Below are 62509 nucleotides of genomic sequence, written 5' to 3'. Positions count from 1 at the left end.
GCTACTTGATGAGGTGACGCCACTCACCGCTTGAGGAAGTCCACGGCTTGGATGGGAGCCGCGTTCACTCGGTAACGCCACTGCTTGTAAGTCCACTACTTGGATGGGAGCAGCGTTCACTGGGTAACGCCACTGCTCACAAGAGGTGAACGCACAAGTGAAGGAGGCGGACGCACTTGAGGAGCAAGCGCTACTGCTTGGAAGTCCACGGCTTGGATGGGAGTAGTGTTCACTTGATAACGCCACTACTTGTAAGTCCACTACTTGGATGGGAGCAGCGTTCACTGGGTAACGCCACTGCTTACAATAGGTGAACGCACAAGTGAAGGAGATGGATGCACTTGAGGAGGAAGTGCTCGTGGTTGTTGTTGAGTTGGCTATGGAGATCACCATTGCGGCGATCTCCCACGTGGTTACTGTTGAGCTATTTACGAAGATCACCCGAGGGGTGACCATTGAGTTGCCCACGAAGATCACCCGAGGGATGACCATTGTTCACTCGATGAGAACGATGAGAGCTGCTGGATCCGGGATTACCATTGATAGTGATGAGATGAACTGAGTGGTTTTTTGATTTTGTGATTTTAGTCTGAGATATGATCTCGGCTCTCAATGAAAGCACCAATGACGCTAATAATGTGTTACCGGTATGTATTTGAGTATTATTGAGTATTTGAATAGCGTTGAGTACAGTGTTTCAGTACAATGCTCAGTATACAATAGAGTTCAGTGTGTGTTTTGTCTCGTAAGAAGTGTCATAAGAAGTGTCGTCCCTCACTATGTGGTCGTGAGTCTTTTTATCCCTTTCAGCTTAGTAACGGAGCATTAATGAGGAGTTGAACGTTGGTTGAACGTTGGACATCAATGCTGAGGAGTTGAATGTTGGGCATCAATGCCTGAGGAGCTGAATGCTGAGGATCATCAATGCTGAGGAGCTGAACGTTGGTCATCAATGCTGAGGAGTTGGACCGTTGCGCATTGATGCTGAGGAGTGAGGTGTCTTGGGTAGTAGGTCATGCCAATGGTTCCGGGTCGGGTACCCAATTACCCTGTCACCCCTCATCAAGTGGCGCTGCGTTGGGTGTCACATCATCAAGCTGGTGCGTCACCTCATCAAGCGGGTGTCACCTCATCAAACTGGTGTCACCTCATCAAGTGGCGCTGCTCCTCACGCAGCGTCACCTCATCAAGTGGTATCACCTTCTCAAGTGGCGTCACCTCCACGAGTAGTGCCACCACCTCGAGCAGTATCACCACCTCAAACAGCGTCACCACCTCGAGCAGCGTCACCTGCTCGAGCGGAGTCACCACCTCAAGCAGCGTCACCTCATCAAGTGGCGCTGCTCCTCAAGTGCGTTTGCTTCCTCCTCAAGTGCTTTTGCTTCCTCCACTTGTGCATCCGCCTCCTGCACTTGTGCACTCGCATCCTCCACTGGTGCATCCGTCTCCTCAAGTCCACTGGTGCATCCGCCTCCTGCACTTGTACATCTACCTCATTCACTTGTGCGTTCACCTCTATAAGCAAAAGGACTCAGTAGTTGGTCATAGTCTGCCCTGATCAATTTTGTTAAAAAACAAAATAATAATAAAAAATCTAAGCTCTAATCCCTTAGGGCTGGCACGAGATCCGATCTCGCTAGCTACCTAACGGGAGAGTGTTTTTCTGAGCCTAGCCAAGGCCTTGGATTCAAAAAACACCACACTCTAATCCCTTAAGGCCAGCACGAGATCTGATCTCGCTAGCTACCTGACGGGAGAGTTGACCTCGGAGGGTGTTTTCTGGGTAAAGCTTAAGGCTTTGCTACGAAAACACCACACTCTAGTCCCTTAGGGCTGGCACGAGATCCGATCTCGCTAGCTACCTGACAGGAGAGCTGACCTTTGACCGAACCTACGGATGGGCGAAGTGAACTCACGCAAGAGCCCTGAGCAAAAAAAAAAAAACTAAAACCGTGACCTCGGCCCAGCGCCGAGGTCATGCCCATCGTGACCTCGGCACTGGCCGAGGTCACCTCCAAAACCGTGACCTCGGCCCAGCGCTGAGGTCACGCCCGTCACGTCCATCGTGACCTCGGCACGAGGTCACGCCAGACCTAGCCTCGTGCCGATGACCCATGACCTCGGCCAACGCCGAGGTCACGCCAAACCTGGCCTCGTGCCGAGGACGCAACTAAAGAAAACAAAAAACCATCAGCAGCTCAGCATCAATGCTCAAACGGCAACATACCAAATTTTCAGCACAAGTGCCAAGCTACTACTCCCTAGCTACCTCAACCATTCTTGCCAGCTAGGGAGTGGGGGGCTGGTGACAGGGTAATTGGGTACCCGACCCGGAACCATTGGCATGACCTACTACCCAAGACACCTCACTCCTCAGCATCAATGCGCAACGGTCCAACTCCTCAGCATTGATGACCAACGTTCAGCTCCTCAGCATTGATGATCCTCAGCATTCAGCTCCTTAGGCATTGATGCCAAACATTCAACTCCTCAGCATTGATGTCCAACGTTCAACGAACGTTCAACTCCTCATTAATGCTCCGTTACTAAGCTGAAAGGGATAAAAAGACTCACGACCACACAATGAGGGACGACACTTCTTACGAGACAAGACACACACTGAACTCAATTGTATATTGAGCATTGTACTGAAACACTGTACTCAACGCTATTCAAATACTCAATAATACTCAAATACATACCGGTAACACATTATTACCGTCAGAGTCCTTTTTGCAAACTATATGAGATTTGTATTTTATTATAAAACTCTTTTATTTCTAATTAACAAACTATATCTATTTTCCTAAATATATTTATTACTTAATTATTATATATTTAATTTCCTACACATTTTAAATTATTAGATACATAATTAATTATTCCCAATTACATACTGTATTATTCCTCCTCCCTCACGCTCCAAAAAAAAATAGATAAAGTATTATTATTTGTTTATTAATGATATAATTAAATATTTTACTAAATATAAATTGGATTATATATAATTATATTATAATCAAATATGTTTAGTAAAATAGTTAATTATATTATTAATAAATCAATAATTATAATTAAAATCTATTAATAACTACTCCGTATAAACGACAAGGCTGTTTAGTGAAATATTTAATCACATTATTATATAATCAACTATGTTTGGTAAAATATTTAATTATATTATTAATAAATAGATTTAATTCCATTTTTGGTCTTAGATTTATATGTAGCAATCCACTTTTAGTCTTTTTTTTTAAAGCATTCCTTTTGGTCATAGTATTTTTGCGGCATAACCGTTTTTGGTCCTCCATTACCAAAATCGTTTAATTTTCGTAAAATACAAGTGCGTTTAAGTTTTCAATTATGAAATTTTTTCAAAAAAAATAAAAAATAAAAGTATAAGGGGTCAACCCACTTTGTATAAAAAAGATCAAAATGTCATTGTATTTAACGACATTTCAATAATTTTGTTGACAGAGGACCAAAAATAGTCATGCCACAATAATAATAGGACCAAAATGGGACGTTTTGAAAAAGGACTAAAAGTGGATTACCACATATAAATTTAGGACCAAAAATATAATTAACTCTTAATAACTACATTCCTCAAAAAAATACATAATCACATTAAAATCAACTGATAATTAATAAATGACGACTCTGTTTAGTAAAATCTTTAATTATATTATTAATAAATCAACAATCATAATTAAAATTAATTGATATATGTTACTGACGACCTTGTTTAGTAATATATTTAATTATATTATGAATTTAATTATGATTAGTATTTATTAATAGTATAATTAAATATTTTACTAAACTTGATTATAATATTTGATTATAATATAATTATATATAATTCAATTTATATTTAGTAAAATATTTAATTATACTATTAATAAACAAATAATAATATTGTATCTATTATTTTTGGAGCGTGACTGCGTAAGAGAGGGGGAATAATACTGTATGTAATTGGGAACAATTAAGAATGTATCTAATAATTTAAAATGTGTAGAAAATTAAATATATAATAATTAAGTAATAAATATGTTTAGGAAAGTAGATATATTTCATGGGAAATAAAAGAGTTTTTTAATAAAATACAAATCATAGATATTTTGTCAAAAAGGACTCGATTAATATTGAGTTAATGATGTGACATCTATCTTTTTCACCGTCGCTGTAAGTGCATCAAATATTAATCCAATTGGATTATTTGTTATGCAATAATCGAGCTCCACCAATGGGCTATATCTATTTTGGAATAAAATACGGAGAGACAATAGCTGGTAAAAGAGTAAATTATATTGAATCTTTCCATGTTTTGGGCAGCCATGTTTGAAAAACAAAAAAAGCAAAAAAAGCAGGTGGAGTTTCTCAACATTTCTAGAAGCGCCATGACCACACTTCGTCTCTCTCATCACTGTTGCCATCTTCCCCTTTTCTTCTCCCCCCAAAATTAATGAATTTTTAGATTTCTTTGACCTTTCTATCATTGCTGCTTTGGAAAGTGGTAGTTGCAGTATATATACTATCCGCTTTTTGGCGTTCGAGAAGGGAAGAGATTAATTGCAGACAGAAGAAGAAGAATAAGAAGAAGAAGAATAGTTATGGTCGTAGCTGGAAATGGAAGAAACTAAGATCATCGTCCCCGACAAGATCAACGTTTTACGCTCTCGCGTTTTCCTCTACGGATTCTACTGCTGGGATTGGGAATTCCTCACCGCTCTCCTCCTCTTTAGTTTCTCCTTCTAAACACCCCTCCAATCTCGATTTTTCTTGTGTTCTTAGTTTAGCGATTTTAGATTTTTTTTTTCGAGTTGCTCTTTTGGTGATTAGAGTTGTCGGAGGAGGAGAGGATGTCGCAGAGGACCGTTCCGGCGCCGTTTCTGATGAAGACGTACCAGCTGGTGGACGATCCGGCCACCAACGACGTGATATCGTGGAGCGACGGCGGCTCCACCTTCGTCGTTTGGAAAACCGCCGAATTCGCTAAGGATTTGCTGCCCAGCTATTTCAAGCACAATAATTTCTCCAGCTTTGTGCGCCAGCTCAACACCTATGTAAGTATCCCTGCATATTTTACTCATAATTTCATCAATTTCAGATTCTCTAGCATTTTTTTTTTTGTTTCTGTTGAATAAAACCTAATTATTAGTACTGCTACCATATCTAGTTCTTGAGATTCTGCAATTGTTCTAAGCGAGTTCCTCCTGTTCTTTTTTGGTGATAAAATTGACGGTTTTGCTTCTGGTTACGCTGTGAAAATCTGGAATTAGTCATATTTGGTCGACTCCATTAATGGATTATAATATGCTTCAAGCAGGAATGGTGTCTTTTCCCACCAAATGCATTGAGTATAAAAAGTCTAAAACCATAGCCTTTATTTTCAACTTCATAATGACAGCTTTTTTTATCTTAAGACAAAGACCTTGAGGTAGGTGAAAGTGTGTAAGTGCTTGGTAAGTTGGTTTACCCACATAGAAAACAAGAGATGTAAAGGCATTTACCCCCTCCAGCGGCTTTTGGGCAGGGTCCTGGAGGCTTAGGATTAGGATTAGTCTAACGAAAATGGGATACCAAAAAACAAGAGATGTAGTTAAAATCATCTATTTACTGTAAACTTGTTTTTTTACAGTTCCCAGATTTGCTGTAGAAAACTTGGAATTATGCAGTGGGTTTATAGTGTAGAATTGAATGATTACATACATGATTGGAAACTTTGGAAAAGCTAAGTTCAGGCAAACCAATTTATGGAAGATGTTTTTCCTCCAGTGTATCTTGAGAGAAGTTGCTCTCTTATAATAGATTTTGTAATATATATAAATGTCTGAATTGATATTTTCAAAAAAAAAAAATGTCTGAATTGATAAGTTGAGTCTGGGTAATGGGCTAGAGCTTCCTCTAAATATGAAGGGGAAATGGATGATACTATTTTTGTGAACTGGCCAAGTAATTTCCATGTATTGTTCTTCAGGGGTTCAGAAAGATTGTTCCAGACAAATGGGAATTTGCGAATGAGAATTTCAAGAGAGGGGAGAAAGAGCTACTCAGCAGCATCCGGCGTCGGAAGACTGTGACTTCAGCTGCTGCGAGCAGAAAGCCCGAAGTAGCTGACAATTCAGCATTGCCAGAGAGCTCTGGGGAAGAACCAGGCTCGAGTTCCACCTCGTCTCCCGACTCCAAGAACCCCGGATCAGTGGACACTCCAGGGAAGTCGCAGTTCCCGGACTTGACAGACGAAAACGAGAAGCTGAAGAGAGACAACCAGATGCTGAGCTCAGAGTTGGCACAGACCAAGAAGCAGTGCGAGGAGCTGGTGACCTTCCTGACTCAGTACGTGAAGGTTGTTCCCGAACAGATCAACCGCATCATGAGCCAAGGAATCTCTGGGTCTAGCCACGACGATTCCTTTAACAAGGTTGACAATTCTGCAGATCTGAATTCAAGCCAGAACAAAGATGATGATGATTATGATGATGATGATGAAAACGGAGAGACTTTGAAGTTATTCGGTGTGTTGTTGAAAGAGAAGAAGAGAAAGAGGGATCACGACGACAACACTGATTTCTCTGCTGCAAGTAGGAAGGAGATGAAGCCATCTATTGACTGCAAGAACGCACCATGGATGAAAATCTCTCCGGTGCCTGGGAAGAGCGGCAAAGTCTGTAATTAACGGGCTGATGCTTGTTCGCCATATCTGTCAAGTTCACCTAAATTCCACAATGTCTGTGAAGGCCATAGAATAGGGTGACCAATATCCAACATTTTAATGTAAAACTAAATACATAGGTTATAAGGTTGGCTTGTGAAAATAAAAACTCAGAATAATGTATTTCCTTGTGTTTTTGCCATGTTTATTAAGACCAAATGGTATGTCTTAACAAATGAACATTGAATTATACTGTCTAAGAGATATGTTGTCTTGTCTTGGGAGAAGAACATTGAATTATATAGTCTAAGAGATATGTTGTCTTGTCTATCTACTTTGATTTACGAAAATCTCATAGTTGATCAGCAGTTGAAGTTTAACTAACTAGATTGAGGATGTCCTTGTTTTGTCTATCTATTGTATGATAAGGTTTAGAGATTGTATTTTTAATGTAATATTAATTTTCCTTTGTTTTTTTTAAAAACATTTATTTTAAGATTTCTGGCAACAAAAAAATGCTATTTTTTTTAATGTGACAATTTTTTTTTTGTTTGGTATTAATTGACTTAACTTTAGTACTACTTTATTTACCTACTCCAATGTTGTCTCAAGATCACTTGAGCTAGTAACTATGACCTTTTGAAGGCTTGTAGGATAGAAGGATAATGTTTGTTGGTGTTTAATATATGTCTTACTAACTCACTTGATGTTAAGACTAAATAAAAATGACACAATAACATACTCCATATTTAGAGTTTTTTTTATTCCTAATCGACAATTGATGGTTAAGTCATGTGGCATGCCATTGGAAGTAGGATTGGGTAGGTTTATTTGTTGCCAAATTTTTGGGGTTGACTATTGCAATAATAAATCAAGGGAAATATTTTGATTTTGCTAATAGTTTTAATATTAATATATCTTTCCATATTCTAAACTCATGAAATTAGTTAAAAGTTTGGGTCATAATTCAATTGATCAACCAATCAAAAATTAGTTTATAAACTTTCCTTTGCTAGTAGTGGCAAGGTGTAACCGTGTAAGGGATTATGAATTTGACTTTGTTGTGAGCACTAGTGTACAAATGTTGTAAAAGCATTTGGGGAAATTGTATACCAGTTGAAACACATTCTACAATTTACCTCATTCACCGGTCTTCATGTTAAGAGCGGTGAGAGAACTTATGAATTAATTAACAATGACATGTTAGTTAGACTTAAAATTAGGAGAGAAAAATATCAATTTGTCAATTTATAACAAGTCAATCAATTGAATCAAAGATTATGACAAAGTGGGATGGACTGGTCAACAACGAGTTGGGCTTAACAGCAAAGTCTCCTGGCCCAGCCCATTTTGAATCTGATTTGGATATTTTTGTTCTTCTAAACGCGTTTCCGGTCACCGGTGGAATTTACTCCGTATTTCAGGGACCCAGAACGACGTCAAAGATCAATATTTTTGCGTCTCGTTTCCTTGACAGCGACGCAGATACTGCCGCGTAGATCATCCGTCTTTCAAAACATGGTGCGTTTTCTGTATCAAACAGCTTCAACTATGGAATGTATATTCATTAGAAAACAATGCTGTTTAGTTTTGTTTTTTTTGTTTTTCTTTTTCCTGGCTTTTGTTGTTTGCATTCTGGAACATTTGGATTGAGTACTGGAGTCGAGGAATATTAGCTAATGTTGTTTGGATCTGTTATAGCATTTAGCATGATTTCATCCCTGGATTGCGTGTTTTTGTTTGTTACGCTTTAATCGGAAGAGAAAATTAGGTCTAATTGAAAAATAGGGGAATGAGGCATACCTGATCTGTTTTCCACGCCATTATTGAGCATTTAAACTTCTTACCTGTTATCTGGTGGTGAAGAACGAAAGGTAAAAACAGAAATTGAAAATGAAGAAAAATGAACTAGATGTATGATAGTGCCTTAGATTCAGAGAAAGAGGTGTAAAGAGCCAGAAAATAAAAAGAAAAACCAAAAAAAAGATAGAGATTTTGTTCTTGTTTACCTAGCTCGGATGATGATGGCATTCTGGTATTGCTTATCAAATATGCATTTCCAAACCAGAGACTCATCCTGAAGGGATGTGTGCTCTCCATATGGTTGTGGGTGCTTAATCCACCGATTGCAATCTGTCTACACATCGTGAAAGGATGTGTGCTCTCCATTTCTTCTCCGGGACTCCGAAGGACTTTCCATTGCTGTGTTGCAAAGGAATATCAAAGGCTACTATCAAGCTAAGCTGGCTGAAGTGATGGGAGTCCGCGAGGCACTTAAACGGCTCAAGTCTCTAGGGGTGGAAGAAGCTCATATTGAATCAGATGCCTTGTTGGTTGTTGGAGGAACTAAGAACTTAGATTGCTGTACTTCCTTCGATCTTATTATGGAAGATATTAGGGTCCTAGCTAATGACTTTGGCAATGTTAGCTTTGTCTTTGCTAAACGGTCTATGAATAAAGCAGCCCACCTTCTTGCTAGGGATGCTTTATTCATTGCTGATCGTAAGGAGTGGGGGCCTTCCCCTCTGCCCTTTCTCTTAGATGCTGTCAGTTCTGATCTTGATTAATGCATTTTCATTTTCAAAAAAAAAAAAAAAAAACTGATAGAGTAATTTATAAAAGACTTAAAGATGCCAATATAGTGGATTTCTTTACAGGATTCAATATGACCATATTCTACATTTTGAATTACATAATTATCTTGATCTGCCACAATCCTTGTGCAATGTGCAATAATCTCATGTGTTATGTCCTTGGTGTATATATCTCTTTTTAATTCCTTTTCTTTCTTCTTGCTTCTTTCAAACATTTTTGTATTTCAAATCCTTCAATAGTCCGGTATTAGCAGAGGGATGCCGAGAAAGGATAAGCCTAGAGGGCGTCATCATGGGTTAACACAGCAGAAAAGGCAAGAGATCAAAGAAGCATTCGAGCTCTTTGATACCGATGGCTCTGGTATTGCCTAATATTTACTATAAATGACTGCACATGTGCTTTCCCTGTATTGGAGTCAAGTTTTAACATAAAGTGTTGCACAGGTACAATTGATGCCAAAGAGCTGAATGTTGCAATGAGGTTTGATTATTTTATATGAGCATACTAATCTATAACCCTATTGGATGATGACAAATGAACGTGTTTTGTTGTAGGGCCCTTGGATTCGAGATGACAGAAGAGGTAAAACTAATATAGAAATTAGGCTTTTTTTCAAGTTTTAACTTTGATATAGGATTCAGTTGGAAATGGCATAAAATTTAAGTTCCTGCTCATTTTCCCTAATTTCTTAAAAAAAAAACTAATACAGAGAGGGGAAAAAAATCATAAAATACAATTTAAATTTATCCACATTTCATTTATCTGTCTTGAAATGAAAATGTGGTATTCTTTGAAGTACAATAGTCATGTGTTTACTAAAGCATATTATCCTCTTACCTGGAAAATGCAAGCAGTACATTTTGAGTACAGAGTGTGTGGTTATTCTTCCCGCAAATTGTTGTGTTAAAAGAAAATTTTCCAATCTGAGATTCACACGTGTTGAGTTATAACCAACTTGATCTCACAATCTAATTTCATCTTATATTTGAAGGAGTAGCAGTTTGGCTTACTCCAAACCATGGTATTTTACTTATCCACATGGCTAACACTACATATGAATTTTATATTGCAGCAAATAGAGCAAATGATTGCTGATGTGGACAAGGATGGCAGTGGGGCAATTGATTTTGATGAATTTGTGTACATGATGACTGCAAAGATTGGCGAAAGGGATACTAAGGAGGAACTCATGAAAGCCTTTGATATTATTGACCAAGATAACAATGTATGGTTCTAGTTTTTTGTCACATGGCTAAATTTTAGTTGATGACTGAATATGTCAACATTACATTTTAACAGGGAAAAATATCCGCTGCTGACATTCAGCACATTGCCAAGCAGTTGGGTGAAAATTTCACAGCAAGAGAGATACAAGAGATGGTTGAGGAAGCTGATCGTGATCGTAAGTCTTATTTGCCCTCCCCCCGCCCCCACTCCCCGCTGTTCCTTTCATCTGACATGACATAATCTTTTGACATAACGAGTTAGGTGCCACATATGACCATTTTGAAAACAAAACCGTTATTACTAATAAACATTGATCCGAGAGTGTGTTGTTTCAATCTAACACAAATGATACAACTTGATTATAGTGTGCCTCCTTGAATAAAGTCTTTCAATCTAACACAAATGATACAACTTGATTACAGTGTGCCTCCTTGAATAAAGTCGCCCTTTTAAATGAACTGCCCTTGTATTTGAAATGTTTCTTTTCTAAACGTTTTGGACGTTGATGGATTCTCTTTTCTTGATTACAGGTGATGGTGAAGTAAATTTCGAGGAGTTTATGAGGATGATGAGGAGAACTAGCTATAGAAACTAGGATTAAAATTAAAACTACGAACAGAGTTCCATAGTTCTGAGATTTTTATAATTTTATTACTTCACAGTTTAAAATATCTTTCCTTCAATCATGGCATGTTTTATTCAAATAAATTTGTTTCTCTTCGAGTACTGGAAGCTATAATTCCAATATGGATCAAAAGTGACATTTTTTCCTAATATTTTAAAATAAATGAAAAATAATTTTTTTGTTAAAAACGAAAAAAAGAAGTGGCAGTACGTATAAAGAGCGATATTCAAAATGATATAATATGCCGAGTATAATTTGAAGAGAATACACTAACATTACTGCATAAAACATTATGGATAAAGACAATTCTGTATTCCGTATTACGGTGTACAGAAATATTGCTCGTACTTGTTTTGCGAGCTTTCAAAGAGATTTCTCCTTTTTCCTATAAATAGATGATGACTAAATATAGGCTACCAAGTAAGAGATAAGAATACGATGAAATTCAGCCTAATCTTGAGGAGTAATTGAGTAGCCAAACAATAGCCTTCCAAAACTGAATCCTGACAAAAATTGCTCTGCTACGAGGAAAAAAAACTAAGGTCACCATCCACCTATCCAGATCTATAAACCAACTCAAAGAAATGATCAAAAACAAAGCATCAAGTTTTGAAAAGACAAAAACTTCAACCGGATATCCAAAAGCAATGTGATCCCTGGTTCAGAACTTGTAAACCGAGAACCGGTATACTCATCCCTCAGTTTTAGTCCCACTGGTGCTTTGCTTGGCAACATATATCTGTTTCACTTTTGTGGATGAAAAGCCCTTGTCTGCGCCAAAAGATTGGTTTCTGCCATGGAAACCTGTTCTTCGATGGGACCATTCATTCCCGGCTGCGTTCCTTTGAGACATTCCACTTCCCCTTTGGTAAGTGTAACCGGTAGGATGGCTCTGATGGGCAGCAGATACATTCTTCTGTCTGGGTAGCTGAGCTTTAAAACCACTAGTAGCTTGGTCTCTAATATTATTGCTAATGTCATTCTGTAGAGTATCATTCTTGCCGGCATCTGTGGCAGTTCCAGGGAAGCCCTGACTGACACCACTGTCAGAAGATGGTCCAGTTGCAGATCTGGACGAATCAACAAGACCAAGTTCATCAGGAAATTGAGCTGGAGTATTAGTTGACATGGTAAACTTGGGGCAACCGTCAGATGCAGTTGATGAAAGAGCCTCCGTGAACCTACTGACGTTCAATGATTGATCAACTGGTTGACCATGACCAAATGCGGCAGGCGGAATAGTTTCTGCTTGTTGCAGTGGTTGAGAGAGAGGAGCAGAGTGAAGTGATGAAGGTAAACTAGACCAACGAGCTTGGACTGACATGTCAGGTGAAGGCTGAGACAAAATGTTAAAAACTATAAATGAGATCAAGATTAAAAATGGCACGTAAACAATAACAACCAAACAAGCAAGTAGTAGAACGTTTATCTGAAAGATAACTGTGCAGAACTATAGGCTTTCAGAAAAGGGGCAGAAAACTCTTCCTATGACGACACTAGTGTTCTGAAAGGGGGAAACTTTTTGGGAAGAATTTCTGAAAGAAAATTAACATAGAGCAGATAATGAACAATTTCATAGAAAGGTGAGGAGCCAACTGTACAAGATCCCTTACCTGGAATGGAGATACATCAAACATAGCCACAGGAGAAGCCATGGGGATAAGTGGAGAGCCAGGAGCAAGATGCTGAACAGGAGCTGGCACATTTGATGTATTGCGCTGTGTGGAAGCAATGTTCATGTTATTCATATCTCCTTCATTAATACCCATGGCAGAGGTCGTTGGATTGTGCTTTCCAGAAGTAATATAGGTAGTGCTGCCCATAAAACTCAATCCAACCTGCCCAAACTGTCTGACAGGTGCAAAATGATTATAGACCACCATATGTGGAGGGCCCTGAACCCCAGGAATTTGTCCAGGTGGGCTGATGAAAGGGCCAGTAAACCCTGTTGGGGGCCCATAGAATGAATCCATGGAGGAATGGCATTGTTGCCAGGTACCAAGTGGCCCGGAACCCGAACTAGTACTCTTTTGGGACTGAGATTGCGAGGCAACTGGTTCTTCATGTGGCCCAAAGGAAAAAATAGGACCACCCAAGACAGGATTCATTTCATAGAAGGGGAAGTGAGAAGGTGGTCCTCCAGGAAAATGAGAAAGCATCTGGCCTGAAGAATTCTGGGGATCAGGTAAACGTGGCCATAAAGGTATTGGAGGATTTTCAACAGAAAGATCTGCAGGAAGAGATACATTAAGTGGTTCTTCCACTCTTGATTGACTTCCCAATTGCCGATCACCTGGATAGCAATAAAGAGAGGAATTAGATGCCTAATACAATAAAACTGGGACTGACTGGTTACTAAGAAAAAGGGGAAGAAGAGATGTCTCAATCATATCTGAACCTTCATAGATCTTAGTTTCTGAAGCTGTTGCAGAACCCAGTCCATTCTCCACAAGCTCATCATTAGTAATGGCTGCAACAGCAACAGCAGAGGCAGCAGCTTCAGCTTCAGCCTCAGAATCTTGTAAGTTAACAGATGAATCGTTTGGAAGTTTATCAAAGAGAAGTGAACAATCATTCTTAGTAGCAGAAAGATTGTGGGAGATTTGTGCATCAGATCGATTGGAGCCTGGAGCTCCGATCCCATGTGAAACAACACGGCTACTAGCAGGGAGGATTGTCGGGGATGTAACAGCACCTGGTTAGTAACAATTCAAAACAAATCAGAAGACAATTTTAACTGGGTGAAAGCTATAGTTGCTAAAAATATAGTTTACCAAATTGAATTTTCTCTCCAGCGAGCAGAGAGTTTATTGGACTTGCAGTTGATGCAAAAGATTTGTCATTTGCCAATATCTTTGATGATGGTAAGGAAGGCCCACTGACTGAACTACTATGACTTCCAACGGAAGAAACATGCGCGTCAAATCTCACAGGCTTCATAGCCTCCTCAAGTTGGCTCTGTGTCAATGTCAAAACCTATTCAAGAGTGAGTCAGAGACTCTTTTAACATTTAAACAACACAGTGCATTTCACCACAACAGAGTAATAAGCAACAGCAGCATAATGAAAACAATCCAATAAGTAGGGTACTAAGCTAAAGGATGAAATGCAAGACACGTCTGGGAAAACTACGAATTTGGCATTGGCATCTATGTGGTAGATGCAACCTTTAGAACAGCAGTAGGAAATCTTGAACAAATTCTATATAGCCATATTAAAACATTGGTTTTTGCAAACCTGTTGATTAACCCGTGGAGCACCCCAGGAACTTGAAGATGCCATGACTGCATCTCCATTTTTGTTGCCCTCGAACATCATGTTTACTCCATCACTTCCATCACCAGATACAACTGTAGCAGTGGGAGTATGGAGGGATCTGGGAGAAGAAAAGAAAAGAAGAGAAAAAATGTAAATGAGCATTACACTTAAAAGATAGCAATTAATGTTTCATAACAAATTAGAAATTGAAAATGCATACTTGTTTGATCTGATATCTGCTTGAGCTCCAGTATTTATGGCAGGAGTACCAATTGGAGCAAGTGGCTGTAAACCACTGGTAGTGTATCCCATGGATTCATCCTTGTTAGCTGATCCATGCCCCTCAGTGGCAACAAAATCTGATTGTGTTTTCTCTGGAATTTCTCCGCCCACAGGTGCAGATACCTTATTTAAGCTCGTTGAAACTGCAATGTTTTGTCTGGAAGTGCGAGGTTTACGTGGTGGCTGCATGAGATGAATAAAATAAGTATATGTAACTAAAAAAAATGAATAAACAGTAAGCTCCAAAATGAATTAGATGAATATTCTATGCACCAAAACCTTTAAAACCCGGGATTTCGCCTTGATTTCTTTCTCTCTCTGTTCCCGCCGGTCATTCAGCATTTGCCTTTTGGACCTTACTTCAATGAAGTCATCTTCATCACTAGGGGCTTCTATACCAGGTTGTTTAAAAACTCGTACAACACCACTCTGCAAGGGAGCATCAACATCCTCCTCAGATATGTTCCTCTTCAAATTCCCCTCATTATAGCTAGATAGACCCTGGTTCTTCATAACAGGATCCTTTCCACTGTCCTTCCTTGCCTTGTTTTCAGAATCCATGTTCTGAGAACCATTATTAGCTGACTTGGAATTCTCAGCTTCTACAGTGTGTTTGATGGATTTGTTAGACATGGAACCTCTCTTAGATCCACTTCTTTGAAAACCCCCTCCAGCTCTTCCATTATAATTTAACTTATCATCAAGACCAGAATCATTAGCAGATAAAGAGCCAGATAATTGTCTCCTATCAGTATTCTCCCGAATTCGGAATTCAGTTCGCTGGACTATCCGCCGTGGTCTCCTCTGAAACCCACTTGACTCTGAGAAAGAAGTCTCAGAAGCAGTAAAAGATGACCTCGCAGTGTTATTTTTAACAGCATATGTGAACCTCCTACCCCTGTTGCCAGAGAATGAGCCTTGAGCCTTAAATCCACCAGAACTCCTCTCACCAGAAAATATCCGCAATGGTGGCTGCACATTCTGCTCCTTAGATGATTGCAGATCTGCATTACCCTGCTCCTTATCCTCACATTGAAAACCAACTTCCTCAGGAAGTTTACTATCAGTTGCCCCAGAAGCCTCAGAGTTTATCTTATGGGTCTGAGCATTGTTTTCTGTAGCTCTTACTAAAGTTGAACCTAATTCTGGCACATTTCTATGAGATTGTACAGGAGAACCCGTTACAAAACCAGTCGGTTTATTTATTGAAAGAGATGATCCATCTGCCATCTTCCCAGAACAAACATCTTCAGCATGTGGAGTAAGCAGAGAACCTACAGTGCCTTGATTAACATTATAATTACTGTGCAGGCTTGGCTGAATAAAAGGCATGGGTAAAGCTGTCCCTGGCAATATTCCTTGGGAGATAGGAGGTGAATACCTGAACTGACCAAATTGAAAGATAGAAGGTTGTGATGGATGTATATGGGCAAGGGATGTACCAACTGGTGGATGCAGGTGAAGAGGCATCTGTATAGAACCAATCTGTATTGCTGGCACTGGAGATGGTATCAAGGATGGACCAGAAAATAGCCCAAACTGAAGTTTAACGGGTAAATCAGCTTGACTTGGGGTAGAAGATGCAGTTGGCAGGACAGTCTGACTGGCAGACAATGGTTTATGAACTGGTGATAGAGATTGCTGAGCAGAGACACTGGAGGTACTAGGAGCATCAACGTCCAAAAGATTAGATGTAGCTGAGGTATGAGGAACATTAGCAGGTTTCATCACAGCTTCCTGCATACTTTTTTCAGTTTCTGCAATCCTTCCAGAGGAACTACGTGAACTTGACTGAGATGAACCTTCTGCAGGCTGATAGCAGCTTTCATCAACTTGAACACCACTTATAGGTCCCTGTTCCTCAGGGATACGGACATAAGTATCAGGTCTGTCAAATATGCTCTCTTCATTTCTTAAATTCCTCTCAAAATCATCACTAGGCATGGCCACTTCAACTCCTTCATTGAAGCCTAAAACCAAGTTGTGTGAATTAGGAGATGGTACTCTCTCTCCCAGCTGCATATCTTCAAATTCTTGGGTCAGGTCAATGGTATCATCTCCTTCACGAAGTTCATCCTCTTCCCTATAACCATCTTCCTCCTCATCATACTCCTCTTGCAGCGGCAAATCATCATTATTTTCAGTTGTCCATTCTTCATCCTCAACAGCGGATATAGAACTGGAAGCTGTCCTCGTGGCATCTTTAACAGAATCATCATTCAAGGCATGACATTTATTTCCAGAGAGTGATATCTTTTGCCCCCCTGCTGGAGTAGATACAACAGGAGAATCCCCAGATTCATCCAACTCATCATTAGAGAGATGAGGGGGAGAGTTTGGAGGACTTGTAACTGATAGAGAGGATTGTGAATCACATCTTGGACCCATATCTTTTCTCAATTTCTTCTCTTCTCTAGCAGTGTTTTCTTGCTGGAGATCAACAGCCAGTGATGCACCACTGCTTTCTTGATGGCCACCATAATAAACTGTCTGTTGTGTACTTCCACTTCCAGTAGATTGTGTGTTTTCACTGCCCACATAATCTGAGGTGCCCGCATGCTCATTTGCACCCCTGAGAGAATTCCTCTGCATGGTTGAAAGTGTAGGAGGGGGAAGCACACGAGGTTGTCTCATAGAATATCTTGACTTAGAATAGGAGAAATGTTCATCTGTTTCAGAATTCTGATATGATCGACCTGGATAAGGGAAGCGAGTATTGCCACGAGAATGGCCCTGCCTCCATCCAATATCATTATACTTCTCTGCAAAATTATCTTGAAATTCTGAATCAATCTCCCTGCCTCTGTTGTATGAGTCAGCATCCACAGAAAGGTTCCACCTATCTTCTTTTGGATGTCCAAACTCATCCATGCATGTTTCTTGCATCCCTTCTTTCATAAAACTCCTAGAGGACATGTAGCCACTCCCTCCATTAAACTCTTTCCGAGGAGCTCCTCTGACCCCAGCAGTTGCATCTCTACGGGGACTGTAGTGACCAAAATCATGTTCCTGTGGTTGCACACGTGAGCCACTCCCATTCCCAAATACATCCCTTCTCCATGAATTAATAGATTTTCCTGTGTCACCGAAATTTGGAAAACTCTCTCTTGGAGGATAAGACCTTGAACCTATCTCAGAAGATCTGCTAAGAACAGGCGCCTCAGAATATGTTGAAGTTGTTAACCGTTCCACCATTCTCTCACTCTCATCCCAGTTATCCAGATCTGCTGTCTCATTTTCCTTCACATTAGCAGGTAGTTTTTCCTCCAAAACAACGGAAACTTCAGTCTTTTCTGTAGTAGCCTGCCTTTTTGCAATCTTAGCTTCCAACTCTAAAAGCTTCTGCTTAGCAGCCTGTTTTCTCCTTTCTTCCTCTAGGAACATCCTTCTCCTCTCCTCTTCCCTGGCATTCCTCTGCTCATCAGCTCTTCTAATAGCCTCCAATCGCTCCTGTTCTGCCCTCCATGCAGCTTCTCGGGCTTCTTCTTCCAACCTTCGACGCCGTTCTTCTTCTTCCCGAATAAGTCTCTGTCTTTCTTCCTCCTCCCTCTGAGCTTGTTCCAAAGCTCTTTCTTGTTCTTCTATGACTCGCTGCCGCTCAAGCTCTTGCATCTTCTGAACTCTTTCAAGTTCAGCCTCAAAAGATTCCCTAACAGGATCATGGAAATCAGTCTGCTTAACCACATCCTTTTTCCTCTTTATCACCCCAACAAAACCCCCAGAGAAGAGGTCCCTTTCATCAAATCCTGCAGATACAAAGTCTTTTGTGAACAAATCCTCAACATATGGTTTTTCATTTCTCAAAAAGGCACGCTTCTCACGACCAAGATTTGGTACAGGATCAGTTATAGTAAGTGATTTCCCAGATGAAGCAAATGAAGGTTTGGGCCCAGAACTATTTTGGACGCCAAATCTATTAGACTGTTCACTGCCATAGCGGTCTCTAGTCATACGCTCAGAACCTCTGCTGTTAAATGATTCCCTTGCATTATTCATGTACTGCTGTCCTTCTGATGCATGCACTGTCTCCTTTCTTCCAAATGTGGACTCACGATTTCCAGTCACTCCAACGTCCCGAGCAGTTTCTCCAAACTGTGGTGGAACATACCTACTATCTTTCCCAATATCTTTGTTCAGTACAGATGTTCTAGAGTTAACAGTATTTCGATTGTTTACAGCTTCCACAGCATTACCATCTCTTGGGAGAGGTGAGGACTTCCACATGTTTCCTTCCCTACTAGCTGTTCTCATGTCCCTGCGATAAGCATCCCCTCTAACTTCACTGGAAACAACAGGTCCTGTTTCAGTGTCTCTTTGAGCCCACCTTTCATACTGATTATTAACTGGTTTATGTGGTAAAACACTAGTTCTTGGCATGTCAAAATCACTATCCCAATAATTTTCACCTTTTGCCATCCTTGAGTCTCTACCCCTGTCTACAAATCCATGTCCAGTGTCACGCTCATCATCAGCCCAATCAGACCTTGGATTTAACCGGACTATTGGCAGTGGACCTGCAAAGTACTCTTCCTGCTTCCAAGGTTGATCAGCCAAGCTTGAACGTCCCAGATCATGACCTTCACTGCCACTCTCCACTGGTCCATTCTCAATAGATTGACGGGAAGAGTGTCCATGAGGACGCATATCAAGTGAACCAAAATTGTCCCTTGCCTGATTGGAATATTCTTCACCCAGCTTTTGCTTTTGACTCGAGCTGTCCTTTTGTTTCTGAGCAGGCGCAGAAGAGACCGGCAAAGCAGCCTGCAATGAAGGGAAATCCTCACCCCTCAAAACACTGGCTTTCTCTGCCAATGTGGGAAAAGCTTTAGTAGAACTAGGAACTAAAGCTCCAATCCCACTAGAACGGGCTGAAGGTGGCATATAAGCACCATTCTCCTGATTCAAGCCCTCAACCCCATGTCCTGTCTGGTCCATTTCTTCAACCACCTGAGCATCACCGGTGCCATCCTTCCCTTGTAACCCAATACCAGGAGCAGGTTTAGTCCAACCCATACCAGACGAGGACGGTCTTGTCCCACTACCTGGCCTACCACCACTGGCTGTCCCACTGCCTGATCCAGATACATCAAACCTCTGGTGCTCTTTCCTCAATGATGGCAAATTCATGGGGGGCGGAACAGATAATTTCGGTCCAGTCTTCTGTGAGCTCCTAGGCCGCGACAAAACCACCATCCCTCCACCACCTCCACTACCCGGCCGACCCCGTCCAGCTCCAGCTTGCCCATAAGAACCACTAGAAGATTGATGACTATGATGATGAGGCTGTCCATACGACTTATTCAGATTCACGGAAACAAACTTGGTTCCGATACCGCCAGGATTGGCCATCTCAGAACCCGACACAAATAACTAATCGACCTCGCTGATCCAAAGCTACGGCAACGCATCAAATGACACTTAACTCAAGTTTTCCCTATACACCGCCCCCTGAAATCACTCGCCAATAGATCTTACAGCAAACGCCAAAAAATTAAAAACACAGAAGCCAAAAACCTAGAAACTCACTCACTCCGACCCAATCAGCAATCAAATGATAGTATGCTCGATCAAAAATGGCCTATTACAATCAATGAATCGAAAAGCAATAGATTAAATAGCCAAGCCTCCTGCGTTGATTAGGGCTTCGATAGTTTTTTTTGGTTAGGAGATCAAAAGAGAGCTGTGAAGTTCGGCGTAGGATAACGACCTTACCTCTGACGGCGCGAGATAGATCAGCGGTGATTAATGTGCACCGTGAACAGAAAGATTAAGAACTGTGACGTCGGAGGAGGAAGAGAAGCCCTACTACACACTAGTCGGAGGAGAGAGAGAGAGAGATGGCACTTCTGTTCTTTAAACACAGAGAGATAGAGAGAGATTAGGACTTGTATCTTTGTCTTTTTCTGTTTTGATCCCCACATTTATATCAATTTCACGTATTTCTCTCGTTTTATTTTTTTATTAACTATTACTCCGTATCATGTATGTTGGCCTAATAAAATATAGGAGAATATCCTGCCGTTTCATTTGCCACGATTAAAATATTCGAATTTAAAAATCATCTTATTCACATTATAATACTTTTTGTTGTCATTCATATCAAACATAAAGACATATACTCTTGCACCGAAAATGCTATAACATAATTTTTGTATACGAAGGTTACAATTTTGATTATTGTCAATATCTTATCGAACGTGTCTCGGGCATATAATCTTTCTTTCATTTTTTTTATTTTTTTTTTGTACGCTAGAGGGACTAAAAGGTCCCAAAATTAATAGATTATTTTTGTGGGTACACCTCTAGCATATTTCTCCAACAAGGTACAAGGTCTTGATGCCCTTGGAGGGGGTATCCAAAATTGACGTCCCCCAGTAGTTAATTTGCCCCAAGTTAGCCAAGTAATCAGGACATTGGTTGTCTTCCCGAATAACATGGTGATATTAATGTCCTACATCTGACTCATGATTGCTCTGCAATTATTAATCAAGGTATCGGCTTCTGGTGCGAGAATCGGACTCCCCCTTGATAACATGAACAATCGCTTTCGAGTCTACCTCACCCACAATCCTCTCCAGCCCACGGTTTTTGACAAGGATAAGCCCCTCTCTCATACGCCAAAGCTCAACAATGAAGTTGCTTGTGACTCGAAACCCACGACCTAAGCGTCATTGTGGTCTCGAATCACACCTCCCGCACTAGCAAAGCCTGAGCTAGTTTTTTTAGCCCAATCCATATTGAGTTTGAGGAACCTATGAGTTGGTAAAGACCACCAACCCCATATTTGCTATCTATGCGTTAAGCTATAGGGTTTAAGTAAGATTTGCTAAGCTTCTACTACATCTTTCATCGTGTAACTCACCACTTCCTTAGGTGATAGGAACATGTTATTGAACACCATTTCATTTCGAGCCTTCCAAATATTCCATAGCACGTAGCGGAACAATAACTTCCAGTTGCCATGGTTTCACCTAGAATTATCCACATTACAATTGGCCTCCACTTAGTCTAATATAGGTGTATGGGTTGTGGCATTGAAGTTTGCTAGCGCTGTGCATTGATTCCAACAGTTCAAGCCCATCTCGCAACGCCTGGATAAATGATCCAGTGACTCTTTTCCCTTTCCGCTGAAAGGAACATCCCGACTCTTTCAATGCAACGCACTTGCCAAACCTAACATCGGTCGTCTCCCTCCTCTTCATGACATGCAATGAAATTATAAGTATATTTAACTGTAAAGTGACCCGTACATGAATGAGGTCAACTCAGTGCGTCGTTTTGTGTGTCTTCTACCGAAATGGGGATGGACCTAATGTAATTAACCAAATTGCTCGGTAGGAAACTCTCTATATAACACCCAGTCACCCACATCCCAAGTCTTATTTTCCAAGATGAAATGGTTGACATTCACTATGATATAAATGCATGGAGTATCTTCCAAGAGTGCATCTCCAACCCACCAATCCGACCAAAAGTTAAGGGAGGTCTCAGTCCCCACTTTCCATTATTTAATCCCTTTTGTCAAGATTTTTCTTCCCTTAAGAATGCCTTTCCATCCCCATGATGCATCTCCCTTGTTATTGACGAAAAGGGATTATTATGATTTAACATATGTCTCTCTTAAGGCCTTAATCGACAGCTTCTTCGAGCAAGTAACGACTTGTTTGACAGTGTGAATTTTCCTAGGGTCCTCGTCATGCTTCTTGTAATAATCTGGAGTGCTAACACTTGCATAGTATATGTAGGAACCGTGGCAAGGGAGGTTTGAACAAGCACCCTTCTACCAGTCATGTTCAGAGATTTCGCTTTTAAAGTAGCTAGCTTTTTCCTCATCTTCCCAATCATCGAGACAAACTTGAACAAGCACCCTCTTGCTAGCCATGCTGAGAGATTTTGCTTTTCAAGTGGCTAGCATTTTTCTCATCTTCCCAATCATCGAGACAAACATGTCATTCACATATGATCTTTCTAGTATGGGCTATTACATAACCTTTTCAGTTGAGTCCGTCACATAATATTTTCTTGATTTTCCTAATCATCGAGGCAAACATGTCATTCACATATGATCTTTCTAGTATGGGTTACTACATAACCTTTTCAATTGAGTTTGTCACACACAATATTTTTCTAGAATCGACAAAAGCTTGTCCTCGTGCAAATTTATTTGTTCTCTTTCTTTTCCATCTCTCATTTAAGTCACTTTCTCTCTCAACCACCAATACAAAAGAAATTCCAAAAAATTATGTTGGGGTTGCTTTTATCTCTTATATAGATCTTATATGTTTACTATAAATTATAATTTGTGACAAGTGAATATTAAATATCAAATATAACTTGCAACTTATATAGCGCATTAAAAAAATCAAACGGAAGATCCAGGGTATATTTGTTAATGTCCAAAACTAAAGTGGGTCTAATTGGAAATTATCCAAATTTAAAGTATCAGAAAATAAATGTCTTGCTATCGGCGTGCAGTACGAGGAAACAGTCGAGCTACAGCAGAACTGCTGAAGTTTTGCAAAATGGTGTGGATTGACTGAGAGAGAAAGCGAAAGAACGAAGCTTTTTCTTCCCCCCAAAGGAAATGGATGCAGCCGAAGCCCCTCTATCGACCTCTCCATCCCAATCTAGTTTCAGGTACTGCGAAACCCAAAGCTGTTTTCTCATAGTTCTTGATTTCCCCTATTGCCAAATCCAGTTATTTAGCTCGATAAAGTTCCAATTTTTCTGTTGTTTTAATTGTATCACGGAGTTTCTTTCTTGTTATGCAGCCAACAACGCCATTTCTATCATGCTGTCGACAGACTAAAGTTCAAGATGGTTACTTTTCTTTTCTGTAGTTTTCAATCTTGGGAAATTTCAGTGGTTTTTATGATTTCAAGATTTATTGTTTAGCCACTTTGGTTCAATAGGAGACATTAGTCGATCTATTGGGCATGGCGGGCCGTCTTCCTTGCTTGCCAATGGTGGTTTGTTGCAGCACCCGGGACGAGCTTGATGCTGTTTACTCCGCCTTATCAACCCTCTCCTACATCTCTATCTCTGCCGTGGTATATTTTAACATTCCCTTCTTACTTTTCCTTACCTTGTTTTAGATACCATAACCTATTTAGTTTGGGTGACCAGAAAAACTCGCAGCGACTACAGAAGTTGTGCACGGGTAAATCCGGCGTTGCATTGTGACCCTAGCTAACAAAGAATCAGAACCACAAGGAGGAAAATCAATCTAGGTATCCCATAGCTGACTAGCTCAAACCAAGAAAGACATTAGGCCACTCCTATTGGGAATTGAACTTGTAACCTAGTGGTTAGCCAGTCAACAGTTTGATCAACTTGATCAACTTGACTGTGATTGCCCCCTAACCCATTTAGTTGATTCTATGAAGAAAGATGTATGCGATTGGAGTTTGATTGGAGAGTGGAAGGTTGACTAGAAGGGTATGTGTGAGTTAGTGTGTCTTAGTAGATAAAGGTGTAATTTTTATCAGTGGATTTGTGTTTATGTTGAAAACCGTTGTGTTAAATTGTGGTGAAGGGATTGTTTTAAAATTCCTTGAACCCTAGTGATGTAGATTTGATTTATGCAGTACAGTGACCTCTCTGAGGCAGACAGAGCGCAGGTTTTTGCCACGTTTCGACAGGCTGTGATGAGGTGGAATCGTCAACCCATGGCTCAACCACAAGATGCAGGGAATGGAGAAAAGGAAGAGAAGTCTCACATGATTGTTGTGACAGATGCTTGCCTTCCTCTGGTTAACTCTGGGGAGTTACCTTTTAATGCCCGTGTCTTGATTAATTATGAGTTACCAACTAAAAAGGTAAGGAGACAGTTTCTTTGTTGATTTGGCAACCTCTCCAGTTTTTGGTGTTAAACCAACTTCCTTTTTCTAACTGTTATTATCTTTTTTATGTTTGTGAATTGTGACTAATGATTTACCCGTGCATCAGACTTGTGAACTTTCCATGTCTGGAATCATTGACCATCCATCCGAAATTCTGCTATACACTTATAGTAGAGTAATGCTTAATTGTTTGCTGTCTTGTTTTACAAAGTCTTCTTGCCATTGACTTCTGAAAAGAGCGTACATAAAAAAATAGTGTGATAGTTCTGAGAAGTGCCTTTTTACTTGTTAAAACATATGAACCACTTGTTGAGAATGAGGGAGAAAGTGGTTTTCCACTTGTTGATGCTTTTTAGAGGATTTCTTGTACTCTACAGTATGATATTTTCTCCCCCTCTTATCATATGTTTCTTTCGGTTGAACATAAACAATTTGTAGGGGAAAAAAGGGAAATGTGTTACCGCTATATCTGCTCCAAGATACGGTATGCCTTAATGGACACATTTCCTCACTGTGATGCACATTCTTTTGCAGGAAACGTATATGAGGCGCATGGCTACTAGTTTGGCAGCAGGTTCTATAAAATTTCCCCTTCCCTAATCTTCGCTTCTCTCTTATTACATATATGTAACTACACTAGGGTATATGCTTCTTTCATTATTTTATTTTATTTTATGAATTTGTGCAGATGGAATTGTGATCAACATGGTTGTTGGAGGTGAGGTTGTAGCGCTCAAAAACATTGACGAAAACAGTGGCTTTCTAATAGCAGAAATGCCCATAAATGTGAGTTTTTCAGTATGGACTCTGCTAAGTCGTATCTTTCCCGTAAAAACCATAGTAACATTCAATTCCTTAAGCTATACTTTGAAATGATTGCAAATTCTAGTCCCTATTTCTTTCAATTGCTTAGACCCGTTATCACTGCTGATCTGTTGGAGATGTTACTGATATTAACTATGGTTGTAAACAGATTTTAGAGATGCTGTGAAGATTTCAGGCTGTTGGAATGACATAAAATACACGCATAACAGACTAGACAGTTACAGCCACAGGCCAGTGATAGAATTACCTTAAAAAGAACTTCATTCTGTTTTAAATTTGCGATTCTCATTGTAAGTACCCCGGGAAAGCAGCTTAAGTTTGACTATTTTGAAACATGATATGTGCAGTCTGCTCCACAGTGTTCCGGACATGTTAAAAAGACGGATTTTGGTGGGGACTCGATGCATGCTAGGAAATAGGATACTTTTCACAAAAAGAAAAAAGAAAAAGACAAGATTGCATGTCTTTGGAGCAGGATTCTCGTTTCCTGTTTATGGACAAAGACATTTATTTGATCTGGTTTCATGTTATGGAGCAGGCTTTTGTGTTGCCTGTTTATGGACAAAGACATATACTTGAATTTGGTTTCATGTTACGGATCAGGCTTTGTGTTGCCTGTTTACTGACAATGACGTTTTTTAGAACTTGGAAATTTGTGACATCTCGAGATATATATTATTGACTTGAATTGCTGCAATAACATTGCCTTGTTGGGTAGTAACTCTCTTTTCTTCCTAATGACGGTTGAAGAAAGTTTGTAGAAAAGTTGAGCGAGCTGAAGCCATTCCTTCTGGTGAGCTCAGTTTGGTTTTATACTACCATAGTTTAAGTTCAGATGAAATTTTTTTTATTGAAAGGGAAAGATCTTGTCTTGCAGGAGGGAAGAAGGGGGGACAGGTTAAGGATATAGTGCTAGCAAATGGTCCCTAAGGTTTATGAAGAAAGGTAGATTGTGGATTGGATTCCACCCCTAATTGGCAACACAACACACAAACACACACTCCAAAAAGGAAAACCAATTATTTGGTCTTTGGATGTATTGTGGTATGTTATACCTCACTTTAAATAGGGAGGGAGACTGCTCTTCTCAGCAAGTGGAATGCAATGGAATGTAAAAGGAAAATGATAGATGTACCTGCTTACATACTCAGATTCTATTGCAAGAAAAAAAGGAAATGACGCCTCTAGGTATTAGTCTAGTGGATGAGAAGTTTCACTTCGTTCTATGAACATTTGGGTTATGGGTTTGGGTTTTGCTCCTTGTGTGTCTTCTTTTACTCGCATTTGACACTTACAGTCTGTTTGGTTCGTTGGAAAATATTTGAAGGGAAATGGAATTGAAATCCAAGAAAATGGATTATGTTTGGTTGGTGGAAAAGACTGGAAATATGAATTTTATTGTTTGGTTGAGTTTGCGATGGTAAGGAATAATGAGTATAATGACAAATATAACCCTACACAACAATCATAATAAGAGTAATTAATAAAGTATGGTGAGGGTAAAATTATTATACTAGTTTTCCAGGAAAACAAAATATCTAGGATGAGTTAGCAAAAAGTTTTTCAATAAAAATTGTTTTCCATCTAACCAAACAACATAAAACACAATTTTCCTCCATTTTTAGGAAAACATTTTCCATCTGACCAAATATCCTCTTAGAGAAATCTTGCCAACACTCGTTAGATTGCCCGGGCACACCGGTCGGTCGATATACTTGCACCAAACAAAGACAAGAAAGAAAAACGCTAAGTGTTACTTGGGTTATGAAAAAAAGAAGAAGGAATGAATAATAACTATGTTTTACTTCTTTGTTCGAATCAATCAAAGCATGTTACAATAGCAATGAGTCCATATAGTATTACTCAATATAAAAAAAATGCATTAGTTGAGAAATTTTGAAATGTGTAGCGTTTTTATTTTCAGCAATGAGTGACTAGTGTGACAATGATGGTTACGTAGTAGTATTACCTCGGTGTATGCAACTACACACGCTCTATTCATAATGTTCAAACTATAAATAACACACTCCGTTAATAATGTTCAGACTATAATCTTAACATTTAACTGAAAATATATTATATTAATGTTCATATGGTAATGTATTTATATATTACACCAAATAGAAATTGCATGAAAGAAAAAAAAAAAAAAACTTAAAACTCGGACTATACTATATACTGAAGCAATTTGAAGTTGAAAATGATGTTTTGTATAGAATAAGTCAGTAATAGTTTGACATGATAATTATTAAGCATTACTTGGAGAATAATTCATATATGCCAAATTATGCTATCATCACCTACCCTTCCTTTCTTAATTACAGAAAATGGAAGCAGCCATACGTAAGCAGAAGCACTCCTCGTATGCTATCATACCCTTCTCTCTTTCTCTATTCTGGATGTGTCAGACAGCATGGAAGGTTGGGTGAAGGCCCTTTATGTAGTTTTTGCTTTCTGCACTGCTCTCACTTTTGGTGCTCTCAAAAGTTGGTTGCTTTATTATGATGTTTCAAAGATTATTTATGGTTTCTTTGATTCCATTTCTCGTTTCTAGGTTGAATAATGTTGTGTTTCATGTTGCAGGTTTGCTGGTCGGTTCAATTGCTGGGCTAATAGTAATACTAGGGAATGTTGGGATTGTGCTAGGTCTCTTCCCATCACATGTTTTCTGGACTGCTTACACCCTTGTCAAGTGAGTAATTGAAGGATGTGTTCGGTTTCAACTAAAAAGCTAATCTGATAATGTGCATATATATTTGGGTGATAAAGAAATTATTGATTTGCACTAGGTAAACCCTACTTGAAATTATCAAAGGATGTGCACTAGGTAAACCTCGCCTTGTAACTCTAGCTGGCAAAAGTAAATAAGCTTATAGCTGACCGACTCAAATCAAGAAGGCTAATAGACTGCTTCTTGGGAATTGAACTTGAAAGCTTGTGGTTACTAGGCAAAGAGCCTGACCAACTTAGTTAGGGTTAAGCTGATAGTGTATATTTGATATTAGATTATGCTCAAGACTTTGCAATTCATTTTGATGATCTAAATATGTTAAAATTTATCAATCAAGGGTATGCTTAAACCCATAATCTGCTTTGATGTCATGTGTGAGCAGGACTAGTAGGCTTGATGCACCCATGAAAGTTGCATTCTTGTTAGCTTTGCCTGCTTTGTTTGCAATATGGTTGGGTTTGAGCATAGCCGGTAGTGTTATTGTGGGTGTTGGATATGGGTTCTTCGCGCCCTGGGTTTCAGCTTTCGAGGCCTTTAGGCACGATAATGAATCCAAGAAGTTCTTTCATTGCATTGTGGTAATGTTCAAATCTGAGCTGCTCTCTTTTCATTTCATGTTTCTGCAAGTATGGAGTGATACTTATTGTGTTCTTTTCGCATTTCTAACCTTAAATCCTCTTGATTATGCCAACATTTAGGATGGTACCTGGGGAACAATCCAAGGTAGCTGCACTGTTGTTCAAGATTTTGCTGATATATGCTACCATTCTTATCCACTCTACTTGCAGGAGCTGCGAGAATCCCCCGCTTCACTTGAGCTTCAACCTTTCCGGTAGGTAAAAACTAAAAACAGTGTCTAAAATAGCAAAACTTTGACATACAAATCTATACAATACCTGTGTACATATAATTCCCCAAATGGACATCTTGGAGGTCAAATTCCCCAACATATAATGAAAACTGTCCAAAAATCTTGAAAAAAGTTAGATAAATTAGACAAATAAAGGCATGTGTCCTCTGATACATTATTGAGCTTTATCGAGACTGTGGTGCAGGTTCATCCATGTTCTGGGATGTGTCGTTGTTGGGGTGATGGGGCTCGTTGTCGAAATTCCTCTTTACACAGTTATAGCCGTGTTGAAGAGTCCATACATGCTGTTCAAGGGATGGTACAGGCTGATCCATGATCTTATCAGCCGGGAAGGCCCGTTCTTAGAAACAGCCTGCATACCTGTTGCCGGTTTGACAATCCTAATGTGGCCGCTTGTTGTTATTGGTAGCATCGTAATGGCTATTTTTTCGAGTTTTTTCATTGGACTATATGGAGCTGTTGTTCTATATCAGGTCATTCTCTCTGCCATTTTCATCCTCACAGAGTCACAGCTAAACTTTTTATTGTGTGAGCTTTGAATTTTGATCTGTATACTCCTTTGGAGTTCAGGAAAGATCTTTCAGGCGCGGTCTTGCTTATATTATTGCAATGGTGGCAGAATTTGATGAGTACACAAACGACTGGCTTTATCTCCGGGAAGGGTCGTTCTTCCCCAAGTAATTACCTAAAAACTTTATCTTCATTTCCATCTTTTCAAATTAAAAGTATGCCAGATCTTGCTCCTATAGCTTAACTTTATGTTTTGTTGAACTAATTGCCTTAGTCATATCCAGGCCTCGGTACAGAAAAAACAAGGTATCCAACACGACAGACTTCTCTGTTAGAAGAAATAGTTCCATTCACGGTAAACTAAGGTCAGCGCCAGCTATGCTTATGCCAAGTGCATCATCAAGATCAGTTCGAGAAGTGATACAGGAAGTGAAAATGGTTCAGGTATGCTTTCTACGAGACAATAGAAGGTCACTTGTATCTTGAAACATAGAAAAAAACATTCTTAAATGCTTTATCTGTCTAATTACTCAGCAGACATTCTAAAACACTAAAGAAACACTTGCAGATTAGCCAGGTCTTATCTGGAAAGTGAAATTGCAAACCAAACCAAAATGCGTCTTCATATTATATATGCATATTTGTAACAGGTGTGGCAGAACATGATAAAGATGTGCGAGGTTAGGGGAAAGGAGTTGCTGGATTCCAATGTGATTACCCAATCTGACCTTGAGGATTGGTCCAAGGCGAAGAACGGGAATGGGGCTTCGATTGTCAATGTCGGGCTGCCTTGTTACACATTCTTGCAGACAATACTACACTCTGTCGAAGCGGGATCAGATGGTCTGTTGCTTCTTGATAATCTCGAGGTCACATACCTTAACAGGCCGCGAGACAGATTGGTGGACTGGTTCTTCCAGCCCGTTATGGACCTGAAAGAGCAGATTAAAGTCATGGGGTTGGAGGAGGGCGAGATACGATATCTCGAGAAAACTGTTCTCTTCAGGAGGAACACTGAGCGGTTTAAGGGCTGGGAAAATGGTAGTTTGGCGCCTCAGGACGCCATTAGAGCTGCTCAGATCGAAGGCATCAGTCGAAGGTGAGATTATATTACTATGTTGTGGTGCTTTGTTCTTGAATGTTTATCTTGGAATACATTAGATTGATGATGTGGTGTTGGCAGAACGGTTGGAATGATAACAATGGTGTCAAAGCTTCCGACTTATCGGAGATTGTTCGGACAGATTGTGAAGGCATTGATTGCTTATTCCATTCCTACTGAAGGTTGTCCCACAAGAGCCATTCCACATTGTGTGCATAAAGCCACAGGATCCACCAGATCAGTGTCTTCAAGAACAACTGGTTCTATTGAAGTTGTTGTATAGACAAGGACAATAACTTCAAGGATTTACAAACTTCATGTTTTAGTTTAGTTCAATAATTAGCTGCCTGTTGAACAATTATGGGACAAGCTAAGAAAAGGATTTTTATTAGATGAAATTTACACTCAGCCAATTTAATTTGATTTACACTACGTGCACTTATACATCACTTTGCACAACCACACATGAACATTTACTGAGATGGTGTTGGAAAGAATCAAACTCGTGACCTTGGTAGGTGATAATTCCTTTAACACTATCATTTGTCGTAACTCAATTTCTTACTCATGATTATTTTTACTCATTTTCTTTTCAATTTGGATCCAAGAATCGGAGAGCTATACTTGTACAGCCTTCTTTTTGTCTACACTCTTGAAATAGTAAAAGCAAACTTTATTACGTGTTAGTAGGATCAATTTAGGGAGAGGGGAAAAAAAGTAATATACTTTCATCACAACTCACATGTATCTCGAATGGAAAGAATATTATATGTGATTTTTGAATAAAAGTGATGATGTGGTTTGGCACGGAAAAGTGTAAGTTAGCATTCGATCCACGTTGTTGGCACCACTTCCTTCACCAAATCATCATTTTCATTTAATTTAAAGATGAAGCCCCACCCACCCACTCAACGCCGCGCGCTGCGGCAACAGACAAGATCAGAACAAGACAGCAACCTTCCGTTTCTAACCACCAAGCCAAATAAGGAAGAGGAATGGTTTTTGTTCACCTCACCAGATCCAAAAAGAATGCTTGCGTCTTGGCCTGGCGTATTAATTGACAGGCTACTACACTGAGTAATTAAAGATGGCAGAATTTGTCCAACTAAAAGCCTAAAAATGCACCCTCGCCGGAATAGATCACGAGGCGTCATTGTTAATATGCATGGAAAATCTTGTCTCAAAATTCAACTACTCTAGAACTAATAAGACTGAAAATGATTTTACATTATCTGTTTTTTTTTTTTTCAAAAAAAAAAACAGATAATGAAAAATCAGAGTCTAGAAAAAAGTGGGGGTTTCAACAGATGGAATCAGAAAACAGGATATACCGAATCTGTAAACCATGTGCGGCGGTGCGCTGTGCCTTCCACCACCTTTTCACCTCTCTTTCTGTTGAAAATTGGAATCATTATCAACACACTGTGTAATATGGACAACGCCAAGGGCAAACCTTCCCTTTCGGTATTACTCCCTCAAAGGCCTTTAATCACAAAGCCATATTTTTCACTATTGTAAATCAATTCAAATTTATTTAATAAAAAAAGGACGGCCGATAAAGTATAAACTCCACACCTAGCAACAAAGAGGGCTAATTTTAATAATGGTGTAGGGTCGGGGCGTCACCACCGGTGGTCCCAGCTCTCAAATTCATGCACCAAACGAATATTATAGGACAAGCACTCCCCTTGTCCTTTTCCGTTTTTCGCCCTCAAGTAAAAAACAATCACCCTCTTACTTCTCATTCCCAGTGTACTTCGTGCTACCAGTAATATCTATTCGCCTGAAAAACTAGATTTTAACCACATTATAACTGACACGCCAGAGAAACAAACCAAAATATTTCCACATCATAAGATGGACCGTCCCCGGCCCCATCAGTATATATAATTGCTCGCATTAAATTCAGGAAATTAGAATTAATCTGAGAGAGATAGATATGATCTATAAAAATTACTGTAATCCCGGAAATCTCATAACGGACATTGCGTTCTTCACCACGTGTCCGTAACTTAAACGGCAAGGTCTGTTTGAGTAATCTCGTGTCACGCATAGCTGTACCTCCGATCTTCCCTTTCCTTGCCCTCTCCGCCGCTCTTGATCTGAAGGCGTCCATCATATTTCTTTGTTCACAACCATAAAAAGATTGTACGAAGTATATATTCATCTCGAGGTAATTAAATCGGAAAAGGATGACTAATGAATTTATCTGCCAAAAGGATGGAATTGCGAAGCTTTTGCTTGCACATATATGAGAAAGTGGAACGAAGGATTTATGATTATGAAAGATACAATTATCTGGCTAAGCTAGCTATACATCACCCAGCAGAAAAGAAACAAGTAAAATCTTCTAGATCAGAGGAGAGTTTAACTTCCTCGATAGGAATATTATTATTTAGATTAGTTGCAGTAACGGCACCAAGAGTAAATTTAGAAATTACGTGCAAGCCGCCGTTGCGTCATTGTTGTTGTTGTACGGCCAATCTCCGATGTTGGCCTACTTTGATATGCCAAGCTTCATGGCTGTAATTGAACCCACTCGTAACGACCTTCCAATGGCTTGTCTTCAACAATGTCGAAGTTATACCTGCAAAAACATGCAACAGTTCATGAGCTAGGCTCGATTCTTAAAAAAATTCGTTATAATAATAATATTATTATTATTTTAATTTTAATTTTGAGATTTGAAAAAGTATGCCTACTTTTCTGCAAATCGTTTCTGGATTTTTTTCTCGGCTGCAGCAAAAAAATCTTCAATTTCAGCTTCTGAAGGCATCTTCTCAGGTGTTGATTTCTTAATCTTAAGAGAATAAGCCTCTACCCGCGGACTTGCTGTTGACTCCAGCTCGCCCAGTTCAGCTTGGTACTCCCTCAACGGCGATGTTTCACCGCTGCAAAACGACGACAATGCTTTGAAGAGACGGTGAAGAAATGGAGAAGCCATTAAAACAAAAACATATCAAATAAATATGCATGTGGCCGTTCAGAAACATTCATACTCTCACATAATAAATATGAAATTAAATAGCATTCAAGGAAAATTTACCTCTCTCCTGTCTCAGAATTACACTTCGACGTCGCAATGTCTTCCCTCTCTTCCTGCATAAAAAATAACTTAAAATTCAAAAATAGCAGGAGCATTAAGACACTTATTGACAGGAAAGTTTCGTCCACCGCTAATGCTACAAATATATTTACACAATATGACGCATATACATGAATGATACTGTAAATACCAGGCGAGAAATAGTATATATAGATAGATGTCTGTATGAATGTATATAGCGGTAGTGAGAGTGTGGTGCGTATGTGGAAAGTTAAATTTGAAGAGATTTACGGCTGACGAACATCTAGATCTGAGAATTTCAGGTTTTCCTCAGTGAGCTCGCAACCATCATGGCCGGAGATACAAGACACTTCAACGTGATCGGACTTGGGGCTCGCAGCTGGACCGTCGAAGCTAGCTGGAGAAGGTGAATTTTCAGGTACAACTGATGTGCTTTTTTGGTGGCTTTTCAGCTGAATTAAGGCCGTAGAAAGCTTCGATTCTCCTTCATCTATCTTCCTCCTTTTCTCCCCTCGCGTACCGGCCACATCCACAACCTCTTGATCTCTCTTCATTCTCACATACACCACCGCAGCTCCGCCACCTTAATCAAATCAATCTCTCCAAATCCTTGCGCTTCGTAACCTACCTTCCAATGTACGCTTTCCTCTAACTCCGATGTACGGTCCTTTTCTGCAATTCCTTCGCGAAAATTGCGAGATCAAATTCTCTCTCGACAACACATGTAAATCTGTAGCTAGCTGAGTCTGAGAATTCGAAATTCTTCTCTCTAAGCGTACGCGAATTTCGCTGCAGACTCCGAGAATATCTTCCCTTCCGTTGCACTTTTTTCTGTAGAGAGAGAGAGAGAGAGAGAGAGAGGAAGAGGAGGAGGTGGTGATGATTATGATGACGATGCTGATGGCAGGTGCAAGCGATTCCATCGAACGATACGGATTGGGTTCTTATTATTGGCTGGCACGTCCTGTGGTCCTCGTCTTAACGCCGTTAGAATTAACGTGGGATTCGTGCTTGATGTAAACGGGATTGATGGATGACGTGACGTTACGCAGATCTAGACCATTTAATTTATTTACAAGCATAAATGATTAATAATCTACTTTTTTATTTTTATTTTTATTTTTATTTTTCTTCTTTGACAATGCTGGGGGATAACGGTTGCTCTTATGGGGTTTGGTTGTGTGTAATTAAAATGCAATTACAATATAATTTTTTGAGCCCAAATTATAATATTTTTTTTTAAACAAAACAACACATTCATTAATTAAGATCCGAAACAATTACATTAATTAAGACCCGAAACAATTAAGATCTCAAATTATAATATTTGGTTGGAGGAAATTGCAATTCCGTTTTGTAATTTCACGGAATTGCAATTTCCTCCATTTGTTGAATTGGATTTCATGCCTCCCATTATGATTTCCAATTCAACATAGTTTGGAAAGGAAAAAAGATATGAAAATGACCTTTTTGCCCTTAGTTATTATTACAAAAGGACATTTTAGTCTTTATGTTACTTTTTTCATTCACATTCTTAATAATTTAGGGTGTGTTTGGAAAGCAGGAAAATGACTTCTGGAAAATGTTTTCTGGAAAATGAGTCATTTTCCGGAAAATAAAGTCATTTTCCGTGTTTGGATGTGTTATAGAAAACTGTCTTTGTGTGTTTGGTTCATTTTCTGGAAAATGAGTAAAATTGTATAATTAAACATTTTAATAATTGTATTTAAAATATAATACAATTATAATATTATTATTTATTTAATTAAAACAACAAAACAAAACCAAAAAACTAAAAACTAAAAACTTAAAAAAAAAAAAAAGTACTCAACAGATTTCCGGCGGAAACCATATGGTTTCCGCCGGAAACAATGGAAATCAAAAGTTGACTTGGGAAAAAAAAAAACAGCTATGCGTGCGTATTTCCCTTCCGGAAAATTTTTCCGGAAGTTGTTTTCCGGAATTTTAGCCTTATTTTCCTTGGTCAACGGAAATTGTTTTCTGTTGACCATATTTTCCAAGCTCTCCCAAACACAGGAAACCCGGAAAATGATTTTCGGAAATCATTTTCCGGGTTTCCAAACACACCCTTAATTACTTCCTACCAAATAATGTAATTCAAATTTCTACTTTATCCTTATCTTATTCTTTTCTCACACTGAATTACAATTTTTTCTCCCTTAGCTCCCTCCTCCCAACCAAACGTTATTTCAATTATCTAATTTTTCATCATTTATGCATATTTTTAAATTAAAATGTATAAATAAACAAATTTCAATTTCTCATTTTATTTGGGAACTAACAACTTTGGAGTTTCTATAGATTGAAATTTACATTTACTATATTCTCTAAGCAATTGAAATATATATTTTTACTAAGAGACTTACCTTGATTATACAATTTACAAAAATTTTTTTAGCATAATTGCCTTTGTTATATTTCCCTTAGTTATAGCTCGTACTTTTTTTTTTTTTTTGGTCCCTTGCATTCTGCGACGGTTAGTAAATTAAAGCACAACTTTAGAATCTATTTTGAATTTATTAACCAATGAATTGAATATCATGTTTACAGCGGAAGAACAATCCATTTAAATTTCATGCCAATTATATTCCATGCTTACACGTATTCAAAAAAAAAAATATTCCATGCTTACACTGATGTTTGAGTTTGAGCTTAGGATGTTTGTTAACCGACAATGACCATAAATACAAGACACTACGCTACCATTCCCAGCATTAGCAAATTAAAGCGTTAATACCATCTATCTTGTGATAATAGTGATTTTATTATGTTTAGTCCTAAATTTTTAAGTTGATCACCGGTAGTTAGTCTTTCGACTTTCAAATTGTTAACATATGTGGTTCAAGTTAACCACCCATGGTCTTTCAACTATCAAATTTTAAATAATTGCTGTCTTTCCAATAAGAATATGGTTGGTTAAATTTTGACAGTTGAAGGATCAAGCGTGATTAACTTGGACCACAAGTGGTCAGTTTGAAAGTTTAAGACTAAATGTGACAAAATCACTTTACTCGGAGCATTCCATATGTCATTAAATCCAAATTAAACGACAGAAAACTTTTCCATCAACCAACAGTTGTTATTCCATTAAAACATAGACACAGTCCGTGATTAGAAAAAGGCATGCACGCATGTAGAAAGAACAGTGAAAAAAGAAAAAAACTACAATAAAGAGTGCGGTTGGGTGTTGTGATCACGGGTAGAGTCTTCAGTTCCTGGTTGTCTGGTTTCTTAATTTGGCACAGAGTTTGGATTAACTAAAATAACTGTTTTTACATATAGCATTTAAAGGCTTATAGCCTTAATTATATATGATCTAATTTGTAGTCATATTTTAGAAGTTGGATTCTATGCTATTCTTGGTTGTCTAAATGAAAATCTTTTTAACCGTGTTGAATATGCTCCTATCTTGGGGATCGGTGAAGGATATAGAACAAGTAATTAAACGGCCCTCAAATGCTTGTAAAATTTATGAACTGGTATTGGATTGGTTGACCAACTGAGTAGTGCCTTGAGACAAGGAGTAAATATGTTTTAATAAAACGTGATATAAAAATTGGACTTTTTTTTTTAATTCGTAATTTTTAACAATAAACACTTAACACTATGAAAATTATGTATTCAATGATGATTTTATTTCTCTAGTTTTTCCACAGTTAGCCAAGTGCCACCTATATTTCCAAATTGCAACTATTTTCAAACAATTATTTAGTTGATTTCTTTTAGTATAATTTACATGTACATCACATGTGTTATACTAACTCAGTCTTGATAAACTCAGTCTTGTGTAAATCAAAATTTATAGCCACTAATTAAAGGTGTGCATTGATTTCTTTTTCCACAGTTATCAATGCACACCTTTAATTAGTGGCTATAAATTTTTATCGTGGCAAAAAAAAATCCCAATAGCTCAAATTTGGAGTTAGGATAAGAGTTTTTTTGGTGTCGGTTATTGATAGCATTTTGCTCAAATGAACTAAAAGTGAGATGCCCTTTTTTCTTTGAATGGAGAAACAAGGAAAACATATATGACATATTGTCCCTTCCTAAAATAAAATAGAACAACCAACCCTCTCTTGATTGAATTCGTCACGAAGTAAAATTTACTTAAGTCTACACTCTTATAATAATTACAAATTTTTCTGATCATTCAAAATGAAAATAGGATAATATAAGTAGATAAGCAGTACCATATACTTCATTAATTTATTCATTTACTCATTCATTCTTTCGATTTTTTCAATGAAGAAGGATCGGGTCGTACCTTTAGTTTCCCTTTGAGCGCACTGTTTCCCAAGGACAATTCAATGTGAATCATATTTTTTGTATCAAAGTTTGAGTTATGTAATAAATTTATGTGATCAATTTATAATAAAATTAAAAATCTACAAATAATTAATGAAGTTATATATAACACTTATGGGAGCGGTCTATATTGACTTTCTTCATTTGAGCCGATAAGTTATAAGTAATTTTGGTTAGTTTCCATCGTTCTAATCTTTTACCAACTTGGGTCACAAGTGAATCGGACTTCACTTGAGCACTCGTTCATATAGGGAAAGATATATATAACATTTCATTTTATACAAAAAAAAAAAATAATAATTATTGTCTGATTTTTTTTTAACCAGTCAACTAATAGAACCACATATCGAGACTATTGTTTAAGTTGAAAGATATTTCTTTTATCTCATGTGTGTGTGTGTGTGTATGTATATATATGTATATATATATATGTGTGTGTGTATACCATTAATGTGAGCTATTACTAACCAGATATAGCCTTGTATGTATATATGTATATATATACATGTTTTAGATATAAATATATAAAACAGATATAATAAACAAAGAGTTAGCTAGACAAGATGGTAGAGTTGTGTTTTGCTTTACCAAAGGTCGTTTGTTCGATTCCTATGGGAAGCACATGCCCTTTTAGCTTTTTTTTTCTTTTTTTTTTTTTATGGTATATATAGTTATATACTTATATATAACTAAAAATAGATTAATATACACAAGATGTTACGTTGACTAGTTGATAGATGTACTCTTATGCTAAGAAATGTTAGGGGGTTCAATTCCCTTATTGCTTCAAAAAAGCTTTATGAATTTTTTAATATGTACTATATATATATATATATATATACACAAGATGTTACGTTGACTAGTTGATAGATGTACTCTTATGCTAAGAAATGTTAGGGGGTTCAATTCCCTTATTGCTTCAAAAAAGCTTTATGAATTTTTTAATATGTACTATATATATATATATATATATATATATTAATAATGAGATATGTAATTTATAATTTGTTTTCTATTTGAATTAATTTATCAAATTAATTTGTTATAAATATTTTTATAAAGTTTTAATGTGTTTTATTTATGGCATATATCCAACAATATTTATGATTATATTTCTTTAAGTATTTCTTCCTTTTTTAAACTATCTATTTTATTTTAATTTTTCGCCCCCACTGAAACAAATTTTTGGATACGTCCCTGTTACTAACTCTACCTATTAGCACTAAATCAAACTCTATTAATGTGATACATAAATAATCACACATTTATGTTATTGAATTATAAATTTCTTGATAAACTCTGCTGCTTTTTATTTCTACAATTGTCACTATTTTTGTGAAAAATAAAAATAAAAATTGACAATCACTATGTATACATAAAGTAAACATAGCTGATATGTAATAGCATTTCTGACATTTCTTTCCATGGTTATTTCTACTATGGAAACATTGAGACATGGCACGAGTTCATTTAATTTATTTACCCAACTTGTAATGATATTGCCAATTGGAGTTAGGCAGCACACGTGGCAATAAATTCGTTTTAGTGGATGGGCCCTCCGAGTTTGCTCCCTGTCTAAAAGAAGTACACATGAAGTTTATAATAAGAGTTTCTTTTAAAAAAAATATTTTATAAATATTAATAAGAGTTTTAAATTTTTATTTTTGAGTAATATTTTAATTAATTAATAAGATAATGTGAGATGTACCATACTCTAAACAAATTGGTTTGATAAATGTCTAAGAAGATATATCCTGATTGCATCAATTAATTGAAGTAACCAAGCCAACACCCCCCACTAGGGATCAAACCTATGACCTCTCAGGTGGGAGAGTCACAGCTATGCCGCTTAACCACAAGGCCTTTGGCTATCACAATAATGATTTAAATTGATTTTAATTTAATAATTAATGAATCAAAATATGGAAAATGTCACTTACTCTCCCTAAATTATAGTGATATAGTTTTTTTCTCCCTCAATTATATGTGCATCTATTTTTCTTCCTCAATTATATTTGAAGTGAGTATTTTTACCAAAAATTCGTTGGCTATTTATGATTGAAATAAAAAAAAATCTCAAAACAATAGGTTATATATAGTCACTTCGGATATAATTGAGGGAAAAAATAGATGCACAAATAATTAAGGTGAAAAAAATAAACTATATCACTATAACTTAGCAGGAAAAAGGTGTCATTTTTTCATCAAAACACATTACTCCATCAAATAACAATTATTTTATTTAAAAATATCTCAAGCATTTTTAAAATTTTATATTGTTATTAGAACCCTAATATCCATTTTGATATGATGAAGCTTCTTCCGAAACCTAAAATTAAAAGAAAAAAAAAAACCTTAACACAGATAATTATATATAACATTTTTACTCTCAAATCTTTATCGAGTTTCAATTAAACTTCATTCAAGACATATCTCTAAAAAACGAGGCATCAACAAACTTTTTCATTAATCATTTTTCTTAATTATTAAAAAGATGAAACATAGAATTGAAGTTAAAGTGGATGAAGGAGAAAGCTTTGACTCTATTTATGGGAGTAACCAAACAAATTAAAGTTTGCATCAACTAACTTTTCTCATTCAGCCAAAGAACTTGTGGTCTACTGGCACCCGGTGTCCCGGTTAATACTCTCACATGGATGATGGAGTGGGTTAGTTTGAGACTTACTACATTGTAATAGAGTCAGTAGTACTCAAAAAAAAAAAAAAACTTTTCTCACTCATTTTCCTTTTGCTTATATATGAGAGACAACTAGGAACATATACATGCACGTAAACCATTTCTCATTTATGTGTAAGACGAGTGATCGTATGAATTGAAGTTTCTAACTAAGGATTAAAATGTTTAAATTAATGTGACAAATATTAATTAAGATAAAAAATGTATCATACAGGATCCTATATAATTCTTTTTTTTTTTTTTCAAAATTGGCTTTGTTACAATTTTGAATGTGACAAATGCCATGTGAATAGTATGAAATCATGATGTATCATTGTAAGTAGGTTATTTTGTCTATCTCTTGAGGTCTAAAGTATATTATTGCACCAATATCATAGTGGTCGATATCATATTTCACATGATTACAATTTTTTTTAATATATAAATAAAAACACTTTAGTTCCTAACTCTATAATGGGTGTCATACCAAACCACACCCAGCTCTCCCTGTATAAAAATTCTTATAAGCAAAACTAAAAGACTCAAATCATTGCAAGTTTCTCTCATACACGATGGTCGTTTTATTAGCTAATTTATTAGTTATTTTATTATGCTCCTTATAAATGTGATGAACTCTTACTTCTTATCATCTTTTATATCTTTTATATTTATTATATCTACAAATTAACCAGTCTTATATATTATAAATAAATTAATAAGAAGCTATATATAATTACATGATTAGAATCTTTTATCCATATAACTCCAAATAGTTTAAATAAAAAGTTTGACAATGATATGTACGTGATCCTATTAAATGTAAATTTGTTAATCAATTGATGATACCAATCAATCAATTAACCATATATAAAAAAATATTGCTTAATTGGCTGCTTGCATTACTACTATAGAATGATTCTAAAAGTTTTGGATACGATACTTCTATTTGTTTTTAGCAAGTGAAACATATAGTCACTTGTTTGGCGTCGGCTGGGTTGGCCGAGTTCAACATCTGCTCAATTCGAGACGTGACGTTATGACTTATCATGGAGGGACATGGTTAACTGATTAATAATTACATATTTATCACTAATTAATTTTAAGTAGGATATAACAATTAGATATAGTCAAAGAACTCTGTAGTTTGATGAGATCCAACATCACTATATGAGGTGAGTATATAAATGAGTAAATTTTATTTTATCAAATCCGTAATTTTTAAATATAAGATTCACTATAGCCTATTTAGACTACTTTTTGAGATACAACATATTTATATCCATTTCCCCATCGTGCGAGGCAAGATAAGACCACCCAGCTAAGACTGCTAATCACTTTAATCATTGTCCAACTAATAAAATAATAATTAATTAACCACAATTCTCAATGCAAATAAAATGGGAGGGAATGTATGTTTTTCATTCAAATTAAAGTAATTTAAATTCAATTTAAAAAAAAAAAAACCATAAATGGGAATTGAAAAAGGACAAGAGCACATGCACATCAACATTTGGGACGGCGAAGAAAACTAGAACAATTTTTTTTTAAAAATAATATGTTACTACGGAAGTTGAGGCAGCAATCATTGATGAATAGATAAATAATTAGGAGAAATTAGAAAAAGTCATTATGTGTGTGTTTGTGTATGAATGAGAGGTTTTCGAAATGTTAAGTTGGAATGTGATTTGCAGGTAGTCATTAAGGAAATTAAATGAAGTAAGATGGGTGAAGATTGGACGTTCAGTTTTATCTTATTAGGCTATTAATAATGAGTTGATATTGATAAATTAGAGTTGCGTTCACTATTAAAAATCTACATCTCGTTATATAAATTCATGTACAAATTGAATGACAATTCACCATAAATAGTGATATTTATGCTTATTTCTTATTGAATCCACATCGACTGAATTATAATAATGTAAATTATCGTATATGTAAATTGTATTAATGAACAACAAATAGATTATACTTGTGAGGGATTTCCTAGAGCATTTATAAAGATTTTAAGCTAGGTTGAGGACCTAATCAATGTACTAGGAGGGTGCCGAGCTCAAAAAGTCTCTTCTAATGAAGTATATATTGGCCTTTATAGGTAGGGACGGAGCCAGAATTAGATGGTGTGGGGGTCAATTACTATTTAAGAGTAAATAATTAAATACATTAATATTCATTTAACATATTTCAACATACATTATTACATTACAAATTTACTAAAATCGAGTAACAGACTAATTTTTTTTATACTGCGCCTACTCATGATATATATATATATATATATATATATATATATATATATATATATATATATATATAATCACCCTATGCTTTAGCTAATCTTAATTAATTCTCTGTTTCAAAATAATATCTATCTTATATATCTAATTCTTTGTTTATGTAATCACCCTCTTCTTTGACTTGGAAGACCGAAACCACCATTAATGCAGTTATTCAAATAATGCTGCTTGAGTGCTTGGAGAGAAATAAAAATATACAATATCAGTAATTTATCAAAAGATTCAAAGCTTCAAAGATATATAAAAAATGACCAGATTACTCCTTGAAGAAGAGAAGAATTGATCCATATATATTGTAAAAAGACTAAAATATGAAACTTAGTCTGCAAGATTGATTTGGGGGGGGGGGGGTGATATTTTGAGGAGGGAGGATACCAAAAATAAGTATTATTATTATACTATTAAAAAGATTATCACAATTATCCTACACAATAATGTCAAATTATTTTTTTATCACAAAAAATGTATTAATTGTGACTAAATTACAAAATGTCACAAAACATTCGTCACTAAATGTGTTTGTTCTTGTAGTTCATGCAGGTGGCTCCGCCCCTATTTATAGGACATCCAAGGGGATAAAATTTTGTGACGATTATCATAAGGAAAGTTTGTTTTGCTTTGCTTCCTTTTCACAGGATGCCATTTTTTCACTTTAATAATACTACATATTAGTGACTTTTTTTTTTCGCTACTTTAATTATATCTTACCTTGATCTGACTGCTTGTTGACTTGTTGTAGTACAATAATGGATGTCTGTTAAGGAAATCGTGTATGCTCCGTTAAAATTTTAAATAAACAACTAACGAGACGTTAAGCTACTACCAATTATATGACTTATTACGTAGTAGTAATAGCTAATACTTTTACGTAAGAACACGAGATTATGGAGAAAATTAATGACTAGGGAAGAAATAAAAGTGTAATATTGATCGAGAAAGATATATATTTGACTTTTTTGGTGAGATTAAATCCAATATAAAATTATGAATGGAGATTAATTTTGTCAATTATATATACACAATTTTATAGAACGAATGGTGTTTTTGAACGAATTAAAAACTAAAATTATATATAATCATTCTAGTAGTCAAATAAATGTTCATAGACGTGGTTGAGATTGATGTTTGTATCGCACTTATACTCGAGCTGTTGGCTGACCTAGAGAATGAGCTAATGAAGTAGTAACAATAGAATAGGCCACGGGGTGAGTTGAGGATGACAATGTTCGATCCTAGAGGAGTGATTTATTTGTACGGGTCAAGGAAAAATATGTCAATTAGGAACGATAAAAGAAATTTGATTAAAAATCTATATGTTTAGTTTGAGTAGTATAAAATAACTACCTGCTAAATTTTAGAAAACATGTTGTAATTAAACATTTATATGAGCTTGTAGACATAAGTTTTGTTTCCACCTATCCCAAGATGTTGGGTTATCAATTATATCGCAAGCAAATTCCACTTTTAGTCCTCGACTATTGTGGCATTGTTACATTTAGTCCTATTATTTCAATGTTGACATATTACATCCTGACTTTGAATAATTTCTACTTTTAGTCCTCGACTATTGTGGCATTATTGCCACATTTAGTCCTATTCTTTTAATTTTGCCATATTACATCTATGATTTTGAGCAACTTCCACTTTAGTCCTCGACTATATTATGATTGCCACATTTAGTCCTGTTCTTTTAATTTTGTCATATTACATCCATGACTTTAATTTTATTGCCACCATTAATCTTCAGTTAAAAATTCTATTATTTTATCGTTAGAAATATGAGTTACGATATTGAAATACAATGATATCCTTAAGTTGACATATAACAAAGGAAAAAAATCCGTATACCTATCGTAACTCATATTTCTATGAGTTACAATATTACATCCTTTGATATTTACGATATTTCTAATGTGTTTGAAATTTGAGTTACGATATGTGAGGATTTTTTTCTTTGTTATTTGTTAATTCTAACGGTAAAATAATATAATGTTTAACAGAAAGTCATGGATGTAATATGATAAAATTAAAAGAATAGGACTAAATGTGTCAATGCCATAATAGTCGAGGACTAAATGTGAAAGTTGTTAAAAACCATGGATATAATATGACAAAATTAAAAGAATAAGACTAAATGTGGTAATGCCACAATAGTCGATGACTAAAAGTGAAAGTTGTTCAAAACCGGGGATGTAATATGACAAAATTAAAATAATAAGACTAAATGTGGCAATGTCACAATAGTCGAGGACTAAAAGTGAAATTTGCTCATTATATCGCTATTTTGTTTTGTTTTGTTTTTTTTTTACTTATTATTTGTTACTTTCTAGTCCTTAATATTGAAATTAATTTTTCAGCCTTAAAAGGCGAAATCTCTTGCCCAATCCGACATGATAGTTGAGAGGTAAATCACGGTGACTCATTGGCCTTTTATGTGACGTGGTGCCACAAGGAGCCCACTACATTGGGTGAAACTCCAACACTGCTACGGTCCAGACTTGATCTTGAGCCATCACTCTCAATATATCACCTGAGTACCAACTGAGCTATTCGTTCGATCATTGGAACTAATACCTTGACTGTATGTTCTCATGAATCATAGTGAGGACAACCTCAACCGTTGACTTGGTAACTACAAAGTTTCAACTTCTAAGTTCAACTTCCAATGAGAGTTGCATATTCGCATTCTTGGTTTGAGCCTACAATTAGCTATAGGCAACATAGTTTACCTCCTTGTGATCATTTGATGACTAGGGTCACAAGGCGAGATTTACCCAGAGCTCATTCTCGAATAATGATGACAGATTTTTCGATAAATCAAAGGAATCGTGCATAGTTTTGTCACACAACAGTAGAACATAATCATAGTCTAATGACTAAATGTAAACTTTTGTTCTAAGGTTGCAGTCTTTGGTGATTAAATTTACATGACATAGATGCACAGCAGGGTCTAAAGATGGAAGGAATTGAAGTAGATGAGGTGGTGCAATCTTTTTCAACACACTCAAATACAGTATAAAGATGTAATCTTGCTGGGATGGATGGGTTGCTTAAAAAGGGGGGAAAAAGAGACCGGAAAACAAAGGAAAAAATAACAATAAAAAAGCAGAAAAGAAAAAGCTGTTGAGGAATCTGCATGTGGAGAATGAAAAATTGAGACATCATTAAAAATATATTTATAAAAAAAAAAAAAAAAACAATTACTTTTACGACACATCTTTTTCGCGTCCAAGAGTCAACACCATGTTTTTCAATCGTTAGTGCGCAAAATGGGCCCCACTGTTTCTTTTTCTTTCTTTTTATTGATTTCTTGATTTTTGAAGTCCGCCATGACCTCCCCTTTATCTTTGCAGCTGCGACTTTGGTCTGTCCCCATCCCTCTAATAATACACCAAATCCCCCCAAAAGAAATGTTTTTTTTTTAATACTTAAAACTCACAAGTTTATTTTTATCAAGAGCTTTTTGAGCTTATAGTACATGTTTTCTTAGTGTAATTTATTTCTTTTTTAGGTGATTTTAAACTATTATAGAGTATATTAAAACATGATTTACTTAATGTACACTCAAATAATAGTTGTGAGTTTATCTTGTTATCTAGAAGTATAATTTACTCAATATATACACTCGAATAATAGTTATGAATTTTCCTCGTCATCCAATAATAATAATAATAATAATAATAATAATAATAATAATAATAATAATAATAATACACCACTGCAAAGATATATTTAAAAAATGAATACTTCTGGTCAAGACCTTTTGGTATTCATCAGTTCCGATTCTACAAATATTCATAACTTTTGCAACACCGAAACTTACATTTTTTTTGGGTCCTTTGGAATCTACTTTTTGACAACTAAGTTAATTGTATAATTGAAGAGAGAAAGGCATATCCCTAGATATCACTTTACATTTTAATTAGGAAAAATCATGGGTGATCTCTCATCAATTGTTAGATGTTATGTACTTTAGTCCCATGTTAATTTTTATAAATACAACATCTCATTTACAACCAAATGATGTCAACTTGGTCCTTATATCAATTATAATTTGTTGTTAAACTTTCTTTCATTTTAGAGTTTTGCATATAAGTTTTTTTAAAAAATAAAAATAAAATACTCACACTTCTCATATTCTCTCCATTACTCAACCCATATACATCGTTAGTATTAATTTTCTTACTGATTTCATATGATTTTCACTACCGCATTTCAAATCTTAACTTGAAGACAAACACAATTTGGACTAATAAATATCACGCAACACTACAAAAATGCGGAAATAACGACAAAAATTCTGTTGCTAAAAAGGAAAAATTCGTTGCTAAAGTGAATAGCGACGGACTCAGTCTGTCGCTATTCACTTGCGATGAAGTCTAATTCCGTTGCTAAACTAAAAAAAAAAAATCTGCCGCTATTTTTCTCCCTACGACGATTTGAACCACGAATTTTGCAAGTTGATACTAATTAGGTATATGAATTGTGCAGTGGTATGAATCCCAAGAAAAACAAAAATAAATTAAAATTCACAATAAGTTAATCAAGTGACCAATTTGACAATATTTACAACAATTGAACGATTGAATTTTTAACCGTTAACGATAAGAGGCTAAACTATATAATGGGTCACACTCGAGTAATTAAAAGTACAAATTACAAAAAATATCACTAATTTTTCTAACCTCTCTTATACGGAGTATTATTTTTTTAAACCTCGAAATTCTCACTAGTAAAAAATCTTGGCGGACATGATTAGGGAAAATTCAATGTGACAGGTATGGAAGAGTATCACAAGAACGAAAGTAAAAGAAAAGAAAGCAAGATTGTGTAGGGCGGGCGGGGCAATGGCAATGGGGGCATGCATGGCGAAGCAGCACATGGAAAGAATTGAAGCCGAAAAAGAATTGACAACCAAATTAAAGAAGGTTATGCATGTGGTCCACTACAATGGACTAAGGAAATTAAAGATCGATGAATTCCAACTCTGGTTAAGTAAGTAGATAATAATTCACATACGTAAAAAGTGATGGATTTGATTGTTGTCAGTATCATCTCTATCGAATCTATGACATATATTTCTCTTAGCACATAGTATACTCCATACAAGAGTATAGTTTATTCAGTATACATCTTGAGTAATGATCAGTGTTGCAAAAATTCCGCATATGCGCCGGTTAATCGGCGTCGAACGGTCACTTAGCGTATCACCATAATCGATGGTCTAGGCGATTGGCCGATGCAGTTGACTAGGCCGCCTAGTCAGGTGGTTAGCTATTATTCTCAGTTTTTAAAAATACGTTATTTCACTTAAAATGACATCAATTTGAATGAAATTAGCCTAAATTATTCAAATTCTAGATGTTTTTAGGTTAGTATAAACTATTAAACAATTAAATAGTTTATAATCGTCAAGCCTTAAAAAATTAAAAAAAAAATTAAATAATTTTATTTATAAAAAAAAAAAACACGGACGCTTAGGCGCTTTTCAAGTGACCGATGAGCGCTTATCGATTTTTTCAACTATGGTAATTATGCGAATTATTTTTATGATAAAAAAAAAACAAAGAAAAAAAAAAAGAAAAAGAAAAGATCAATTCGCACTTGTGCCATTTTGATGCAAGAAGTGATGAAAGAGGTAGACACGGACACGACATTAAATTTCATTCTAAGATATCGAACCGACCAGGAAAGAAATGCTCAGGACCATACTGTACCGGTCTGGCCTCTGTTACAGAGGTGGTGGTACAATTTAATTTTCACGATGGGTTTCATGTTCGATCGTGGCATACCAAAATAAATTACTTTTGCACTTTGTCATCATGCATCCTTAAGTACTGCAATTCTGCAGACTAGCTTTGATGAATGTTGTTTTTGTCGTCTTCGCTGTACTCCCCCCTACTCTTTAAATCTATATATCTCACTTTTACTATGAACTTTGGTTTACCATGTTTGGTAGGTATAAGGTTCGTAGTTAGAATAAATGCAGGTGTATGTAACAATATTCCTGTTAAGTATAAGGTTAAAAGTCTGAACTCGTATATGAAAATGTTTTTAGGAGACTTTCTCTCGAATGAATCTTACTGGATCTTGATTGAATTAGTCTTATAGTAAGAGATGCATATATCAATGTATAGTATGTAAAAAGTACTGGTTTTTTAATTTGTTTACCATGTTTGGTAGTAGCCCGGGCTTCATCCCTATTCTCTAAGCGCCATCATTAAATATAAGATTAGGAGTTCAAACTCATATGTATGTAACAGCGTTATTGTTAAGTATTAGATCAAAAGTTTGAATTTGTGTATGTAAATGTCTTTTGGAGGCATGCTTTCGAATGAATCTTATTAGAACTCGACTAAATTAGTTTTATATTAACTTGAGAAGCAAATATCAATTTAGTATGTAAAAACTAAAAACAAACAAATTTTTTTTTTAAATCCTCATGTTTCATATGTTTTTCCTAATCAAATGTGACAATTTATATCATGTACGACATGTTCATTTCGAGTATGGTTATTATATTTTTTGTATATGGTCATTTTTAGTGTATTGTAAGTCAAAATGAACGTCTAATATACTAAAATAAATTTACATGATAATATATATGAATTTGTATTAGTTTCATTTTATTATGTAGATCATGATTCACTGCATTGGGTTAAATGACAAACTTAACAAAATTGTGAATTGGGCCACATATGACAGCCCAACGATTTTGGATCATAAAGTTAGAAATGGGTCACCACTCATTCTTGGGCCAGCCCGGAAAACATATCTTAAAGATCTCTCTTCTATAATTTGGGGGAGTTACCGACCTGCTTTATAGTGGGTTGTTATGCCGTGGACCCAGGTCCACCTTGCAAGGTGGACCTGGGTCTACATTCACATACACTATACTCTACATTCACAATTTGTAAACTCCACATTCACACATTACATGATTATATGTTTAGTAACTATACTCTACATTCACATACACTATACTCTACATTCACAATTTGTAAACTCCACATTCGCACATTCAAAACTTTATATTCACAGGTCCTATACTCCACATTCACACATTACAGGACTACAAGTTGCTAGAACTTTTTAACTCTATTACAGATTCACCTATGCATAACTCTACATTCACGATTTCTATATTCCATATTCACAATTTGAAACCTCCACATTCACACATTTCTGGGCAACTCTACATTCACACAATCATAAATCTACATTCACGATTTCTATACTCTACATTCACACATTTTTTGACAACTCTATATTTAGCAATATGTTTACTAATTAAAAAAAAAATACAAAAACGACGTAGTTTTGGACCCAGCTCCACCTTGCAAGGTGGACCTGGGTCCACAACATAATTTGCCCCCAGTGGGCTCCCCGTGATGTCATTGTGTAACTGTACGTGTAAGGTGGTCAGGCCCAAAATTTAATTCGGTACTTGTATTGGGATTAGGGTTTACGTCATAAGGGATACAAATTTATTTTTAATATATCATGTTTATTTTTAATATGGAGTATATTATAAATTTATTTTACCTTGCATTACACTAAAAATAAACTTGTATCATACATTTGACAATCAAGAAGAATTTGCGAAAGGTAAAATATTGCTCGTCAAACCGTTGAAAACAGTTATCGGTCAATGTAAGAGAATGATGGGTAAAAATTAAAAAGTTACGGAGTACTATTTCTCATGTGTTTCTTTGCAACTCCACTGAGCAATATGGTTAGAATTTTAGAAGAAGACCGTATTAGCATCATGAGCAATTGAAGGGTGCCAATGGCCTACCATTGAGGCGTTCTATGGAGGGGGAGGGGGGGTTTCCCTCTCTTCGATTAAAAAAATAAATTTATGTCAAAATATAATTAATAATGAATCTACTTAAAACTAACTTGTAATACACTAAAATAAACCTACATTATAATAAAAATGAACTTGAATTAAAATTCACTGGACCCCAATTGCATGATAAAATTTGTCAATTTAATTACGAAAGGAAAAATAATACATTTTGTCTTTGAATTAAAGAGAAATAACATTTTTTTATTCTTCAACTATACACATTGTTACTTTTAATCTCTCAATTGTTAACAAAGCCAATTTTCACCCCTAGCACCTACTATTAGTTTATTAGAGTTGTGTTAACGAAAAAATTACTTTGCAAACAATTGGCAGACAAAACTTGTTATTTCTCTATTTCAGAGGAAAAGAAAAGGTGACATTTTCTCATTACAAAATGGTTAAAACTTAAAAAGTTTCTCAGCTGAACAAACCAATACAAACAAGAGTACAGGACCAAACCAAAGGACAAAGAAATGTAAGAACTATCCTTAATGCTGCCTAAATTAGTTAGTTCACTTCGCTATACATGATTTCTGTGGTAAATAAAAGGGCAAAGGATCTAACTGACAGGTTTAGAAAGGAAAAAAATAAAAATAAAAAAAATTGAAGCTTGCTGTATTCACATCTTGGATCATCAATGAAGACCACACCTAAATTAATAGTCAGCCTGTAAGAACCTTTCGTACGCTGTTCCTTTCAGCGTCTTGTTAACGTCGTCCCAGTTCTTGACATGCTGCCACAACGCTCCCCGGTGGATCTTAATTTGGCGACTAGTCAGCTGCCTCGGAGGCAGTCTCAGAAACTTTAGGACATCTACCATTTTCTGCACGAGAAGGCGGGAAACTGAGCAAACGGAGAAGAATTTGAAGTCTTTAGAACAATATATGGCGTGTTGTGGGAGTACTTACAGTTTGGTTTCTAACTAAATCTTCGTAGTACAGAACGAGATGGCGTGTGTTGTTGAAGTGCTGCAGTGCTTCCCCCGCTGCGATATCCATTCGCTTTAAATCCATCACCAGCAACGTTGTATTGATCGCGGGCTTGTATTTAGCAAGAGTGCCAGCCTAAAAAACACGAATAAAGTGATCAAGCTAGACAGTATAAGATTCTGGATATGAGTTTTGCACAAAACACAGAACGGGCAGACAGACCTCTTCAGCTGAGTGTACGTGAGACTTGTGTGTCCCGTTCAAGAGTTTAGCATATCGGTCATACGAATTTGCTAGAACTGAAACCATTCGGCGGAGTAGGTTTCTTCGGAAGAGAAATATCACCGAAACGCCTTTCTCATTGAAGTATTCAGCGATTTCTCTGTGATGCTCCATCAACCCCTGCATCAAGCAAGAGAACACAGTTACTAGCACTAATAACACTCGTTAGGATCAAGCACTTATCACTAAGCCAAAAGCTATAGTTCATAGCAAATGGGCAACTTTATTTCCTTATACCACCACACATTTTCGATAGCCACACTTAGCCCTTTACTGGCCTCCGCCCAACAATCTCCCTAGCCACATGATACTGGACTTGGCCCTTACCGGCCTCCACCCAACATTATCCATACGTGAATAATTCACTACAGAATCGTGGGTGAATTTTCACCATCAAATAGCATCTTCAAGAAGTGAGGAGTAGCATACGAAGGTGATGACAATGAATATTGCTATTCCCATGCCAATGAAAAAATTACTGGATAATATGCAAGCACTGGGGCCAATTGAACTGTTATTTTCTATCTAACGCAACTTGAGTGTATGAAAGGACAGAAAAAGATCAAAACGATGTTCAAAGAATACTACAGCTAGTCCAAGAGATAATACAACACACTATATAAAGCATCCTTTAAATCAGTCTTTTTGTTTTGGGAATAAAAGTCTGATACTACTAAGCTAGTTACCTGGTTAAGCATCCATTTGAAGCCAACCGCAGCTGAACAGTGATTCTTCGAGGCACTAGTAAACAAATCCAGATTGTAAACTCTATCTAATGTCTCCATGATAGAAGAAATATTATCTCGCCTCTCCTTAACCGAGAATATTTCGCCATTGGAGCTTACGCTCACATGACTATTCAACAGTGTCTCAAACCATCCACTCCCGGACCTTTGCATTGACAGAATTGCAAAGAGCCGAACAGGGCTGCACGCGCATTCAGCCCTAACAACAACAACAAAAGATATAAACTTCGCATTGATAGGCTGCAGAAACTTTTTCACCAACGAAACACCTACCTGCTAAACGTTTTTGGCTTTGGATAATGTAAATAAGGAATCTGGGATCGATCTGTTTCGAGCTCATCACAAGGCCTCTCAATCACTTCAAGGTTCAAGATTTTGTTTTCTTTGTCAGTGTTAGACTGTTTTAAACATTCTGTGCAGATATAAACACCACAGACCATAGCAACTACTACAACTATCATCCTTAACAGAGCTGGAGATTTCTTTGGAGGTCTTATGATAAGAGTGTCCTGTCAACCATACAGAAGGAACAATGTTTTTAAAACACAAAACCTTATCCATAAGAAAGAGCACAAGAATGTCAATTATTACTAAGCACTAATACACAATAATTCAGAAATATGAATGCAAAATCAACACTGTAAACTAATGAATACAATCAAAAGAAAAAAAAATACAAATAAAACAACAATCCCCAGGGATTCTGCTCAGTGTGGCTGTTTAACTTCTATCTTAAACTAAATACTAAATTTCAATTTCATATCAAGATTTGCAAAAGGCAGATTACAGAATTTATTAGCTAACCCTTTATCAGTCACTAATATTCACAGTAAATCTTGGTTTCTTTTCTGCACAACCAAAATTACACCCAGAAACTAAACAAATTCTAAAACTCTAACCTTCAATACCTTACAATGTCATAAGAAATTACTAACAGTAATCTCCAGCTTAAAAACCCACAAGAGATTAAAGCTGTAGTGAAAGAACAAAGCATAAAAAACTGACCTTTGAGAAGAAACATACTTCTTCAGCCATTACAGAGGTGAAACTCGGTATCCCTATGTATAGCCTATACTACGCAGCGCGTATATTGTTATACTTCAGTATTTATACTCGGCTGATGAGCTGAGACGGCAGCCCGCAGCCCGCGTTGACGGGTTGGGTGGTGGGTCAACTGTTGCGCACGAGAGCCGAGGGCATTAATGGCGTCACAGCTGGGGAAGACGAAGGCACTCTGCTCCAAGTCACGATTAATTTTTCTTTCTTCTCTGTCAGGATTTTTCCAGATTTTTCATAGTCTCTTTCAGTCAAGATTTACTTTGGTTTGGTGGGTTGGGGCATATATCAGCATATCACCATTTCTTATGAGTATAAAATTGTTGACACCAGCGCATGTGGTCGTACCTAAATCGCCATTTAGGTAGCAACTAGCAATGCATGTATACAATAAATTAATAAAACCAAATCGGACAACCCAACCAAATTGGTCAGCTGTTGTATTAACAACCATGAAATTTTAACGTTTGATTATAAAATTCGGAGAGCACACATGATATAGTAACTGTAAGTTTTTCTCATCACTTAAAAATTAAAACAAAATGAAACAACTCCAGTCGAGTTAGTTTGAGTGTTGGCTTGTAACCATAAGATTAAAAGTTCAACATTTAGTGTAAGTGGTCTAGGGTGTCTTCTTGGATTGAGCCGGTAAGTTATGAACAATTTAGACTGATTTATTCCATTATGGTCATTTGCTGGTTTTGGTTGTAAACGGGTTTCACACCTTTAGGTATAGGTGAAAGCAATTTTTTACTTTCTTGGTTTAAGTCCATCAGTTATAGACACTTTCAAATATTACCTTCGACAATATAATATAGGATGTTACCATCCTAGATAGTACCGTAACAGATGGAAACCTTTCGAGTAAGTTTCTGACTCCTAATCGTATTCGAGTCACGACAAACTCTAAATCTATACTTCGAACATATGAGAGCTCCAAGAAAAATAGTTAAAATAATAGAATAACAATATATTTATCTGCTTTTCAATCTACATATGCAATAGACCTATTTATACTAATTTACTAAAATCTATAATAATTAACCTACTAAAACTATATTAACTATACAAGGTAAACATATATTATGATATGCATAATTCTCTGCCACTAATTACCATCCTAGTTATCCTACTAATTCCCAAAACATAATTAATTCTTCCTAATTAAGCTACATAATTATAATTAAGGGCGTATCATAGGGCGAGACGGAACTAATCATTCAATCAAGACATACAAACGGATCTTTTAGCCTTACAATTAAATTAACTGTTTAATTTGGTTATCAACTGTAACAATTTGTTGGATTAAAACTGACTTTAAAAAATGGTCTAAAATGTTGTTTTTAGCATCAGAAAAACATTGAATATATATAATATATTTTGTTGCAGGCGTGAGTTGTCCGTTGCAGATATTTGAATATGTTGAACAGGGTGTTGCATTTGGATTATTATTAAGCTTTGCTTATAATTCAAGATACCCTTTGCTTGAGTGGACTGTTTGCAATGAATGAAAGAATATAATAAGTAGAAATTGGATTTGGATGAAAATAAAGTGTGTGTATATATGTAGCTTTAATTATTAGCCATCATTCCCTTTCTTTTATGGGCTATTAATCCTTGGTGTAGACCCTCTACACCCATGAATGCTGTTCCCACTTTATAATCTAATATATATAGTCTAATAATTCATCTATACATAATTGTTTGGGCTTAATTAAGAATATATTAATTCATACTTTGTGTATAATTTAGTTCTTATTTCACATTAGTGTATCATTTAATTATTTATGTTCTTTTTATTTATTTATTTATAATTTGGTAGTTATAAGAGTTCTGTTTCAATTAAAAGTTTAAATTGATAGTTAAATGATATATTTATTTATATTTAGTTGAGGCAAAATAAAATAAAAAAATATTATTAAATCACATAACGAATACAATCGGACATAACTCCATCCCAACAGACTGTGTTAAAGAGGTGACCAATAAACTTGGCAAGAGTGTGTCACAACATTTAAAGACCTACGAATATAACGGAGGACATCAAACACAAATATATGCGCACTATAATACCCACATAAGATAAGCCCTCACGTTGGTGCTTGAAGCTATAAAATATATTTGAGCAATCGGTCTCAAAAATAACCTCACGATGGCCTCTCACAACAGTCATGTCATAGAGTTCTGGCAAGTCAGTGCTTCAACTAGCCTAAAGTCATATTTATTTGTTTCTTTTTGTACTAGTGAAGAAGGTTAGGCAAACGCGAATAAGCCGGTAAAAAAAGGGGAGAATGAAGAAGGTTGAGGGAATTCTATGACTAAAATAACCTTAATTTCCTAAACCACTACTAATCCGGTGCCTAAAGTCCCTAAAAATCACTAATAGAAAATTCACGATTTATGACCGGAAAATTACCACCATTATTGTGTAATTTTACAGCAGTACAATTTTGAATAATTATAATATAATTAAAAATCATAATTATTGTGTAAAATATTGGAAGGACTTTGTCAATATAGTCTCAGTCAAATCCGTCACACATAATATATTTAGTATAATTATCTATTTTTTGTGATTTACAAATTATTACAAAATAGTAAAATTTATCTTATACTTCGTATTACATATCATCAAATCTAAATATATATAAAAACAAAATCCTCCAAAACGAAATCCTATTTCCCGCCCAAAATATTGTACATTAAAACAATTAAAACAATAAAATAATATTAAAAGTACAATAATATTAAAACAAGAAATCCTAAAAAGAAGAAAATGAAGCAATTGTAGGGTGACATTAATTTGATAACTGCTTACTATTTACAACCACCATATGTAACCAAACTTACTCGGTAGTACAATGTCTCATTTCTGTAATGAAGTCAGTTTAAGATCCTCCATAGGACGATTGTTCTATGTTCCGCAAGGGTGTGGAGAGTTATACTATCTTAGATGTCTCTTAAATTTGGTACGCGGACCTTTTAGCCATGAAGATATTCGCACTGTTGCAGGAGTCATTCATAATTCGTTTAGTGATATGTGTTACGAATATGGATTATTAGATGATGACAAGGAGTACATTGATGGCATTATTGATAAGGAGCCGCGGTGATATTGTTCTAAATGTTGCTTCCAGTGGAATATCATCTTTGTTGTTGCCGGGAGGCAGAACGACGCATTCCAGATTTGCTATACCACTTTCTTTGAACGAAGATTCCATGTGCAATATACCGCAAGGTAGTGACCTTGCTGAGCTTATAATAAGGAGCAAATTGATAATATGGGATGAAGCACCGATGACGCACAAATACTGTTTTGAGGCTTTGGACAAAATCATGAGGGACATATTGAGATTCGCCATACCGGGTAGTGGTGAAAAGACTTTTGATGGAAAGACAGTAGTTTTGGGCGGCGATTTTAGACAGATCCTACCTGTTATTCCGAAAGCAACAAGACCAGAAGTTGTCGGAGCAACTATTAATTCTTCATACCTGTGGACAAATTGCAAGGTATTAAGGCTGACCAAGAACTTGAGACTACAAACCTTAGCTTCAGAGGAAGATAGACATACAGTTGATTGGTTTTCAAAATTGATTGCAGACATCGGAGATGGGATTGTAGGGGTTGTAAACAATGGTTCATCTGATATCGATATTCCGGCAAGGTTTTTGTTGAAGTGTGGACACGATCCCATAACAACTATAGTTGAGAGCACATTCCCAAGCTCGAGATATGGCATGCTCGATGAGTCGCAGCTAGAAGGCCGAGCGATCCTCTCACCGACTTTAGATGTCATTGATCAAATTAATCAGTACATGTGCGACATGAATACTGCAGAAGGACGAACATATTTAAGCTGTGACTCTTTGTGTAAGGCAGAATCAGGCGGTGAAAATCTATCAGAAGTGCACATTCCTGAATTCTTAAATTGTTTGAGATTGCCGGGTCTTCCTAATCATTCATTGACATTAAAGGTCGGTCTCCTGTTATGTTATTGCGGAACATAGACCACTCTCTTGGTCTTTGTAACGGAACGCGGCTCATTATCACAAGATTGGCAGATCACATTGTTAAAGCAAGAATAGTTAATGGGACACATGGAGGGACCAAAGTTCTTATCCCCCGAATGTCTCTTAGTCCTTCTGATACGAGATTGCCCTTCAAGTTCTAGCGTAAAAAATTCCCGTTGATGCTTGCATATGCCATGACTATAAACAAAAGCCAATGCCAAACACTAACTCACGTTGGGTTATTGCTAAAAAAACCGGTCTTTAGTCACAATCAGTTGTATGTGACTTTCTCCCGAGTCAGTCATCCTAATGGCCTGAAGGTGTTAGCGGTAGACGAGGATGGACAAGATTGTGTTGCGACTTCCAATGTTGTCTACAAAGAGGTTTTCAATAATGTGTAAATATAATCAATGATATTATGTTTTTTTTTTTCAAAATGATAAAGTTGCTATATATCTAGACAAAAAATATATCATCTATACAAATGAATTAGGATAGCAATTCATTACTATAACTAAGTTGCCAGAGAACGAGCACATTGGGCCAATTTCTAAAAATTCCTAACAATGATATATAAAATCTCTAAAGTTACAACACCGCATGCCTACATCTACACATTAGCTATTAATTTGAGCAATTATTTACTCGAATTCAAGCAATGGTAACATCAACAAACATAAATGACCCAACTCATATCTTTACTTGCACTATATAATATTTGATGTTATAATTTAAATAATTGTATATCCATTCAAATATTCTTAATATATTATAACAAACTCATTCCGTGCATCGCACGGGTGTAAATACTAGTAGGAGTAAATACCCGCGGATGTACTCCGACTATTGTGACATTGCCACTTTTAGTCCTCAACTTTTAAATTCACCACCATTAGTCCTTTTATTTTTGGTTTCACTCCATCTATAGTCCTTCTGTTAGATTTAGTTGTTTGACTCCGTTTTCTCAAGGATAAATTTGTCCTTTCATAATTATTGAAATTAATACTTTGTTTTTCAGACTTCTACCTCATCAGTCATCACCCTGACGGTGCCACAATATCATCGCAAATAATCAATTTTTTTTTCTCTCAAACACTTAAATCCATTCAAAAAATTTCCAGCAGCTCCCAAGGTAGAGAAAAATATCCGCCGAGAAGAATCCGGCCGCTGACAATTTTTGCTAAGGCCTTCCCCAATAGTTAAACTTGGGTGTGAATTTTGAGGAGTTTTTGTAAGTGTGATTAGGAAAGAGAAAATGATGGTGGAGGAAAAAATAAAAGAAAACAACAAAACTGAAAAAAGAAAATTAAAAAATAAAAAAGTATTGGCTGCGCAATGAGCTTCTACCCAGTGGAACCCACCACCTCTGTCAAAACCCAATATGTTGCAGGAGAAAAAAACCAGTAAAATCCTTTCCTTCCCATTTGTAAAATGCCAATTTACTGTTCCAAAATCCCTTTAAAATGAACCATTGGGGATGGCCTAAACATAGTCTTGGATGGCCTAAACATAGTCTTGGTGGAAAACATTTTTGCTAAAAAATAGGAAGGAGGGTGAAATTTGGTGGGAAACTTTTTTGCGAAAACATTTGAACAATGCATGTCACCGACATCGATATCACGTTGGAATGACTGATTTGTTTATGTTCTTTAACAATGTGTAATTTATATTGTGAACGGCAACTCGGCAAGGAGTCTAGGAGATAACGAAGGCGTGAAACAAGGGTTCTTTAATTTCTATTACAAACGTGCCCTCCACGCCAATCTCTTCTGCTTGTTTATATCCCCACCCATTAGGGTTCTCACAATTTTATCCTTTAAAAATGTTTTTTTTTTCTTTTTAATACATATCACACCCTTATCAAAGTTACGTTAAAAACTATGCTTACCAACTGGCTTAAGTTGCCGGATTAAATTCCTAAATAATATTTGCTTTAATAGTCATAAAAGAAAGAAAACTTCATTTTCAAATTGATTGTGAATTACCAATTTATTGATGAATTAAGAAAGACTTTGCGTAATATATCAATACATACATGTTATGTGATAAATATTAGAGTGATTTTTGTAAAGAACATATTAAATTTTTGCTATATGACCATTGAATAGTGGTTTAATCTTGTTTTTTCAAGTAAATTCAACTGGCTTCACTCGTGTGCAAATGTGCAAATGTGCAATCATGCATCACTCATGATACACTAACACTCCACGCGTTAAGACTAAGGGTGTGTTTGGTAATTGGAATTGGAATTGGAATTAGAGTGGGTATCAAATACTTGGTAATGGTAATGGATTTTGGTGAAGTATTTTGCATGTTTGGTAGTAGGATGTAATGAGAACGATTATTAATAGTTGGGGAAGAGGAGAGATAAAGAAAATGAAACCCTTATTTTATTAGTGAATGAGTTTTGCAATTAAGGGGATAATCAAAACTCATAGTAGTGTTCTAAAAACCTGTCAACGAAACAATAATAATGACTTTGATACTCATTCCTGATAGCTAAACATGTCAACCAAACACACCCTAATTATATTCATATTGGATTGAACTTTGAAGTGGCAAAACACTCCTTAGAGTAATTAAAAACTTATAGACATTAAAGCTTATATCGCAATTTACATCATTGACTAATATTTTAAGATAAGGACAAGGACAAGGACAAGATTGAACAAGTGAAAGTAATTACTGGATTTTTTTTATTTTTTTTTAACAATGGTATAACATATATTGTGTGGTAGCCCACTTTAAGCTATAAAGATGGAGTCGAAACATGAATTTCTCCATTTTGGGCCTAGTCGCATGAATGGCCCAGAAGGACTATACACCGTTATTATACCATGGACCATGGTCCACCTTGTAAGGTGGACATTGGTTCTAAACAATATTGAATTGTGTATTTTTAGTATTGAAATTGTGAATTTTCATATGGTAAATTGTGCTTCAAAGTCAAAACACATAACAACTGTACTAAATTTTTAAAAAGATTAAAATGTATATTTTTAGTATTGAAATTTACTGCAGTTTTGAAAAAAACTTGTAAATACAAAACAAGGTAATCAATTACATACATGCTAACATTGTGTGTTCGTAGTATACAAATTATTGATTTCTAAATGGTAAATTGTAAACATTTAGTATGTAAAAATTTTGAAAAACAAATCTTATGAAAGTTTAAATAAATCAAATATTTGAAATAATTTATTAAGTAGTTTAATTGTTTTGATTCTGGTTAATACCAAACTTATTGTCAATGGTGTGCACGAGGTGAACTAAAAAGAAATAAATTAATTAACTTGCTTGGCCACCTCTTTTTGCTGAATTTATTGATGATACAAAGATGGGTTATTTTTTACACGTTGGAGCAATTGAATCGAGAATATAGAGTGGAGTGTAGGTAATGGTTATTTTTTATTCAGTATTTTATTATTATTTTTTCGTGATACGTACATAATGGTTATAATAAACAACCCCGGATACATGGATGGCAAGGCAGTCTCCGAGGAGACATCATCGTAGCTCAGTCCGAGGATTGAACAGCTGCGCCATTTGTGGAGCCCCTTGCCTTCCTTTCATCAGAAAGCAGTTTAGCAAACCTACATATATATGCACCCAATGAATCAGAAACTTAGAAACACAAACAATTAATGACTTTTCACAAATAATATAATTATTATTACCAGTATTATTATTTTTCCGTTTGGTGAAATGGCAAGAGGAAAATTGTTAGGGGGAGGCAGGCCAAGTCTGGAATCCACCTCTCGAAAATGTGATGGTGGTATATAAAGAAATAAAGTTGAGCATTTGTTACCAGTTATAGCCTGGTACTTACTTTTGAAGTGCTTCCATATTTGTGCGTCCATTTTCAACCGGTTTATATTCTCCGGTGGACAAATCCACCATGGACACCGGTTTTTCCAGCAGCCCCTCCCCAACTTTCACAAGATTTTCTAGGTTCTCCGATGTCGCTATATCCACGGATGACAGATCCCCGGTCAACGTGTCATCCTGCGACGATCAGATAATTAAGTACTAAACTAAACAGATTAAATTAAGATTCTAAGACATGGAAGATTGAAATATATATGTATGTACTTGGATTCTGAGGTAGTTATCCTGTGATTGAAGAGATTGGAAGACAACACAGTTGTGGAAATCAACCATGTCGGTAGCTGCATCAGAAAAGGTGTCGGTTAACGGAGAAGATTTGGCGTTGAAGAGCCAGCCAAACAGCCCCCATTTAGCCGCCGTTTGAGCGTCGTACTTGTGCTCGTTCTTCGCGGTGCCTGTCCCCACCGATAATACCAGTAACCGGTCGTACTGGAATGGCTTGATTGGGAAGAAATCTGAGTGCTGATTCATCACTTGCTTAGTCACTTCGCCGATCGCCACCAGAGTCTGTATATCATGCATCAATATGAATGTAATTACGTACTCATTCACCTCTTTAACGTCTCCAGCATATATATATATATATATATATATATATATATATACTCCCTATGTCCCATTTTATCTATCTTACTTTTCTTTTTAGTTTGTCCAAAATGTTGTCTTCTTTTCAAAATTGAACATCATCATCATTCTATTTTTACCGATTTCTAAAAGTGAAAAAGTTGGGGACATAATTGGAAAACATATCACATTTACTTTAATTTCTTAAAAAGAGTGCAAAAAACAAATGAGACATCCAATTCGGGACGAAGGGAGTAATATATAAACATAAATGTATAGTTTCAGAAA

General features: G+C 36.3%; 8 protein-coding genes across 10 annotated transcripts in view; 4 read left to right on the top strand and 4 right to left on the bottom strand.

Moving 5' to 3' along the window:
* The first annotated feature begins 4357 nt into the window (after positions 1-4357).
* On the top strand, positions 4358-6986 carry LOC116020587 (heat shock factor protein HSF24). The gene is made up of 2 exons (XM_031261055.1): positions 4358-5069; positions 5984-6986. Exons 1-2 carry the CDS (start codon positions 4866-4868, stop codon positions 6680-6682), a joined length of 903 nt encoding a protein of 300 aa, XP_031116915.1. The 5' UTR covers positions 4358-4865; the 3' UTR covers positions 6683-6986.
* Positions 6987-8045: 1059 nt separating this feature from the next.
* Positions 8046-11206, top strand: LOC116019152 (caltractin). Its single transcript, XM_031259274.1, has 7 exons — positions 8046-8179; positions 9493-9613; positions 9697-9733; positions 9808-9835; positions 10326-10478; positions 10553-10655; positions 11011-11206. Exons 1-7 carry the CDS (start codon positions 8177-8179, stop codon positions 11073-11075), a joined length of 510 nt encoding a protein of 169 aa, XP_031115134.1. The 5' UTR covers positions 8046-8176; the 3' UTR covers positions 11076-11206.
* A 153-nt stretch (positions 11207-11359) lies between these two features.
* Positions 11360-20499, bottom strand: LOC116019324. 2 transcript variants are annotated; one of them, XM_031259479.1, is made up of 7 exons: positions 14925-20499; positions 14584-14828; positions 14343-14481; positions 13880-14081; positions 13504-13800; positions 12719-13398; positions 11360-12441 (listed from the first exon to the last, which is right to left on the bottom strand). In XM_031259479.1, exons 1-7 carry the CDS (start codon positions 19992-19994, stop codon positions 11797-11799), a joined length of 7278 nt encoding a protein of 2425 aa, XP_031115339.1. In that variant the 5' UTR covers positions 19995-20499; the 3' UTR covers positions 11360-11796. The 2 variants fall into 2 exon arrangements, with proteins under 2 accessions (XP_031115339.1, XP_031115340.1); XM_031259480.1 differs by having other exon boundaries at positions 13880-14063.
* Positions 20500-23118: 2619 nt separating this feature from the next.
* Positions 23119-26690, top strand: LOC116018712 (eukaryotic initiation factor 4A-I). 2 transcript variants are annotated; one of them, XM_031258679.1, is made up of 9 exons: positions 23119-23282; positions 23417-23465; positions 23558-23695; positions 24233-24463; positions 25022-25061; positions 25176-25273; positions 25461-25542; positions 25660-26105; positions 26190-26690. In XM_031258679.1, the coding sequence occupies exons 1-7, from the start codon at positions 23230-23232 to the stop codon at positions 25476-25478; spliced, it is 627 nt and encodes a 208-aa protein (XP_031114539.1). In that variant the 5' UTR covers positions 23119-23229; the 3' UTR covers positions 25479-25542; positions 25660-26105; positions 26190-26690. The 2 variants fall into 2 exon arrangements, with proteins under 2 accessions (XP_031114539.1, XP_031114538.1); XM_031258678.1 differs by having other exon boundaries at positions 25461-26105.
* A 951-nt stretch (positions 26691-27641) lies between these two features.
* LOC116018711 (uncharacterized membrane protein At3g27390-like) lies at positions 27642-31051 on the top strand. Its single transcript, XM_031258677.1, has 9 exons — positions 27642-27798; positions 27896-28004; positions 28426-28621; positions 28742-28875; positions 29099-29387; positions 29485-29591; positions 29709-29868; positions 30075-30523; positions 30608-31051. Exons 1-9 carry the CDS (start codon positions 27726-27728, stop codon positions 30807-30809), a joined length of 1719 nt encoding a protein of 572 aa, XP_031114537.1. The 5' UTR covers positions 27642-27725; the 3' UTR covers positions 30810-31051.
* A 1698-nt stretch (positions 31052-32749) lies between these two features.
* Positions 32750-34503, bottom strand: LOC116018882 (cyclin-dependent kinase inhibitor 7-like). Its single transcript, XM_031258903.1, has 4 exons — positions 33875-34503; positions 33573-33625; positions 33229-33417; positions 32750-33113 (listed from the first exon to the last, which is right to left on the bottom strand). The coding sequence occupies exons 1-4, from the start codon at positions 34145-34147 to the stop codon at positions 33044-33046; spliced, it is 585 nt and encodes a 194-aa protein (XP_031114763.1). The 5' UTR covers positions 34148-34503; the 3' UTR covers positions 32750-33043.
* Positions 34504-51071: 16568 nt separating this feature from the next.
* Positions 51072-54094, bottom strand: LOC116018883 (nodulation protein H-like). Its single transcript, XM_031258904.1, has 6 exons — positions 53708-54094; positions 52976-53211; positions 52643-52901; positions 51897-52076; positions 51654-51809; positions 51072-51568 (listed from the first exon to the last, which is right to left on the bottom strand). Exons 1-6 carry the CDS (start codon positions 53735-53737, stop codon positions 51401-51403), a joined length of 1029 nt encoding a protein of 342 aa, XP_031114764.1. The 5' UTR covers positions 53738-54094; the 3' UTR covers positions 51072-51400.
* A 6940-nt stretch (positions 54095-61034) lies between these two features.
* Positions 61035-62509, bottom strand: part of LOC116020729 (patatin-like protein 1) — a 4787-nt gene continuing 3312 nt past the window's right edge. Inside the window, exons 6-8 of the mRNA XM_031261223.1 lie at positions 61862-62164; positions 61599-61774; positions 61035-61362 (exon numbers count right to left, since the gene is read on the bottom strand). Coding sequence (XP_031117083.1) covers positions 61287-61362; positions 61599-61774; positions 61862-62164 — 555 coding nt within the window. The 3' untranslated portion in view covers positions 61035-61286. The remainder of the gene's footprint in view (positions 61363-61598; positions 61775-61861; positions 62165-62509) is intronic.

This window comes from Ipomoea triloba, chromosome 5, assembly GCF_003576645.1.
Source record: "Ipomoea triloba cultivar NCNSP0323 chromosome 5, ASM357664v1".
Classification (NCBI taxonomy): domain Eukaryota; kingdom Viridiplantae; phylum Streptophyta; class Magnoliopsida; order Solanales; family Convolvulaceae; genus Ipomoea; species Ipomoea triloba.
This window is presented reverse-complemented; position numbering and strand designations above follow the sequence as displayed.

Coding starts and splice junctions, on each gene's coding strand:
- LOC116020587 (XM_031261055.1), top strand. CDS start 4,866: ATGTCGCAGAGGACCGTTCCGGCGCCGTTTCTGATGAAGACGTACCAG. Junction 5,070..5,983: donor TGCGCCAGCTCAACACCTAT/GTAAGTATCCCT, acceptor ATTGTTCTTCAG/GGGTTCAGAAAGATTGTTCC.
- LOC116019152 (XM_031259274.1), top strand. Junction 9,734..9,807: donor GAGCTGAATGTTGCAATGAG/GTTTGATTATTT, acceptor GTTTTGTTGTAG/GGCCCTTGGATTCGAGATGA. Junction 10,656..11,010: donor TGAGGAAGCTGATCGTGATC/GTAAGTCTTATT, acceptor TCTTGATTACAG/GTGATGGTGAAGTAAATTTC.
- LOC116019324 (XM_031259479.1), bottom strand. CDS start 19,994: ATGGCCAATCCTGGCGGTATCGGAACCAAGTTTGTTTCCGTGAATCTG. Junction 14,482..14,583: donor GCAGATATCAGATCAAACAA/GTATGCATTTTC, acceptor TTCTTCTCCCAG/ATCCCTCCATACTCCCACTG. Junction 13,399..13,503: donor AGAAACTAAGATCTATGAAG/GTTCAGATATGA, acceptor ATTGCTATCCAG/GTGATCGGCAATTGGGAAGT.
- LOC116018712 (XM_031258679.1), top strand. CDS start 23,230: ATGGATGCAGCCGAAGCCCCTCTATCGACCTCTCCATCCCAATCTAGT. Junction 23,466..23,557: donor ACAGACTAAAGTTCAAGATG/GTTACTTTTCTT, acceptor TTGGTTCAATAG/GAGACATTAGTCGATCTATT. Junction 23,696..24,232: donor ACATCTCTATCTCTGCCGTG/GTATATTTTAAC, acceptor TGATTTATGCAG/TACAGTGACCTCTCTGAGGC.
- LOC116018711 (XM_031258677.1), top strand. CDS start 27,726: ATGGAAGGTTGGGTGAAGGCCCTTTATGTAGTTTTTGCTTTCTGCACT. Junction 28,622..28,741: donor AGTTCTTTCATTGCATTGTG/GTAATGTTCAAA, acceptor GCCAACATTTAG/GATGGTACCTGGGGAACAAT. Junction 30,524..30,607: donor ATCGAAGGCATCAGTCGAAG/GTGAGATTATAT, acceptor TGGTGTTGGCAG/AACGGTTGGAATGATAACAA.
- LOC116018882 (XM_031258903.1), bottom strand. CDS start 34,147: ATGAAGAGAGATCAAGAGGTTGTGGATGTGGCCGGTACGCGAGGGGAG. Junction 33,626..33,874: donor TGAAATTCTCAGATCTAGAT/GTTCGTCAGCCG, acceptor TTTTTTATGCAG/GAAGAGAGGGAAGACATTGC. Junction 33,418..33,572: donor AATTCTGAGACAGGAGAGAG/GTAAATTTTCCT, acceptor GTCGTTTTGCAG/CGGTGAAACATCGCCGTTGA.
- LOC116018883 (XM_031258904.1), bottom strand. CDS start 53,737: ATGGCTGAAGAAGTATGTTTCTTCTCAAAG. Junction 53,212..53,707: donor AAGTATGTTTCTTCTCAAAG/GTCAGTTTTTTA, acceptor TATGGTTGACAG/GACACTCTTATCATAAGACC. Junction 51,569..51,653: donor ATTTAGTTAGAAACCAAACT/GTAAGTACTCCC, acceptor CTTCTCGTGCAG/AAAATGGTAGATGTCCTAAA.